Source organism: Anas platyrhynchos, chromosome 6, assembly GCF_047663525.1.
Source record: "Anas platyrhynchos isolate ZD024472 breed Pekin duck chromosome 6, IASCAAS_PekinDuck_T2T, whole genome shotgun sequence".
Taxonomy (NCBI): domain Eukaryota; kingdom Metazoa; phylum Chordata; class Aves; order Anseriformes; family Anatidae; genus Anas; species Anas platyrhynchos.
Window position 1 is genome coordinate 37,522,822 of NC_092592.1, and position 72,089 is coordinate 37,594,910.

The 72,089-nt window shown below is 40.9% G+C and overlaps 1 protein-coding gene across 2 annotated transcripts; it reads right to left on the minus strand.

The window, feature by feature from the left end:
* Positions 1 to 11,670: 11,670 nt before the first annotated feature.
* Positions 11,671 to 57,034, minus strand: CHST15 (carbohydrate sulfotransferase 15). Of its 2 annotated transcripts, none has more exons than XM_038181451.2 (8): positions 56,879 to 57,034; positions 28,826 to 29,890; positions 27,691 to 28,030; positions 23,774 to 23,920; positions 19,668 to 19,824; positions 16,363 to 16,519; positions 13,577 to 13,724; positions 11,671 to 12,289 (listed from the first exon to the last, which is right to left on the minus strand). In XM_038181451.2, exons 2-8 carry the CDS (start codon positions 29,366 to 29,368, stop codon positions 12,099 to 12,101), a joined length of 1,683 nt encoding a protein of 560 aa, XP_038037379.2. In that variant the 5' UTR covers positions 29,369 to 29,890; positions 56,879 to 57,034; the 3' UTR covers positions 11,671 to 12,098. The 2 variants fall into 2 exon arrangements, with proteins under 2 accessions (XP_038037379.2, XP_071895991.1); XM_072039890.1 differs by lacking the exon at positions 56,879 to 57,034 and adding an exon at positions 52,847 to 52,867.
* Between the last annotated feature and the right edge of the window lie 15,055 nt (positions 57,035 to 72,089).

Below are 72,089 nucleotides of genomic sequence, written 5' to 3' on the forward strand. Positions count from 1 at the left end.
ATGAGGAACACTCCATCCACTATAGCTACATAAAACAGTCTTCTGCAAAGTGACTAGAGACTTGGTGTGGCCAACAGGCATCTTAGGGAAAAGTTAAAACATCAGCCTTTCTATTGCAACAGGTACAGCGTACAGCCTGTTGTCAGCCTGTGTATCACACATCCCTTTTTTGTATTCTAGACTTCTGCCAGAGGTCCACCATACTACCAAAAGTGTGGTATGGCTGATGCTCAAACCCTGAACCAAGAAGGATCCACTTCCAGTTGGTAACTGCCATTCATCATCCGTCTCATAGCACAGGAACAAGCAGCAAGCATGCATTTGGCAGCCACCCTCAGTTTTAAGAAGGGCTCTTGTAAGGGAGGTGAGGTCAATTTTTACCAGATGGTTTTATCTATTTATGTCTCGGCAGCCCTTGCTCAGCTGTATTTATATTTATTGCAGAGGCTCTGCTTGTGGTTCAGGGATTGCACCGGAGGTGCGCTGGTGCATTGTAATCAGTGCTGACCGTTCTGCTTGTTGAACAAATGACAACTGGCAGCCTTTGCAGTATTTCCATTTCGTAAGCACTTACTGCGGTGTCTCTCTGTGATGAAACACGTCAGCTCCCAACAGCGTAGGACCACCTGGAGTGCATTAACATCAGAGTGATTTAACATCCTAATCAGATGTATTTCAAATAGCAAGTGGGATTTGGAGGGAACAGGACATGGAAATCACACTGGCTTTGCAAGCAAGCACACTTCCAAGCAGTGGTCCAGTTTTCAGCACTCCATAACTTCCAGGATCACCAAGTCGCTGAGTGGGTAACAGAATATCAGGGGCTCTGAATATTGCCAGGAACTGTAGTACCGCTGCAGGAAGAGCAACTGTACCTGTTAAACATTATGAGAGCAGAAACAAAGAGGGGAGCAGCCTCTCTCCACTAGGTGTTAGCAGTGGATTATCCAATGAATTAAGTATCTCGTTATTTTAAAACTAAGACATTTTCTTCCCAAACTGGCAATGATCTTTCAATCAGGATCACTGATTGCCAAGGAAAATATGGCTATATGATACCCCAAACCCATACTGAGACAGCACTGTGATTAAAAAGCCTCAGAAGCTAGGAAATGCCATTATCAGCCCATGTGCATGTGCTGAGGCCGTGGGACACCTACGTAGGGCTGCCTCTACCACTCCATGTTAACACAACTGGTGCTGCAAGGCCTTGCTTCTTCACCAGCATCCCTACCTATGACTGCAGGTGAAATAAAGAGCGGAGACAATAATCTGAACTATTACAGAATATCCAGCATGGATAGAATTAATATAAATTAATTGAGGATTTTCAGAGTCATAGAATCATTAAGGTTGGAAAAGACCTCTGAGATCATCTTGCCCAACCATTTTAAAAGACCATGGAGTACCTTGGGAACACCAGCCCAAAGATCTTACTCTTTCCTTAAAGACTTGAAACTCATTTGGTAGGTTTTAAAAATGATTTTATATATAGACAAACTGGAAAACAAACAAGCAAAGAGCACAAATAGTAATTACTGCTTTATTTTTCATATTAAGGAAAGATGTTATTTTCACCAGAGAAGCAAATTATAAGTACAAATAGATCAGTAGGTTCCTATGCTTTTCTTTCTTCCTTTATATTTTTTCACCTGATGAGCAATTTCTGATACTCCAGACTTTTCTCATTTACACTTCAGGAAAACCTTTGTTTATAAAACGCCAAGATCCCAAGGCTGTATAAAATTTTGATCAGATGTGTTCTCGCAGGGCTAAGGAGGATTCAACATTTCACCTGAAAGCACCTCTCCGATTAAAACCAGGCCATGTCAGCCGACTCACACGGCTGAGACAGCAGCAGATGCTTTCTGCTCAGTGTTGCTGGCTCGGAAGAACAGGATTTTGCTCCAGCCATGGCCCAGTACCTCCCCCCCTCAAAAATGGCCCCCATTAGATGTGTTGGATGCACATGTGTTTGCTCAGGGCCTGCTCAGCTCTGTCCTTCTCCCAGCACATGGTGGGATCAGCACCAGGGAGACACCTCCCACCGCTGGGACTTCCTGCTCCTGCAAAGCACGAGGCCCCACAGGCCGAGAGATCAGGCTTTGTGCCATCCTGACCCCGAACATCAGGGATTAAAGAAAAGGGCTTTTTACCAAAAGAAGTACACAGAGGAGGCCCAGATTAGAGCTTTGGAGAGCTTCCCAAGAGCTTCTGTTGGCCTCGCCACAGATGACTTTGGCACGGCCTCACCTTCTCCTGTTCTCCTTGTGTGACCATCCCATATAACTTGTGGTGCAGATTTGGGGTTTATCCCCAGGAAGGATTCACATGCTATTGGGAAGCAATGCAGCAGCACAGTCTCTCACTAAGCACAGGACTTGTGCATATAAAACGTCCAGGTTGATGATAATGGGGGAACACCATAGATCCTGCTCCACGTCCTTAGAAATCCATCCTCTGGCTCTGCCTTCTGCATTTTGCCAACCTGCAGTCATAAGGGAGCTAAGTGGATTTTATTCCTTTCACTAGATTTCCAGTAGAATTATTTCCTGAGCCATAATTACAGGGGTAATCCCAGTATGCACAAATCTATGAGAGGGCAGGAACAGGCTCTACAGATCCCAGCACTTAGCCTCTGCTTGTGTCTATAGGGGCAGCACATAGATGAATTTCCCTTTTACTTGTTTTATTGTGACTGGATTACACCTTTTCATTTTTCATTGCAAAGTCTGCAATGTTATTTTGTGTGGTCTTTATTTTCAGAGTGGAGTTCAAGCAGTTGCAGTTGAAATAGTCTTGTGATTCTGACTGAATTTTTGTTTAATCCCTAGCCAGTAAGAAATCTTTTGAAGTAACAAAGCTATGCTTCTCCGTGGGTTGATCTGGACACACAATAATCAGAGAGAGACAGCAGGCAAATGTACTTTGGAGCAGAAATCACAGGTTTGATGCTAGATCCCTTACAGCTCTGGAGAGCTACTCTCCTCAGGTTTTGGCTCTTGTTTTGCATACTTTCCCCTTGCTCCAAAGAGAAGAGCAACAGTGTGAGGTTCTCGGTCTATTAAGCCCTTCAGTCCCCCCTGCTGCTGGCCTAAGACCAAGTGACATAACCCTTGCTGCAGGGTCTGCCTTGCATTTGCTGAGCAGCCCCGCTGGCCTTCCACTGCACAGATCCCTGCTCCACGGCATGGCTGCAGCTCGCAGGGCAGCCCCACGGCCGAGATACAGGCTGGGACCACCAGAGAAAAAATAAGCTCATGGTTATGCTGTGGAGTTCATCTGTGGTGCATGAAACAGAGAAGGAAAAAAACAGCTTGAGGTGCATAAGTCCAGGCTGTGGCTTGGGCAGACATGCTCTGGATCTGCTGCCTCTTGAAAGAGTACCTTGAAATCCAGCTGACTGTTACACGGCTGCCATAAAACATGCAGGTGCAAAAGCATGGCAAACAAGAAAAAAAATGCACAGAAAAGACTGAGGTAGAGGAACAGCCTGAAAGTGATGCCTCTTCTTTCATCTCCGTCTCCCTCAGAGGAGTGCAGTTCCCATCACACAGGAGGATGCAAGGTGGTTTTGCACCTCTCTTGGGCTGCCTTGCACACCTCAAGAATATGAAGAGTTCCTACATATAAACCAGATTGCTTCAATACAGAGGAGAAGCACAGTGCTGCAGCTCCACAAACAATACACAATGCTGGAACAACCTGAAAACATATTTTCCCAACTATGTTCAATAAATCATAAATACAAGATTGTAGACACCGGAAATAGGTGTTGCTGCCACTTACAGTCCTATTCAAATTGACTTTGGAGCTTGTGAAATGATTTCTAAACTGCAGTGAACAGAACTGCATGTACATCTAAGTATCCTCTTGTGACTTATTCAGAGAAGATATTTATCTTGTCTGGGCTTGTCTCTCAATGTATATACTTTCCATCTCTTAAACATAGAAAAAATTGGAAAATTATAATTCAAAGGAAAATTATTTATAATTTAGCCTTCATCCTGCTGGGTCAGAGTGCAGGAAAAGATTTTGTCATCAAAATGTGCTTTGAGGTAGCAATTCCAGGTCACCATCCAAGTGTCCAGCTTGGCTGTCCTGCAGCTGTGCTGGTGCTGTCACAAGTGTTCACTCTCTCCTTTGGCCCCAGTAATCATGATACGTGTTTAAAGACAGTTTACACTTTATTTAGGAGACATTCATTATACTGAAATTTTATTCAGGTGGCATCTATGGTTTTGTGTACCAGCTTAACATGTGAACCTGAACTTGTGTTATTTGTGTTACATCTGCACATTAAAACTGGGCCAGTGTGACAATGCGTCGAGGACAACCAGGAACCAGCTCGGCTTATTCTGGGGACTTGTGTGAGCTGCAGAGCAGAAAATCTGCAACATGTGTCTAGAAATCAGTTGCTCTGGGGAAAAGTAGGACAAATATGTTAGGAGAACCAGGCCTGGATGGCTAAACAAAAATGTGGTGCAAATAGAACAGACTAGCAATATACTATGAGGTCATGTGTTTTGTTTTTTTTTTCATTTTTTTTTTTTTTTCCCCTTAAGCATATGGTAGATATCATAACATCATGTCAATCAACAGACCTCCTAAAATGCTACATAACCTGATTTTCAAAGCTCCTACATCTATGTTAATATGTCACAGAGAGAACATGAAGTTCTGTACTGGTAACTGATGCTGTTAATCACAGCACTGCCTATACTATCTAGAAGCCTGGCATTTAGTATTTGCTATGGAAACTGCTTCACAGCTTTGCACTCTTTATTGCTCTCTGGTCTTCTGAACTATTAATATAGAAAATCACCTTTTTTTTTTTTTTTTTTTTTTTTTTCAGAGCCCTAGTGAGATGGCAGACATCTATTTTTGAAAGGCAGTGTCAATCTGTTTTAACTGTGTGCAAGTTCTAATGACAGAAAATTATTTAAATAAATAAATAAATAAATAATCCAATATTTTCTTGGTTCTTGGCTTTAGAAACCACCAGTTTTTTGCTACCTTCACAAAGCCTTGTAAAAAACTCTGTGTATTTAAAAATATCAGGATATTAATCAATTAGGTTCCTCATATCCCCCTTTGCCTTGTTTTATTAAAGTAAGTGGTTAAGCAAGTAACAAGCTGGTACTTAGCAGCAGGCGAATTCCTTCCTATGTCTGTACACAGGGCCCTCCAAGTCTGTCTTTTGTCCATCCCATCTGGAGCTATGTGTGGTAGCCAGCACATCCACAGGCAGACACAGTCATTAAAATTGTCTGAGTCCCATGTAGGTGCATTAGCTGTAAGACAATATTCCTATAGGTTTGGTGACTACAACCCTGAGCTGGGTGTTTTATTACCTGTAGCCAATCCTTGGTGCAGTATAGAATTCATGAAAATAAAGAAAATGTGAACAATGTGAACTCTTCAGAAAAGTGATCCTAAGAGCAGAAACAGTTTTTAAGCACCCACAGGCAAGTGCACTTCAAATTTTAAATAATTAATGTGTAAAAATTCTTAGATCCCTTCCACGAGAGCAGTGACCAGTGAGTATTTCTCACTATTTAGCTCCCCTTACAGTCAAAGGACCAAATCAGGCTGGCACCAGCCCCAGTTTCTCCACCAACCCCTTGGGACTGCCCTTGGAACCTTTCATCTCTCACCATCCTGAGTCCTCCAGTCCTCAAGCACTTCAGTTCCTGGACTTCATGGTGCTAAAATTCCCAATCCCCTGGCTCTGCCAGGAGTTTAACTGCAGCAAAGCCTGCCTCCTGCAGTGCCAGACACCTACGGCTTCTGCCTCCTGAGGTTTTATCATGCTCATGCTAGTACATGTAGCCTAGTCCAAGTGCTTTGAACCTTCTGGCCTCAAAAGCTTAGGATTTTGATTGCTTGCCGAATTGTTCTGTCTCAAATACCTGTGTTAGCTCATGCTGCGCTGCCTCAGCCCCCCAGCCTTTAATTACACAGCAACACGTACCCACTGGCGTGTTCACTGAATAATACAGACTTCTGTAACACACAGAGGAGAATGGAAAACTATTGAAAATCAGCTTAATGTAAATGTATATATTCAGTACTTTCCAAATACAGTTTTTTAAAAGCTCAGCCACAGATACAAGAACAGGTCTGCTCTGCAGCACCACCTGCTGCAAAGAAATATGCTTGGTTTGACATCGAGCTCGAGAAACGTAACTGTTGAATCAAGGCACACATCATGCTCCTGTGGATTTGGGTTGGGAACAAGTGTTATAGGATTTACCTTGGGCCAAATGACGCAGCACTGCTGCACGGGGATTCAAGGATTGGCTCATATGTCCCTGTTTAAGAGGTGTTACTTAAATCCAGGTGGTTTTTTTCAGTCTAAGAAACTTTTTCAATGTTTTGGTAGTACTGCTGTGGCAGGGGATATTTCAGCTCCCCTCAGTTTGGTAATATTAACGTAAGGCAACACAGCATTTAAAAATATTTCTAAATGATTCAATAAACACTGAACTGACAGTTTAGCGTGCAACTGCTACAAAACTATTTTTTAGTGGTGAAGAATTTTTCATCTCTGTTTTTCCTGATATATTATCCTGTAGGGTATGTAAATAATGCACCAAAATAATAAATTCACAGAATCTGGGCTTAGGTTTGCCCATCACAATAAGAAAGAGGATTTTTGTTTATTACCTTTAAAATCCTTATCGGTCGTGTTGAGCTCTGAGAAGGGATTTGTGTTGGGCAGGATGGATCAGAGCAGCCTGGAAGATGTGCTGGGTACCCCAGTGCTGGCTGGCTCCCGCAGGAGGGTGAAAGGGGATTGCAATGCCGATGCCACGATACGACCAGCATCAATGGCACTCTCAGTTAATACACTCCAGGGTGGAAATGGCCCAGCTGTGCACCTTTTTTTTCCTTTGCCTAATTCTCCAGGTGCTCTTTGTGTTATGCTGGGTTATGGTGAGCTCGGTTACATACGATTTATGTTGCGTTAGGCATGCATCTGTGTTGTGTGGCGTTGAGAGCCGCCTTCCCTCTGCCCCTCGGTGCAATTGTAGGGAAATCTCCGCTAAACCCTTTCTGCAGGCTGTGAGCCGCAGCTGTCCCAGGCATGCCGGCTGAATTTCCAGCTATGCCCTGCCCTCTTGTGGTGTCCTGCCTGCCTCACCGCTCCTTGCTGCTCCCCAACAATCAGTGCCGGAGGACCACCCCCCCCTCCCCAAGCCCCAGTGATGCTGCGGGTACAGATCGGTACCAATGTGCACCTTAGTGAACCAATCAGGGGAAAATTACAGAAAAAAATAAAAATAAAAAATCTCCTAATGCCAACACTTTCCTCTTCTTAGCTATAAATGCAGCATTTAGCCCCTCTTTCAGATTTTTTTAGCCCAGTCTTATAGCTCCCGTTTTTATGTTGGCCCTTTCCCCATAATAATATAGTTGTTTTATTCCCTTTAATATAGTTTGCTCCTTCCGAAGCATTAATGCAGTGAGTGGCTGTTTTACGAGCCAGACAGAGGCAGCTGAGAGCCTTTCTGCAGATCCCATCCCACCCCTCCTTACCTTGAGGTGAAATCTCCCAGTACAACACGAAACAAAAAGCCCAGTCCCTGGTGAGCTCAGCTGATACCTTTCCAGCCAAGGCAACATGGTTTCCCCAAGTTATATCATTATTTTCTTGTCCTAAGCCTTTTCAGCTGATCAAAAAATCAATTCTTCCTTTCCATCTGACAGCTGCATGTCTCTCCTCTTTCTGCTTATTTCTCTGTCCAATTTCTTCTATTTTTTTGGCTACCTTGCTTGGTTTTATTTTCTTCAGTGCAATTTTGCACAATCGATTTCTCTCACCACTCCAGGATTTCATTTGACTCAACTGCAAGACTTCTTTCCTATGTCTCCCCCTCCTATACCTTCCTGCAACTGTTGTGTCACATCCTTTGGTCCTTGGTTCAAAAACCGGGGGAAAAGACCCAGCTTGGTTGGCTGTGCTGTGAGCATCACTGGTGAATAAGGCCTTTGGTCTCTGGGAAATTTAAAATATAAAATGTAAAATATTTGATAATTGGGATGTGCTGGTTTTAGATTTATCAAAAGCTAAAGCTCACATTATTTGCAAGTCATCTGTGGTTTAGGCCCCTGGAGCCTGAAATAAAGAAAGTTTTAGGAGCTGCTCCCAGGATGAGTTTTTCCTTCTACTGCAATGCTCTGAGTGCAAGCTCAACCCTTCCCTTTGCTCATTCCCATTCATTATTAAAGTAGAAGAAGAGATCATTTTCTAAGTGTGTGCACTACAGCCAGATGGAGGAAATAACTGTGAATTAGTCTGCACTCCGTTTTAATAGTGAACGGCTTAATGATAGCTTGCCTGTGTTTTCCTTGGGGAAGATGCTACTTGCAATGCCACCACTGCCATGCAATGAGTTGTTACCCCAGCAACTGCTACTTCAGTGACTAAATGCCAATTTTAAAGCTCTTAGGGTTATATTTTCAGCATTCTTCCTCTAGATCATGCACGGCAGATGGATGTACCTGGGGAGCAGGAGGGGCTGGGGACCCCTGCTGTCCCCATGGTCCCTCTGCTCTGGTGTGAGCATCCTGTGCCAGGCAGTGCTGTTAGTGCCCCAGCCCCAGAGGCATTAACCAGCTCACTGCCCTATACAGGCATTTTTTTTGCTCAGCAAGTGGATGCTCAGAAGCTGTGAGGGTGAGGGACAGGAAGCATTTCCTTCCTGTGAAATGCGATACGTTGATTGCTGTTTGTGCCTCTTTAAAACATTATTTTCTGTTAATTGGGGCTTAGTGTGTACACAGCAGGACTCTAATTTTCAACGGCAGATTTCAGCCTCGAACTCCATTAAGCCCCTGCCACTCTGGCAATCATTTTAAGGGCCTTTCAGTTGATGGAGGCAGCACAGAGAGCAGGCAGAGTTTCCACAGGAGCCGTGACTTAAAAGCAGGGGTCCCCAGCATGACACTGCCAAAATCTCTCAAGCCTCTGCTGCTGCTGACATCCTTCCCTTGACAGAGGCCGTGCCAGAGAGCTGGTCCAGAGAGAAGTGTGGATCAAAGTCTGTAGCAGTACCTCTGTAAGCCAGGATTCTCAGGACAGCAGTCTGGCAAGTGTATTAATGGCAATGATATGCATGTATTAATACTTAGAAGCACCGCTACAATAAATGGAGCCAGAAAATCTGGGCATTTGATGCCCTTTGGACATCTGAAAATAACTGGATTTTTTTTTTAACCTGCCTTTTCCTTTTTCAATGAAAAAAAAAAAAAAAAAAAGTCAAACCCACAACCTATGGCACACGTTAGCCACAAGATGGTACTGCAACACCAGCGTTTCTGTTAGAAAACTACTGCTCAGAAAAGCCTGGTTGGGCTTGCCTGTGGCAGGACTATCTGTTGGGAGATATCTATTACTTTTTTGCACCACATTTGTGCCTCGTCTATAATAAAAGAGCGTTGGTTGGAAGATGGATTAATTTCTTAGCAGAAAGTTGTATTCAGATCCGTGACAACCCCGCTGCTTGTTTTCAGTTTGTTTAGCTGAGGCACACAAGCCTGTGCTCTGGACTCAGCAGATAACAGCGTATCATTTTCTTTGTAAATCAGTGCCTGTTTTTCTTAGCAGGAGAGCCTTTGTTTTCACTGTGCGTCTTCCAGCCAGCCAACGTGCTTGGCCCGAGCATGCAAGGTCTTACAGAAAGCACATTTCGCATTCTTCTGCAGTAGCAGCAAGAACATTTGGAAACGACCCTTTCCTCAGTGCCTTTGGGCTCAGGAAGGCTGCATCCTCGCCTGATTACTTTAGTTCAGCAGAGATAAGAGTAAATAGGGAATGAAGCACACATTTTCTGAGCTCTGTGCAAAGAGCCACTGCTACACTTTGGCAAACACGAAAACATATTGTCCTGATAGTAAGTTTAAATTCTTGGCAAATTACTGCTCTTGGGATGTAGGACAAGTCAAGGCTACAGTGCATAACAACAAGAATATCATATTCTTTCACGTCTAGAACTGTCAACAGGAAGGTAAAGAGACTGGAAAATTTTTGGATGAGCCTTGTCACGTGTAGAGATTTGCTGTGAGGCCAGAGTGAAGCCACTGAACGGCAGTGGTACTGAAAAGGGGTCTGACACCTGCCATTACTCAGGAAGATCAAATGATATTTTATTTTATTCTGAGTCACCAGTTCAATATTTTTTTCCAGTCTGTACCAGACAACAAAATCCTTACCACCACCACCTCCATCCCTGCCCCCTAAACCTCCCAAGAGATGCCCTCTTTAATTTTCTACTTTTTAATATTTAGCCTTTCAATAACCCAGTGTCGTAAGGTGGTTCCTTGAGCACCAACGGCTCTATGTTGAACCTATCCTTGCTTGAGATGCCATCACTGTCCTCCTTTGCACAGGGAACCCTCAACCTTTCCCCTTCCTGTGAGCCATAACTAGGCAAGATTGTGATCTAGCAGTGTGCTGGGGCTGATTCAACCTAGGGCAGAAATTTTGACCTTGAAGCACGTTCTAATTTACATTGTACAAGTAGGCAATGGACATAGAGAAGCTCCCTGGCCATTGGTGAAATTAATGTTCAGCACCATGCCCAAACTAGTGCATATGATTTGTTTAGGGAATTGATGCTCACACTAAATGAAAACGACACTCATTAGCATTTAGGGTTGGTTAAGATAGTATCAGATCATGGTTGTAGCTGGCAACTAAACAGAAATACAGAAATGTGTGTCCATAGCAGTTATGTTTAATAAAATTTCCATAAAGTTTTACTGGCCATGTGGCGTTGATTCTAATTCAGAGAACAGCTAGCAGAAATGTGTAGTATAAATAAAATATAGAGTGAAAATTTTAGTGGTGAATTGATTCTGACTTTCTGATTCATGTTGCCATAATACTTTTTTTTAGACTGACAAAAAAAAATCCATTCTCACTCCTCTAAGTAGTTTTGATCTATAAACATTTCTGAACCAGAACTAAACAGTTCTAGTTGTCCAGAACAGCTTACCTAAATTTCTTATTTTAGGCATTCCAGACTCCAAACTGAATCCAAAGTTTCTCCACCATCCTTATAATAGCTTTTCCTCAAGTCTCTATTTTCAAGCCTTTTTTAAACTAGATGTACACAGTGTGCAACTAGTTCATTATTTAACATATCCTTTCCATAACGATGCATGACATGGTGTATCCTGTCCATTAATTCATTTAATGACCAGATTTCATAGTGATTTAAAAATGCATACTTTTTGCAATGGAGTAGAGCACTTGTGTAGGACCGAAGAGAAAACTCCATAAAAGCTCTCTATGGCCAGCATTGACTTTACATCAAGCCTGATAGTGGTTTCCTAGGAAAATGTGAATGATATGAATAGGTGATACATGTTTGTGTTTACATGAACAAAATGTGGAAGGCAAATGGATTTGCTACACTAAACATTGAATGTGGACTGTTGTTTAAATTTCTGTCATCCATTCTTATGTGAATATAAAATTTCTTTTGATTTTGGGGCTAGGAAAGCCTATTTATACTGAAGACATAAATTAGACTTTGAAATTTATGTAAATGCAATTACCTATTAAAGTTACTTTCAGAATTAAGGAGACATAGAAACCTTAGTGTGAGAGAAGACTATTTGTGAACATGCTGACAAAAAGAAACAAAATTTTTGGTTGAATTCACTTAAAAAATTTAATGACTACATGACACTGATAGTTTGAAAAAATGAATGAATAATATATATTGAAAATGAGATTATAAGTGTAATTGTAAGAAATTGATGCTAATTCCATGTTGCAGCATCTTAGAGAAGGTTAAACTTCTACATCCCAGCCGAGAGTGTAAGACATCGCCTAGTGCTTTTCCATCCTACACTTCTGCTGGGGCAAAAGAAGTTGCAAGAAACTCATAAGCAAGATGCTTTACATTCTCACAAGGAAAATGTGATATAACTGTCATGAAGTGTGCTGACTGAAGGTGAGAGTCTCATCTCATCAATCGGCTTCTCTTTGGAATGGGAAAAATGTAAATATCCACGCACAAAAATAGAATTTAAAAAAATAAAAACTCCTTTAAGCACTGTATTTGTGGCACTAAATTTACATATTATGTCCTTTTCCATAAAAAAGCATCATCAAAAAGAACTTGTGCCAGTTTTGTATTAAAAGGCCTGTAGAAATCTCTTAAAATTGCCTTTGTTGTTGGTAGCATAGGTCCCAGGCTTCTGTCTTCAGGTCGTCTAGTGTTTGATGCAGGACTCTTTGTAATCAGAGCTTCTTGTTTCTCACTTAGAGGTCCTGTGGAAAAACAGAATATTATCTTAGTATTCTTCCCCAAAAATACCCATGCTAAAGAAGAGAAATGAATAAGTTGGAAGGTTTGCCAAGTGAAGACAAATGGAATTTGTGTTAGCACAGACAGTGTTTCAGAATATTGAATACAGGTTTAGATTAGTGAAATGAATCATTTTTGGTAAATATGGAAATATGTTTTTCTCTCATATTAATTAATCATCTGTACAACAAACACCGTAAGTCACTTCTAGAGGAAAAGATTTGTTTTCAGAAAATAACACTGACACTGAATATGCTCCCTGTCCATTTTGGAATCTAAATTCTTTTCTTTTTTTTTTTTTCTTTTACTGTTATTTCACTTAATGATGTGACTTGTCTACTCCCTGGTAGAAACTCCATTAGACTCACTCATGGGTTGTACAAGCCCCGCCCCCTCCTTTTTTTTTTTTTTTTTTTTTTGCCTGTTTCTGAGGTTGTCAGTGGGATCAAAGTGATGCCCAGGTATAGTGATATACATGGATATATATACACGTAACACAGATATTGCAGGCGTAAATCTTAGCCCTTGACAACGTACTTCAGAAAGATAAGCACCCACAGACTTTTCCAGCATAAACCATCTTCAAGAAGAAGATGCCAAGCTCTTCATCTGTTCAATCTGCCACATTCAAACTTTCTCATCATCTAGACCAGCGTTTGGACCAGTCAGACTATTTTGCAGCCACATTTTCATCCTCTCGCTACTGTCAAATCAACATTGGGCAACAGTTTGTCTGCCAGCATTTCTCCAAGGATTAGCAACAGATGTCTCAGTCAACACAGCAAAAACACAGTTTTTGCCTTCTCCCCAGCTAAAAACACAACCTTTCAACATACCCACATTTAGATGCTGGATCAGTTTTAGCTGGCAACAGCATTCACAACCTGGTAACACTTGAAGCTGTTTAAATCGCGTGGGATAGCTCTTGCACCTATGTAAGCCCATGACAAACAAGCCCTGACTGCCTTCAGAAGCAGGACCGGCTTCTGTCTGATAAGATAGATCCCTACAATGTGAAAGGTTTTAATATGTTATTTTTTTTTAATATACTTTTATTAAATTCTTCTAACACCAACCGTTCTATGGGAATTTGGGAATTTTAATTTTGCTTGACTCAAGGCAACAAGATTAATGAATCCTTCAAGACTGATTCACATGCTTTTGTTTTGTCTGCTAATATCGCAAAAATGACCTAAGAAGGATAATAATGATTTTTTGTACTTATCTCAGAACAGCCAGAGGACACCTACCGAGATCCAGAAACTGGAACACCATGTGCATGGTGTATTTCACATTTGATGCATGATCCTCTAAGCGGAGAACAAGTATCTGATCTTTGTCAAAAACAGTCAGCCAGTCCAAAAGATAGACAACATAAAGCCCAACCTGCAACCTTACCTATAAGCACAAAAAAAAAAAAAAAAAAAAAAAAAAAAATCTAATTAATTTACATCACTTTGAGCAAAAACAAACCAATATTCACATATGTCTTCTGGGCAAAAATCCCAAATATGTTCTCTGGAAGGACTATGAAAACATATGAAAAAAAAATTAATCTTACTCTTGCTTTCAGTGAAGCTTATGTAAATCTTTGCAAATGGCCTATCTACGAGTGGAAACATTTTATGAAGGACCTGAACCACGCACTCCTTCCTGCAGCATTTGCTGAATCAGCCGCAGCTCTGCGTAACAGCGTTGCCTCCTAGAAGCTCGGTGGCCTCTGATTGTGATCTCCAGATCTAGATCTAGGCTGCAGCAGTGGCTGCTCGTCAGCGTTCGTGGTGTCGGCTGAGAACACGCTGAAAGCATCAGGTTGTGCAAACCAGAGAGGAGGAGGATGGGTGGGAAAAGCCTGTCCTGACCTGTTTCCCTCCAACCTCCTAAATTTTAGATAAGTTGCAATATAAAAATCCAGCCTCTGACTGTGCTTATAATTATCTAAAACCGGTCAGGCTCAAAAGACAGAAACATGAATCCCAAGTCATAAGTGTCTTTCATAAAAGAGACTTAACAACTTTAGTCTCATTACCACAGTACTGAAGACAGATAACAAGTCTCTTTCGTTTCTTACTCAGACTCATGTACCTAAACTACCTAAATTTCCCCCAAATAAGCCAATTTTTGGATTATTGCTAAGCAACTGTTATCACGATGTGAGATTCGGCTGTGTCTTTGGCTGCTTTTTACAATAAGCCTCCATATTTAGTAGACTTCTTTACATACGTGCTGTACAAGAATTTGAACACTGATTAAAAATGTGATTATCTTAGCTAGTATCCGGTTTCACTGCACTCTGGGGAAACACATAACTCAGCACTGGGTTTCACTTTTTTCTTCTGATAAAGGTGAGTGAAACTCCATTCTCAGCTGCACGGTACATGTTGGCAGTGCAGTGCTTTCCCCAGACAGGCCTAGAATCTTTCTTTAAAACTTTTCACCAGAACCAGGAGTTTTAACTAATCTGTCCCATTACTTTTCAGTTTTCTTCAGGAACCTTGATTTCCTACCCTATAGAGCACATTTTACTGACTTCTTCCAAAACACGTCATCTTCTTCCATAAGATTCAGTGCACTTCCATAAGATTCATCCTGCACATCAAAGAGCACCAGTGGGGTTTCCCAAGCTATTCTCCCTTCCATAACATCCACATCTGCGGGCTTGGTTTGATTCCCTTGGCTCAGCTTGCCTTTCTCTAGATTTCTCTGTTTTTCACTGATTCTCCACACGGATAAGCTGACAAATGCCCCATTCCTTACAGGTTGGCATCCAGCACCAGTGACATCTATGACACTCACCTCTCTTCTTTCAGGAACATACTAACTAATAGCAAAATACAATTGGCAATCTAATAAGCTCACAGGGGAAAATGACCCCAACTTTTTCAATCTATAGGAAACAATGCACATAACAGAGATTATCAGCTTGTCTGAACAAGGGGCTGGAGAAGTCCAGAGGAACACAGTTAGCATCTGTGTTTTCTTATGAACATCTGCTTGGGTTTGTGTCTTCTGAGGGCTGCCTAAGACAACAAATGAAGAGTGTTTCTGCACCCTGAGGAAGAATAGAGAGGGAAAAAATCTCTCCTTCTGGTTCTCTCCCTGCCTTTCTCTCAACACTGGAAGAAATCCGTTTATGCAAGCAGATGCCTGGGAAGTATTTTAGCACCACCTGGCAGCAACTCATGTCCGTGGAGGTCCTGGAGGCTACCATCCAAGCCTTATGGCTCCACACTACTGCCAAGATAAGGAAGAGGAATATCCCATTTTCCCTGCTGCTGTGGGGCTCAGGCCTGTGTGATGAACTCATTTATGGTCATTTTATTGACTGAAAGAAACAATAACTTCACCCTGGGGACAAAGGAGGGAAGTATTCCCTCTGAGGCTGTTAAAGCCTTAGCAAATAAAACAGGATTGAATGGCAAATTGACCAGACTTGATACTTTAAGTCAGTCTCCTCGGTATTATTCTGCATAGGCTTTCATGTCCCTCTCAAGGAAAATTCAAAGCCAGTTCTACACTAAAAATGTGAATTTTGGAATACTGAGCCTGTAACATCAATCCTCTGCCAGCAGTTTCTGTATTTCTTTTTATCATTTTTAAATGTGCACAATTTATAAAAGGAGGATTTATCTAGTTATTGGTAGACTTCTCTTGTGAAAGAATACATAATTTATTCTGATTTTGAGGCAATTTCCTACCACAAAGATCCTTGCCAGAGCTACTTTTTGGAGAGATCTGCAAAAAGCTTACACATTAAACTGTAATCTTCCCTAAATGTGCTCTCCATACGCCTGCACAATAGAAAGACTGTATTATTGCTGTTGGCATTCATCAGGGAACAGACTGAGGAGACAGCTGAGCCAGTACATCAGCTTTTACATGCTTACATATATATTTATGTCATCCGCTTTACAAATGAAAAGGAAGAAAGTTTTATTTCTTGATGTTTATAGGCACAGCATTTTGGCACTTTAACAGCCTTGACACAGTGTGTCATTATCCAAGCGAGGAATCCAATGTTATTGGCAATACGTACGGGCATGGCATTGTTGAGGGTGTTGTTGTAGACGCAGGCTCTCAGTGAGTAATCCAGCATGCAATTCTCAAACAGCTGCAGTGATTCTGCCACTTTTTCATGAAAATCTTCTGCAGATTTATTAGCACTTGCAAAGTACAGATAATCAGAGTACAATCTGTGGATGAAATACATGCAAGTAAATGACAGAGGAAATGAAAGAAGATCTATTTACATGACAATGGCAATCACTTACATGAATTGAGAGCAGTGGCACGTGTGTGTAACATTGCCCCAGCAGCCCTGCTCAGCCATGACACATTTTCTATTCAATTTGATGGGCTTTGGCTCAGAATGACAGCTACTCCATGGAGCTGCTCAAAATCTTCCCCACTTGCTAGGTCAGTATCTTGTGAGATTCTAGACCTTAGTAATTGCATGAGCCAATATTTTCTCATAAAGGCAAATTTTTTGAATGTACATACTTTAAATTTGTGTTATCTATAAAAGGTAGAACTGGTCTGGGCAGATATTGGTACCCTTCTGTACAAGGTGCTCCACACTGCCTCATCTCAACACAGTTCTCATCTCAACAGCTCACAGTTGAAACCAAACCCAACAGAAGAATGAGAAGAGTTAGAAACAATTTTTCTCTGATTACTAAGCTGGCCTTGGTAACACTTGAGAGGGATTTGCTTTCCCAGTATTCTCATAGTACCCATATTACAACTCCATGGCACCATCTCCCAACATGAGGTATCTTTCAGCCTCTTAAAAAAAAATAAAAAATCATTTTATTGTTGTGGTAGTCTTTCCTATTGCACTCGCTTTATATTTTTAATTCCCTAGGTTGCCACAGGTACTTTAAAATTCATCATTTAATTTGGAAAGTTTAGGCCCTAATCCAGCAAAGCACTTAAGCACAGGAATAGCCCCTCTGCACTCATTATTTATGTTAGTGTTTTGCAAGAACAAGATTTTAATTCCCATACGACAGACAGAAATTCTCTGTTCATTTGAAAAGGAAGAGAAGGGATGCATATGTTGCAGACTGTTTTTAATTCACTTTTTACACCCTTTAAAATAGAAATCACAGCAAAGTATAGAAAATGAGGCAACAGTAACCGATGCATCATCCATTAAGAAGACTGAAAATCATTACTTTTGCCCAGTTCTTTCCAGTCTGGCAAATGCTGACGAGCTGCTGACTGGCATCACTTCCCATGTCCACAGGAGACCCAGCTGCACAGGCAGCACACAGACCCAGCTGCTGTGTCCTTCCCTTGCTCTTTGTAGTGAAAGCAGAGAATTTGCCAAGGTTGCTCAATTTACTAATTTAACAATATTCTGCCATACTATGCACTGCCCATTGTAAGTGTATTTGATCTAGGTGCTTTGAAAACTGCTTAAAAATAAAAATCTCAGCACAGTGTTTGTATCAGTTATGTCCCACAGCTGTTAATTTAATGTTGATAAACTTTTAAAAAATAAAATTAAATATATTACTGGGGGCTTGTTTTTCATTTTGGAAAAATTACCATGAAAGTTAAAAAGAATTCATCTCAGTCCTGTTTTATGAACAATTTGGAGACAATATATATATAAATATATATATTTAAGTGAAAAAGCTCCATCTCAGAGCACAGGAAAGGGTACCAGACATGGACTAGACTAACCAGTACTTGAGGACAGTGATATCCAATTGTGCTTGAGGACCATGACCACCTGCACTCTTCTTCTGGGGTCCTTCTGCTGGACCCACCAAAGAGAGCAAGGATGAGATGAAGCAAAGCTATGGGGCAGAGCCAGCCAGCTTCAGCTACATTAGACACACAGCAGCGTCTCCTGTTTGCAAAAAAAGTGTGTGCCTGTGCAGAGTATCACTTAACAGTGAGCAAACAATATGAATAAGACTCATCCTGGGTAGGGCACAACCAGCTGCTCCTGGAGGTGGAAAGGTTCCTGCCTGAGGAAATCAGCCAGCAGGCATCACGTACAGCATGGGCTGGCTGCTGTTTGTTTAAAAGGCTTAATAGGAGCGCTTAGTATTTCTAATCATGCATTAAAATAAACCCATACTTTTAAAGACTTGCTGACATCTTATGGAAAACTATGATCTTGAAGACAAGCTCTCTCTCTCTGCAGGGCAGCTGAGATTTTCTATATTTCTTCCCATCTGTTTTTAATTCTGGGGACATCTGTGTGGTAATAAAACCTTTGCTGATTAGGATTTCAGCTGTTCAAGCTACTTGAAGTCATTACCCTCAATCCCCATCCATTACAATGAAATAAGGACACCATCAATACCCACCATCACCAACCTTTATGTCCTTCAAACACACCCCATTTTCAGGGGTCTCTCACACTGGGGGGCACTGGGCAGTTGCTCTCAGACTTTGTGCAGGACCTGCACACTGCCCTCTCACCCTCCTGGCTACTGTAAGGCAACTGTCCCCCAGTGCTCGTTCTTCCATTCAGAGGAGCTGTGAGGTACAAGGGCATCACAAACAAGAAACCAATTTACCGCACGTACAGTAAGGGAGGAGAAGCTCACTTTTCATCTCACTCCCATTACAGCTGGCAAAGAGCTACACCCACATTACAGAGGGTGGTTAAAGCAATCAGGGAACTTGTTGGTAATTTACATGAGGAATCCACTTCGGCCAGCTCTTTCTCATAAAATTACCATCTGTTAAATCCTGAGGTTAGAAGCTGTTAAAGGTTGAGAACTGTGTTTGCTGACATGGGAAGCTCACACAGCTCTGCACCTCATGAGTAGGTCCCCATCAACATCTGCATTCTGCTCTCCCCTTCCCTGGGTGCTCCTGTGGCTCTGCCCTTGAGCTCTGACCTAGCCCCATGTAACCTGAATAGGTATCCGAAAAGGACTCTGCCTTTGTCTCCTTCACTCACACCCCACCCCCCCCATTATCCTCCTCCTTCAGAAGACAGTGGAAAGAAATCCCCTGGAAGTCTCGAACAAAACTAAGAGAAAGAGTGAAATGCAAATGGAAAGAAGGACATTTGTGGCTAAAACTGTGGAAAACCTATCAAAAGCAGCTCATACTTTGGAAAAGTAGAGACCTTCCTTTGCAGGCAAGTCAGGAAGACAAAGGGTAAACTCCTAAGCATCTGTTAGTTCTGCTAGCTAAGGTTGCATTAGGAAGCTTTATGAGCGCTGCACCAACCATTTTTAATATAAAAAAAAAATAAAAATCTGACCAAATACGACACAAGCATCTATTTGTGCCCCAGAGCACGACTGAATCAAGTTGTTATAGTAAGAAAATGTTCTTGCGTGCTTGTGCAATGCAATCTTTGCTCACCTTTCAACAGGATCTCTCAGCATGATGATAAGTTTGGCATTTGGTTGGAAGGCATGGATAAAATCCTGGATTAAGAAAGGAGGTTCTCCTTCGGTACTGTTGTCATAAAAGAAAATCCATGCATTGTTGTCCCACATCGTCGAGGCACTGGCCTCCCCTGGAAATGAAAAGCATCTCTGCTAGTAACTCATTTAATTCTTTGTGTCAGCATGGAAATCCAATAGCCGGTGCAGACCTTTCAAAAGTTGACTTCAACACACCTTCTGGGTTCTTCCAGACTGATCTGACCAAAGCACCCCAGAGCTAGAGCAGTCACACTGCCTCAACCTTTATGAAGCTAGCGATGGCTATGGCAGGTTTTATGCAATTACACATGAACTATTAATGTCCACACTGCTTTTTTTTTTTTTTTTTTTTAAATATGTAACCGCAATTATTATAGAACAAGTGAAATGTAAGTATTACTAAAGACTAACATTTCATTAAATGTCAAGTTCTTACATACTTAGATTCTGAAGAGGCATACTCTTACATGTAAGGCATTTCTACAGTGAGAAACACAATAGGTACCACCTCCGCGAGAACAAGGTATATGATGCTTCAGCTGCTAAATATATGGTCTGATATGATGTTTTGAATTGCTCAGTCTTCCCTGTCTTTTTAACTAATAGTGGCATTTATGTGGCACACTGCTGCTTAATAAAGCATATATGATATAGAAGCCTTTTGGAAACTTCCACCCTTTGACAGCCTAATGAGAGCTAGTTAAAGAGATTTTTTGAATCAGAAGGAATGAGATGAAAAAAATAATAATAATGTTGCAGGCTTGTAGACCTGCACATGATTTTCCATTTTTGTTTTCTCTCTTGGGAAAGACCAATAAAGATTTTAAAAGATTGCCAAAACACAACATGAAATAGTTATTTGCTCCAAACTCTAGCTTAATATAATGTGATTCATTAATAAAGCCTGGGAGTTGTTAGAAAACACATTAATCTTCTGTCATGTTCATTTTGCCTCATTTCAAAAGGAGGGGATCAGGTCCATTGGTTAAAGCTGGGTGTCCACGACAGCTCTGCTTTTTCATTCTAAATTAATCAGCCAAGGCACTGCCTAATCATCGGTAGGCTTTGACTTGTCAATTAAAACTCACTTAGCCTGGCTCCTGTGATGGTTAAAGCACAAGCACAAAAGACTAAATATGGGACAAGCACTGAGATAACTGGGCCACAGAAGCATCACACAGCTATTCCAGTGCTAGCAGAAGAGGGCACAATTTCCCATATTTCTTGCTACAGTGTAAGCTCTTCAACTCCATACTCTTTTATACACTACCTCTTCCTCTCAATACGGTTCTTCTGATCTTCCTTCATACACCTCTGCTCCACAGACTTCTGATTTTATTTGATGCCCTCTATTGGATTTCCTTAAGTAGCTCACATAGGGTGACTAAACCTAAGAACACCTGCATGCACACGTGCTATTTGAACTAAACAAAATCAGTGTATTTAGACATAAGTGAGCAGATTGTCTTAATGCCACAGATCAAAATACTCCACAAAAATCACTTCAGCTGGATCAGCCGCCACCACCAAAATGTGAAGGCAGTGCAGGAGCAAGGGAAGACCAACGGCACACCATCAAATCATGCTAAAGCATTAACGAGGGCTTGAGGTGCTGCTGTAATGCAAATAGTCCAGGCTACATGTAGCTTGGGTTCCAGAAGGCAAGCCTTCTCAAAACAAGATGACCATTAAGAATTAAAAAACAAAACAAAACAAAACAAAAAAAACCATTCTGGTCCCTGCTAATTATAATTTTAATTTCCTGAAGCAGCCCAAAAAACTTCTGATAATTTGATAGTGCTCTTTTCTGAGTTACAATACAGATTTAATATCTGCAAAGAGAGTCAGCCATACCAAACATGAGATAAATTAATCACTGCTGTAGTAATTCTATGAAATTACTGCAGTGCAACTAAAAATATATTATTTTTTCTTTAGGACTTAAAGAACATATGAATTACTAAGCTTCTCAAAGAATAAATGTATAACTTTTATATTCAGTCATTAATGGATTATAGTCATATTGTGCTTTCAAAAGACATTCTTGTGAATTAATGATATTAATGATTGTAGATAAACAAGTCCTGCTCAAGCTGCCTCAAGCTAGTTCAGCATTGTCCACTTTAATCTTCTCTAAGCAGACAATTTTATTTGGAAAAATGGAATTATTGCCCACTAAGTATAATACCCAATTAAGTTTACGTTTTCAAAATAACGTAGCATGATGAACTACTGAAATGTTTACAGGTTTAATTAGATTTTTCTTTCTAATAACCTGAAATAGGAAAACGCAGGATTCTAAGCAAACCTGACATTCATACAGATTCATTCTATTGTAGCTAGCTTTGTTTTGTTTCACCAAGGTAATAAAAAAAAGTTAATGAGCATAATCATTCAGGACTTTTCCTGTAAACTTAATAAGAAAAGTGAACAGAACCTTAATGAAACAAGAAATGAGACTACAGGAAAAAGAAACACAAACTGAACTCTAGAAAAAGCTGTAACAGGAGGTAAGTAATCAAAGATGTACATAGCCAATTAGATTAGTGTATTTAATTAGTATAAACAATTCACCCATGAAAGGACAGGAGATACTATTGTAAGTAGGAGGAAAATCTGCAGATGTCCTTTATGGCAACATTTCTAAAGACCCAGTCTTGCAAATTTTGCTCAGCACTGAATATTTAATAAATCAAATGGTAGACTTAAAAGCTAAGGAAGTATTGAACAAATGTGAGTATAGCCAAGTCTCTGGCTTAAGAAACGTAACACAATGTCACCATTTCATCAAGCCAACAATAGGTTAATTTATTTTTGGTTAAAATTAAATGAAAGAGGATTCTGAGGGTATTCTCTCCATGAGCAGGCAGCAAATCCCTTGTCTGTAATTTCTATAGGATAATAACTTCAGCTTACTTCAAAAGTCTCTTTTCAACAAGGAACTGACTCTTGCCCAACTAGTATTTTCATGGTGATGTCTGGTTTCCCTGGAAGATTTGGAGATGACAGAGTAAGATTGGTAAAGCTCTCTTCCCCTCGGTTTTCTGCTTCCAGCAGAAAGCAAAAACAGAATCTAAGAATTTCCACTGATGTTCTTCACAGGCACTGCAATCCATTTGTACCATGGTGGATGAGCATAGTCTACTGACAACCATGCACCATGGAAAGCAATCCAGACATCCTTCCATGGAGCCTGGACCTGATCATAGGTTTCCATAATGTGCAACACAACAGCTTTTCTAAACTGGATATTTCTATTTTTAATACTAATTGAGTGATTTAATATCAACTGGAACCATAAAATTGTCTTCAAATTGGATCCTGTACTATGCCTCTCATTTCCGCACCTGAAAAATAATACAGTGCAAGATAGTTTCAGCTTGACTCTGTGTACTCCTGCTCTTGAACGAGTGTTATCTTTGCTGTTAACGAAGCAGCTCAGGGGTTTAATCATGTTTATTTCAGTCCACCATAGGCTACTGCTGTAACCCAGCTGAAGCCAGGGTGGCTACATAAGGATGATGACACAAAACATGATGGTCTTTCTTCCTATGTGTGTCTTATGACGGTACTTGAGAAGAGCCTCTTGTGTAACTATAATGAAAACTGTCTCCAGTCAGCTACAGGATTTCTACAGTGTCGTTTTGTAAGTAGTAATACCACAATTTGTTTGCTATGCCTGGGAAGAAACTCACATCATTGCAGCATTTGAACCTGAAGCTACAATCCTGTGGATACAGGCAAACCCTTTGTAATGAAAACGACATGAAAACAGTGTTTGATGGAGTAACCAAGTTCCCTCACTTTCTTTTTATTTTATTATTTAATTAAATGCTGATGAACATCAGACATTTATTGCTTTCTCAGGCATCTTCTCAAGATAAGAACTTCTGCACTATCCATGCACAGCAGGGGAAACAAGCATCAGTGGCCCCATGCAGTGAAGCAGTCACCCCTGAGAAAATGCCCTTTTCATGCCTACAGTACAGATGCTACAAATCCAGAGATAAAAACACATTTCAGAAGCTGTATTTGCCCTACCAATTATGATGTTATTTGTCTTGCTGTGCTCTTTTGCTGCTTCACTCTGCAGTACGCCCTGAATTTGATGTGCTGCTAAGTCAAACAGATCAAGGTAATCTTCTACTGGGTAGCGGTCATGAAATCCATCCCTCAGACGAATGATTCCTAAAAACAGTGAAAAGAGAGAAGTTTAAAAAAATAATAATAATAGCAAGGCAAGATTAACTGCTGGTCTACATCAGGACAGCTTCATTGACATTGCTGGGTCTGAGCCAGCTAACATTGGCACAAAATTAGAGCCATGAAATGTAACATTCAACTAAAAGTGCCAATAATGGAGTAGCTGAGATTCGAGATATTATATGATTAAGCCATAAATTCAGTGATAGGAATATCTAAAGTATGCTGTTTTATAGTTTCTGCATGAATAGCTTGCATTTATTTTCTTCAAAATTTCGCATTTAGAATGAATGAATATAAAAGACAAAATTCTGCTTTCATTTTCACTGGTATAAACTGGATTAATACAGACTCCAACTAGATTTACTGTACTGAGACTAAGAACAGACTCTGATGCCAGATATGTAAATTGATGTGCATTTATCAAAATCAGAAAACAGGGAAATTATTCATGTCTTTATCTTTCAGAAGTAAGAAAGTAAGTCTCCATGATAGTAGCTTTTTTTCCTATCCCTCCATATGCTGCAGGGCACATTTAACATCATCAGCCTTCTCCCTGCATTTCTCAGCATTGTGAGCCACATTTCTCAGCCAGACAGAGGTCAAGGAAAACAACCAAGTGGGAACAAAAGTAAGGGCATAGAGCAGGACTCCTTGGCTCTCATTTTCTGTTCCTGCAAGGCAGGTAATTATCATTTATGTGAGAGAAAAGCTCAACAAGAGGGTCCTTTTGCCTATTTCCTGTGATTTCCCCTTTAGAAAAGTAGGATTTAACAAAGCTGGAAAAAAAAAATCAGCAGTGTATTTTGATTTGTTTTTAAAGGGGGGAAAAAGGCTCTAGAATGCATGGTGTTACAGACTGCCTTGATTTGTTGCCACCCCACTCATGGGAGCAGCAGCTGTGGCTAAGAGCCAGGAAAGAGAGACAGTCAAGCTGGGACAAAGTCCTGTAGAGCATCAGCCATCCCAGCAGAACGGGAAAGTGGTGATTTGTGAAAAGGGACCTTCCCAGGAGGGTTGTTTAGCTTCAGCTGAAACTAGTCTGTCTTGTAAAAATCCCTGAATCAGAGAATGCCATAGAACAAAGAGGCTTTCTTCTCCAGATAAGTTTTACAAACTAAACAAGATAATAGCCAGCAGCACACAAGTCATATGCACAAGCTGGCTTTTAAAGAGGGCTGTCTCAATTTCATTTATTAGCCTACTACTAGCTTTTTTTTTTCCTCCTTTTCATTTTTCATTTTGCCAAATAGCAACCATTATCTAAAGTACTTTGGGGGCAGAAAAGATTAAAATTTAGTCTTTCTGAATGGCAAACAGCCTGAAACGGCTGGAAGGTCATCTCTATAGATCTTCCTTCCATAAGATGCCAAGCTCTGCAAACTTTCATCATTCTTCAGCTTTGAAAACAAACAAACAAAAAAAAGTAATTATGGAAAAAAAGTTCTCTTTGTGGAACTGCTGCAGGTCCCCCAGTGACTGACCACAAGGTCATGCATGTGCAAGGTTTGTGAGTGCCAGCACTGAGACTGGAATTCATCCTTGTTCACAAATTACATTCATGACAAAATGACTTCTTATGGTTGCCTGTTCATTTGGTCAGTTGGACCATTTGGTATCAGTTGGTCCATTTCTGAGCAACTGTCTTGGCTTTAGTGAGACTGAGTGCACAGCCTCCTCCACCATGAATTGCAAACATTGCTGTTAAGACTACACTAAGTGTAGATACTTCTTTAGCATCAAGGATTTTAGCTTAGTGCATCACTTGAGAGTTTGCTTCTGCCTTTCCTGCCAGCACTCTACTGGAAGACATAGTCTTCCACAGATGGTTTTGCTGATGATCCCTGCATCTAGACACCCAGAGACAAGCAGCACGGCATTCACACTGGAAGGTGTCCAAGTCTCAAATCCACTTTCCTCATTGATCTGACTTTCCACCTGGAGGTCATGAGGCAAATCTTATCATTCATTTTCAGTCAGCCACTGACTGTGATGAATGAACTCCTTCTCAGGGGACTTCAGGAGGCACCACGATGCTTCTTTGCTTTGACTTTGCAACTAGCACAGCTCCTTCATTCACATCGGTACCTCCCATGTCTCCAATACTGGAGACAATTATCTCAAAAGCAAAACTGTATTTTCATCTTATTGCTTTACATCTTAATTTATAAGAAACATTTAGAAAATGTCTACAATACATTGAAGAGGGTTAATTGTATTTGAGACAAAGAAAGCCAGGCTCACTGCTTCTGTGCTAGCTTTATGGTGCACTATATATGAAACACCACTGTGGGTTTGGTATGAGCCACTTTTTCACGGCACTTTCAAAGGAAGAAAACATAAACCCCAAGACAACAGCTAAGCCATTTCTATATAAGAAATTAAGAATCCCAGATCTATGACTGAGCCCTCTCCACACCAAACAGCAGTGATCAAAGCCTCCATCTACAGGAGCTCAAGGGTTTTTCAGGGCTTCAAGGCAAAAAGAGGGGAGATGAAAATGGTAACACCATGTGTATGGGAAAGAATTGAAGGTACAACCCCAAAATAAAGCACAGAAGCAGCACTGCAGGTGTCCCAGTTCCTCAGAAAGCAGCCTAATGATAGCCATGGCAGTTCATTAGGGGAGAGAGTTTCCGATTTCAAAGAAGCTCAGGAGAAGCACCACAGGGAAGTAGTGATGCAAAGGCTTCAACAAATGATCTACCCCACAGTGCTAGGTTTTTCCTTGCTCCAAAGGCATTGGCTGCGTTAAAGCACAGCAAATCACATACGGGAGGAAAGATAACATCACTGTAAAATAACCAGCATCTTCTTGGAAACAATAATACCACTGAAAAGCCTGAGAAATTTGATATCAGCATCCTAGAATTTCACAGCTAGACCCAACCACTATTACGGTGAGAAGACACAAAGCCTGGGTGAAATAAAGCAAGTACTATACACACCTGCATTTAGTGAAAGCACTAAGCACACAGTAAAGTCAAGAACTGAACTTGGACTTTCTGAGTCTCATTCAGTCTTTAACCACAAGACTGACCTGCCTTGGTACCAACAGAAGAGACAACAAGAAAGATATAAACACTTCCGTTGGATAAAAGAATTCATCAAGGCCTGTGGTTCTTAGACACCCTTTGAAGAAGCAGCCACCACCTCAGCTATTCCATTCTGCCTTCAGAGATGAAGGACCATTTCCTAAAATATTGATGTCACTCAGGAAAAGAGCATCAGGAATATATCCATGTTCCTCCGTGGGAGAGAGCTGTCTCACACAGAGCATTTGACTAGAGCTGTAACACTAGTGAAGCTGCCACTATAATACACAGTTGCATTTACTGAATCACAAGGACAGAAGACACTCATGTATCAAATAATGACCTATCATTTATTCATGCTTCACAGAAAAATTTTGCATGGTAAAATTATTACCATTATTCTTTAAACCTCTTATCACAGCCTGTATTTTTTCTAGGCTTTACAAAATATAAGTTGGTTTTATCCAGTGTTTTTATATTTTTCTACATTTTTCCAATCCACTGCAATGAAACCAAATTAAATGTGCATTGTCTTGAAAGGTTTAATCCAACACATTTTTAAACAGAAGCAGGCTAGAACCTATTGAGCATCCATCACCTTCGGTCGTTTCAAGGTAAACCAATATGGACCAAATCCATATAATTCACCCCCAATACATACAAGTAACATCAGAGCTTCATAGACCACTCTCTTGAACGTCAGAAGGCACGTTTACTCACCAAACCGCTTTCTTGTCCACCAGTGTGGCTCTTTGATAGCTGAGAACCGAACATCGGGGTGCAGCCTGAGCCTATCGTACAAATCTGTTGTCCCACACTTGGGCTGGCCGATGATGTAGAAGTGGGGGAGGCAACGCAGCCGGTAGTGTTTGTCCTTGTAATGGTATAAGTGGTTCCAAAATACCTTCCTGAGGTAATCAAATATGGTTCGAAAACGCTTTGAATACAGTGCATAGGAGTTGGTTGTATAAGGATCTGTGGTTGTGTTTCCTCTGTACTCTTCATACCAACAAGGATTCTTGCTATTTGGAAGGAATTTATTAGGAATTACTGAAAACATCTGCAACATAAAGAACAATAATTTCAGTCAAGGCAGAAAAAAGTGGCAGTTATATTTTTTTTTAACTTATCACAATGATAGAACACAATAGAAACATTAGCATTAACATCCCCTGCCCCACTGCCTTGTTTTATATGTATTAAAAAAAAAAAAAAAAAAAAAAAAAAGTATTTAAACTAAGAAATTGACTTAACTTACTTCTTATGGCACTGGAAAAAAATCCAGTGCAAACAGGTGGACTAGGAGAGAAGCACATTTAAAAATCCTTTGAATTTAAGGCCAGAAGGCAGATTAATAATATCCCACATCCCCCACCACCCCAGGAATTAATTTTTAAAGTCAAAGTTGTAATATACAAATTAACTTCCAGTTGTTAATTCTGAAATACAAGGTTTGCAATAACCACTTTTTCAGGAATGCACACAGGTAGTTAGAAAGTCTCCCTTCTTATTTATCACTTTAGGTGACTGGCAAATCTGACTAACTCAGAATGATTTTGGGTGAGACAAGGTTCCCAAGTCAATGAGAGTGTACAGCTGCCGGAAGACTGCCTGATTTTTTGTTCCAGGTGTCAAGACCATTTATATAGCCCATCCATTTTGCCTGTGACTCTGAAGGACTTGATCTATAACATCAGCTCTTCAACTGGTATAAATAAGGAGACCCCAGGTGGTATAAATCACAATACGAACATCAGAACATCTGCACTGTTTTTATCTCAGCAAAAGATTGACCCCAAATTCTTGAAATAAACCAGCATGCACTAATTTCAGACACGCTTTAACTCATACTTACATGTGGCTCTTGTTTCCTCAGCTCTTCTAAATCAGGGCGCTGTCTTGTTATAAACTCTATCTTTGAAGTAATAGTGTCAATAATTAATTTAATACTTGGATAATCCTTTACATATGAAATATTAATTTTAGAAGACTGGTAATGGTCTTTCATGTCACTAAGGCTTTCATTGTCCATTAAGCTTGGATTGCTAGTAAAAGCTCCGTAATGGAAGGGAGACGGTATTAACAACAGGCCATGTTTGGCTCCAGTCAGTACGTAGGATGCCATCACTAGAGTCATTATAATCAACCCAAATATTAAGCTGCATAGCTTCCCCTTCTTCAAGCAGAAAAATCCATTCCAGCTTTCACTGTGATCAGTCCTTACTTCCAAAACTGCAAGCAACTTCATCTGCTTGCTATCAGTGTCCAAATGGTTTTTATTTTCTCCTTTGCAAACGGGACACTTCTGGTTATTATGGCTAGGTCCACGGCATCTGAAACACTGTCTGTGCAAGTCATTTGGTAATAAATGTATGCAACAATTAATGCAATGCTTCATATTAGTACTGTTAAACTCCTGTATTAATGAGCCAAGCACAGCCACAAAAATGTTTCTGAAGCATATGAGTCATCTTCTGCAAGTCTGAAATTATTTAATTCCTTGAGTGATTCTATGAATTCTCAGTGACACTGAAGGACAGGTTCAAACCAGAACAGTTAAAAGGACTCCAAAAGTGAAACATATACAGGGGGAAAAAAATCCAACTACAAAAATAGATGTATTGTAGACGTGTTTTCCAAGAATTTGGCTCAGGATGAGGAATGCGGCAAAATAAAAATCAGCTACACAACTGGCTCAAGTTTTTCCCATTGAACAGAATGGGAAAGAAGAAAAGTTGTTACTTAGTGTGAAAACATGCAAAAAATAAAAAGAATTCATTGTCCTCTGATTTACGTTGGAATAAGCAAATATGCATAGAAATTCCCAGATATTCTTAAAACAAGCAGGTTCTAAACCAGACTTCTGTTCCTGGAAGCTTCATTGTCCCAGAGATGTTCTCAAAGATGTGCATTGTGCAACCTAAAGAAAAAAAAAAAGCATATGTGTTGACACACACACAAGAGCAAACTGAGTAATATCTACATTCACCTTCATTCAAGGTCATAGCAAAACTGCAATCCATCACAAGTAATTTCACACTACCGTTTGAAAGATGCTTTCTGTTTGCTAAGTATATTAATTGCAGCACTCATGATATTAAACCCAGGAAACGCTTGGCTTCAAGCCTGCGGTGAGTTGCCATTTCTTTTCAGTCACCCACCTGCTCACATCAGCAAGCAGTTGTTGACACAGGTAACACTACTCTACCTACATCACCTGCTCACTAACCTCTGTAACAGCTTTTAATCTGCTCTTTAAGTCTGAAAGCATTTTTGGACAGTAGCCAGTAACACGGGTTTAAATGTTCTCCCTCTTTCTGTGCACAGGGACTTTCCTGAAGTGGGGCAGGAACCCAGGTAAGAGGACAATGTCGAGATAAGACAATAGTATGCTTTCAAGCACATGGGGAAGACAGCCAAACAACAAATAAAAAAAGCCACAAGTAAAACATTCAGTAAATTTAAGAGATTAAATAATAGACATAAGCAAAAACTCCTATCAGGATCTTTGTCTCCTGGAACAAGTGGTTCTGGGACAAGAGCAACCACCAGTGACACACTGCGAAGGCACTAACATGCTTTCAGCATTACCTGTCAAATACATTTTGACAAGATATCACTCAATAAAAATGGCAAGATGTGTTAGTTAAATGAAACGTACAATCAGTACTGCAATTTCAAGACAAGGCCCTGATCCAGAAAATCCTCTTAAATAGTTGCACTTCAGCACAGGAGAGGTTGTGCAGAAACGACCACATGAGTGGATGCCTCCTTGCTCCAAGGACTTGAGCACTCATGGGTCTCACGGAGACCTCCACATCCATGCAGGTTAAAGGACCCAGCTGCACAGGACACGTGCTATCCTCCTCTAACCACATCATTAGCACAGTTGCTCATAGCCAAAAAGTGACTAGAGGTGGTTAGAAGTATTTGTGTCTACCTTTGACAGCATTCATGCCTGGCTTCCCAGACAGAATTCAGAGTAGAGATGTACAAATTCACAAACAAGTCATCAGCTTTCAAAAGGATGGTCTGAATTACAGCATATTTATGCATAGTTCCTCTAGACCTTGTTTTTGTACCTTATTAAATAACTTCCTGGAACTACTCACATTTTAAAGTCAAAAACAAATCCAGTTTCTCAAAACAGAGATTAACAAATACAAAATTCACAGATAATACATGTGCTTCAATATACTAGATAATACTTACAGATAGATAGATAATGATAGGACAAGGGGGAATGGAACAGGCTGCCCAGAGAAGCTGTGGATGCCCCTCCCTGGAGGTGTTCAGGGCCAGGCTGGATGGGGCCTTGGCCAACCTGATCTAGTGGGTGGCATCCCTGCCTATGGGCAGGGGGGTTGGAGTTGGATGGTTTTTAAGGTCCCTTCCAACCCAAGCCATTCTATGACAGGAAATATTTTAAAACTATTTTGAAAAGTCAGAAACAAAGCAGTAAGCTTGGACAGAATGAGAAGGAAAATAAAAAGACACTGAAAAATAAAGAAGCAGTTATGCCTCTGAAGGTCAACTTTTATTTTGGCTTCTGTTAACCAGAAAAGACACAACTTCCCTTTAGTCCCTGGGAATTAAGGTGCTGTAAGGTTCTGTCTCTGTGATACTCCTTGTCCATACTCACATGAACTCTGTGAGAGCAGCGATCCACTTCCCCCCAACACCTCCACTTCCTCAACAGCACCATAATGGGGAGAGAAGGATCCAAGATTTAAAGTAAGAAGAGCTCAGCAGTTCTCCAAATGACATGGACAGTCAAAAGGGAGGATGAGAAAGGGAGGTTCTGATAACAAGTGAAAAAGTTTCCACTTTGCAAGTCAAAATGCAAGGTAATAAGGCACCTGAGCAAAGATTTTCACTGGGAAAGAAATGGAGTCAAGAGGAGACTCAGGAAGGGCAGAGTTGGGTATCATCCATTGGGGCTAGAACAGAGTTTCCAAGAGAGTTCCTTCCCCCAGAAAGAACTGCAAGAAGGATGGAAACAAGGGCCCTGAAAAAAAAGAGGGAGCTGAAAGATGCACCTTTATAGAAAGATGCACAAAGAACAGGCAGCAGGTTACAGCGGTAGTTATAAAAAGATCTGGGTAACCAGAAGGAACTCTACAGCATCGGTAAAATTAAGCATATTAGGTGCTACTTATATATATTTTTGCAGACCTTCCACCGCGAACCCAACGATACCCAACAAGTATCTCAGTCTCCTCCCAGCTCTCTGCTCTCCAGCTCCATGCTATGTATTGTCGGAGGGACCAGTTACTGTGCACTACTAAAAGAGAAATCCATTTTATTTTCCAGTACTCTTCTAACAGGCACCTGAAACTTTCACAGTGTTATGAATTGAACAAATTTATCCCAAACACTCTTGCAGAATCAATTCAAAACTTGTGTATTTGACATTAATTCTCAAACTTTTTAAAAGAGCTATCAGAGATACATTGATGGATTCAGATCACAGGATCTTAGAAACACTGCATAAGCTTCTGAGTCTTATTTTATGTCCATTTGCATGTTAATAAAATGGACCAAAATTTATTGAACTCTTAATGGGTACAGACACTTCTCATGAAACTGCAGTATACATATTACTAACTCAAGGAAAAATCTTACTAACTGCACTTTTGAAAGCTGAGGAAAATGCTTTATTGGGAAGGTGATACAAGGGGAGGAACTAAAAAAAAAAAAAAAAAAAAGAAATATGCTTAGGCCCCAGTAAAACTGAGATCTTAATCACACCAGTCAGGAGAAAAAATTTAAAGTTCCACAAGCAACCATAATTCTGCCAGCTTATGCATATGCACTACAACAAGTTGTTTTATTAGATGATCTCTTTGAAGATCTACCACTGAGCAATATGATATATTACTCAGCTAACAGAATAGAGGGAGGGCTTTTTTTGTTTGTTGTGTTTTGATTTTTATTTTTAATAACTGTTAGTTGCAGGCGTACCATTTTATATGATTTCCTACTGTCATGGTCATGCAATATGAAAGATTTAAAAAAAAAAACAACCTACAGCAATAAACATGTAAAAGCCAGGATATAATTCCCTACAGCCACTCCCTTCTCTTTACCAAGAAGTTTTAATTAAATACATTCTCCAGTCTTTCACTGTGCAATCAAGAATACACACCCAGAAGGCTAGGATCTTCACCAGTGCAAGGAGCCCATGTTTTCCTCATCCATCCCACAAAATCAAGCAATCTAAAGTATCTCTTCATTGTTTCTTCCAGTCAGCATTTCCAGCAGTCATAATCACAGATATACTTTACCTTTTTTGTATTTCAACACTGACAGCAGAAGAATGTGAATTGCAGACAGAAGAAAAGCTGTGAGACTTGAGTTGGTAATAAACCATTTATGCCTTTTTATTTTAGTTGCAAAACTGCTGTCGGCTCACTGGCAGAATATTACTCTCTTTACACAACAAGCAGTATCTTTGTACATTCTTGAATAATGTAGCATGTAATTTCCTCTTGTTGAAATGAATGGTGAATTATTTATGATCATGTCTATGCAATATTTTTCTGCTGTACATAAATATATACCAGCTTACAAAGCAGGAATCAACATAAACCTTTTCAAGCACCTTGGCCAAAAGTAATCCTCCTCATAAAAATGAGGGGTTTGGGCAATCTCCTAAGTAGGAAACGGGGACATAAGAATGGACATAAGAGATGACTCATCAGAATGAGGAGGGAAAACAAAACAAAAACAAAACAAAACAGAAACTGCAAATAGCTACCTCAGATTTCAGCAAACTCCCATTGAAGCCGACAGGACCTACAGTACAGATTTCAACTGGGGAAGACTTAACCTAACAAATGTATTTACAGACAACAGAGGATTTAATCAGCAAATAAGGTTTTTTGCCTGTTAAAAATTGACTTTTTCATTGGTAGTTTCCCTGTGCAACTCCCACTTTACATAAAACTGCCCAGTATAGGCAGTTTTGGCTGAATGGCCAGAGGACTCCTGCCTGCCCTGTGCAGGCTGCAGAAGACCAGAGTACTGGCAGGTACACCTACAGGTACATCAAATTCAGCACAAGGCAGAGCTGCCCACTACAGCTTAGCAAGAAACCTACTGAAAATGGAGTACCCGCTATGCCTTATTTATTGTTCTAAGGACAGCTAAAAAGATAAATCCCACAAAGAATAAAACATGCAAGATTTTTTTTCATTGCTCACATATTTTCATTCATATCTAGATAATTGAATATTTGTTTTATTTCTTTTAACTAAAGATTTAATATAATCCTTCTCCTTTCTCTTAAAGAACTATAAGGGAATACTGTAATCAAAATGACTATGAAAATAAATTACTTTCATATGCTCAGCCGTATAACTAAAATTCTCCTCCTCAATGAATAAGATAAACCAGATGGAATAGATTTTACAGATGCACACACATCTTCTGGACGTTTCAGCATATGACTTCTATTTTTCAGGTCACAAGCTTCAATTTTTAATGTGCTTTCCTTTTTTCATAATTATTTAAAATGAAGACAAAGTGAACTTTTGCTAGTACACTTAAGTCTAAATTTCATACTAGCCTTGTTACTTTTAGACATGCTTGGCTTTTCCTGCTACCACATGAAAGAGTGGCATGCTGTGAACCTATTATAAACACACTTCAAGTAGACCAGTAACATGCTTCCCAGCTTGATGTATAACAGTGTTTCTCTGTTTGATGTCAATGGAGCTACATCATTTCGTTTCCTCTCTTCACACAATATAATTAAAATGTGGAACTCATCAGGGCCAAAAGTTTGAATGCATTTAAAAGACATCAGACAATTAATGGAGAATAAATCTATCAGTGGTTGCTTTCGCCAATTCCCACAAGGTAGAAATACGGGGCTGTAAGAAATCTATAAATACCTGCTTTACAGTCTTTCACCAGGCATTTATTACTGGTCATGACCAGAGACAGGAGACAGGGACAGAGATATATGTACTATTCGAAAATCTGACCCAGGAAGGTTGTCCTGTTGGGAAGGTCACAGCCTGAAAATGTGGATGTCTAGGATAAGTTGCAAAATAATCCACAGACTCTCAGGGTAGAAGTGGTGAAGCCCAGCCAAAGCATGTCTCTCAGATATAGTTCCTGCAGACAATCTCTCCAGTCTCACAAAATGACTTTGTCTTTTTTTTCTCTGTCCATTTTCCTGTTGCCACCCATGTCTGGCATCACGTTAAGGTTTTGTCTGCTGATGTGTTTATTGCACCTGAGAAAGAAGGGCATTTTTTTCACTAGGAATCTTCTTAGTTTTCATTAAAAGCCAAAACCTAGATCTATTAATACACAGAAACACAGGAGAAGTTCATGTTCTTGCTCTGTTGCTTCCCTGTTCTATCCTTACTGGAAAGGATAAGGACTGAGTGAGATTGCAGGCTTCACAAAGGGTTTGCTTTCGAACACCGTGTTTTCAGAGCAAGCCAAGGTATTTGTTCAAACAACATGAGGAAGTTCATCCTGTTAGTGAGTAGGCAGTACAGGCAGTACTGGTTCAATAAACAAAACAGTAGAAGTCATAAAAACTGGACATACAAAAAAAAAAAAAAAAAACTATTCATGAAAAGAAAGGAATAATTGTATATTTGCTCTATCCTTCTTATTGTACTCATTTGGCTGCTCACATTAGCACTTTAGGAAATAAACTTTGCCTGAATTCACATATACTCACCTCAAAGAAATCAAAGAGCTGCCAAAAAAAAAGAGAATCATTGCTCTCTGCAACCTCCTTGCAAGATAAATAAATAAATGAAAATAAATACAATAAAAATGCTATTGCAACAGTTTAGAAAAGCCACGGGACTCATTACAAAGCTCAGCAACCTCTCACAGACTGAAGTATAGCTCTTCTACTTGCTTAAAAATGCTAATAAAAAAAAAAAAATAAGAAGAAAAAAAATAGGTCCAACTCCCAAGAAGTGATATTAAGCCACCACAAACATTTGTAAGGCAATCACTTGAGAAACAGTTTCATTTTAAAAGCTAGAATATGTGGTCATAACCCATGGTTATACACTCAACCTGCTGAACAGCAGCTGAACACTTTTCAAGCGTACAATATTCTTTTAAGAACCCAGATCTGAAGCCATTTAAAGCCAAAAGCAAACCTCCTGAATCACCACTGAATCACCAGTCTTGCCCAAATATTAACTGTGGCTCATTCCCTAACACAGCTGGTTTCTTTCTCAAGATCTAATCCAAACACACTCTACTCCTTACTCATCAACATACTTCCAGAGAAAATGAAAGAATGGGACAGCCTCTATTTGCAAAAATCAGCAAACTCCCCTAAAATCAGATTAACAGCAGTATTTTCAATCAAATAAGGACCTTCTCTTATTTGTCCTGCAGAGCTCAGGAAATAGTTACTGAGCTTAAATCACCACTTAATTAGGGCATGAACACCGCCTGAATAAACAGACTATCAGAAGCAAGGAAAAAGGAGGGGAGGTGGGAAAGTGAGCAGCAGATTGTCCTGGACCAGCTGCAGCAGGTCAATGCCTTCCCCAGGAACCTGTTATGTCTGAAGTCCATGTGTGTTCCTAGAAATGATCTAGGCATAGCTTCTTGCTGCCATGTTGGCGTGTTCTGATGTGCTATTATTTATTTTACCTTGAAAATGTGAAAATACTAGTTAAGCCTGATATTGCCCATTTTTAGACTTATTTTTTAGTGGGGAAAAAAAAATCAATAAAAATGTAATCATTTCTGAGTTGTTTTTATCTTTGCATTTCACCTGACTTAAATTGTTCTAGAATCAGACCCAACATTTCTCCACATTAAGTGCAGAATAAAATGTCCAGACAGGAAAATAAAACAGTCCAAAGACAGCCAGCCTCCATCTTACTGATAAATGCCAAAGCATATCATGGTCACACAGTCAGATCTAAACTAGCATAAAGGTTCAGAAGGCAATGGGCTGGTTCTTCTGCATTTAACATAGGCGATGAGGTCTAACCAGTAATTCCTCCATGATGATACCTTCCTCAGATCCACACAACGTCATTCTCCAAAGCAATTCCAGTGCAAGATTTATGTCAGAGATAAGAGCAGAAGTGAAGCTTAGGGAACTGGGGCATCATTACTGAAATGACTTCTCCAGAAAAGTAGTTCCAAAAGCCCTGAAAGAAAAACCACCACTGCCAGCCACCTGACCTGTGACACCGGGCATCCCAAGCATAGTGAATCCTTCAACTTGCATCAGGATGGAGCTCACACCCATGTATTTAAGACATTCCTCGTCTCCAGCTATGGAACAAAATCTTGTTCTCACATATTGATAAGGGTAACAGAGCAGAATTTTGCCTCCAGTACTCAACTAGCTTCTCAACTCTTGATCAAAGCTTGTTGACTATGGTGTGCAACATCTCAGGTAATTCATCTTTTTGCTTCACTTAATTTCTATTCGTTTCACATAGTGGCTTGCTAGAGAAATACTCACAGATTTATACCGAACACTAAAAAAAGAAAAAAGCACACTGTAGAAAAACTTCACCTTTACCTAAATTACACTAGTGCATGTCTTCTCACACAAAAGCCATTTTTAGCCAGATTATGCAGGGTCAAAGTTCAGTATCTTTATTTTATTATTATTATTATTACTCACATAGTTACTGGGAGCAATCTCCTGGTGTATCCTACACAGTCATTGAGGTCATCCCACAAAAACAGAGATAAATTGATACGTCCATTCTGTGTGGCTCACAGATTCCTTTCCCACAAATCTGGAACCAGATTTGAAAGTTGTGGTACAAGCAGAAATCACTTCTATTTAATGGCTATCAAAACAGTCAGCTCCTCATTGAAAACAACCGAATCACTAAGAGCCAGAACAGATATAAAATATTGATGTTAATGGCAGTTAACTTTTATCCCGTTAAAAAAAAAAAAAAAAAAAAAAAAAGCACACTCTCTTAAATCTCCAGAAAGACATCCAGCGTCAACAATGTGATCAAAACAGACATAGAAGGTTAAATCACGCGTTCGGTGATTTAATGTCACTGAGAATTCTTCAGGTTGAATTTGCTATATTTATTTTCTTTTGTCATGAAGCAAAAGAAACTAAGAGCTCCTGGTAAAGATAAAAGGACCACCTGAAATACAGTGTCAGGTACAGTGGAAGCAATTAGTCTGGCCTTGTCACAAATTATTTTATTATGTATTTAATAGGAACAAACAGATGTTGAAGTTTCATTTTCAACACAGGATATCACAATACTTTACAATAATGAAAATTCTCTCCTATATGCACTTTCAAGCAATAAACCACACAATCACTCTGCAAATTGGTAACATTCCTCCTGTTAAAAACATTATTGCAACAAGGAAACACGTAACGGGCAGGCTGAATCTATGATGGAGCTCTTCCAATCCAAGTAGTTTTTTAATCAACAAAATGCAGGGGATTGAGGGATTGTCAGGTGGGAAAACAGCTCCCACATGCCCCGCAGGCAGGCTGTAATCAAAAAACAAATAAGTACTTATCTTTAGAAAACTCTGGAGGCAAAGAATTGCTCCAGTATTGACAGAGTTCACTTATCAAAGGCAGGCTATTTTTCATTGTGCACTTCTTTCTGACAGCTGCCCATCCCACTTTCGTTTCAGGCTTCCAAGCCTGCTTCCTTGGTTGAGTTTCTGGGCTGACACTTCAGTAATTTACTCAAATGGTTCTTCTGGAGCAATTGCTCAGTGGAGATACAGCTTTTCCCATCATGCAAAACTGGGTTTGGTGAGGACAGCATGCTTGTTTCCATCACCTTATATGAACACAGAGAAATTCTCCATGTGCTCATCAGCAAAGTAGCCTGCCCATCACACTCGTCCCTAAACTCACAGCCAAGAGCCATGGAGATCAAAGGGATGTAGAGACCATGGGTCCTCTCCGAGCTCACATCAGGATAGCAAATAGTCCTGATGCAGCAGGTACCCTAACCCTAACCGATACTGCAGTAGTGAGTGCTACCAAGCCATTAACAGTGGAGGGGGAGAAAGTTCAGCAAGTTGAGCTTGGTTCAAGCATTTTCTTGCCTTAACAGAAGCAGACTGCATGGTTGTCCAGCTCTCGAGGCAGTCAGACAGCATGCAGCCTGAGAAGACAGCACAGCTCTCCTGTTGTATTCACACACTTGTACCTTGGCCAAGTGCTGATCCTACAATATCAATACACAGAAACAACAACAAAGAGAACCTGGAAAGAGAACACCATTTCCCAAATGTTTTCATTCCAGAGACAAGAAAACGTGATTTCCCCTTTGTTTTCTATTACTTTATTAGGAGCTGATTGATAGGCCTCTTCTTGTCCTCAGATCATAGTGTAAATGTGTACCTATGTCAACTAAACACTGCTATTTCTTTTCAGGGTTTAACAAGTTAAATATAAGAGCAGAGATATAAAAATATAAATATAGATTATAGTACAACAGTCTCATGCCATTTACCAGACTGTACTTATAAACAAGAATACAATTAATATAGTGAAGCAAGTAAAAAATATGTTCTCAAAGCTCTTGTAAAAATAACATCTTTGAATTGCACGTTTTTGGAGAATTCACCTTCCTAGGTGGGTTTAACCAATCTAAATTTAATCTAGCAGCTTTATATATTTATATTGGGTGGAAGATTATTATTGAGTATCCATTTGGCAATTACCCAGTTCTGTTTTCAACAAAAAAAATGATGGTAAATTTGCCCTTGGGCTGAAACTCATGCATAAGGATCCACTTCAAAAAAAGCGGAAGTCAGAAGAGATGAAATTCATCAGAAGAAAAGTAGATGCCAGAGATCTACACACAATATGATCACATTGGACACTGGAGAGAAATCATCCAGAGGAAGCAGTCTAACTATGACCCATGTCCTTGGACAGCCTATTTGTTTACCTTGGCTGCAACGTGAGCTTTGAGTGACTTGCTTCAGATTTAGGCATCTGCACACCACTAAGGTGAGATGAACACCAAAGCTTCACTGGGTTGAAGACAAATAAATCTTCCTATTCAGAGTGCCAGCTAACTCTCACTAAAGAAGGAGATGCAGGGTGAGTGTAGCACAGCTGACTCTGCAGGAAGAGATCTTTCAGTGATGAAGAGTTATTTTCAGCATGGGTCTTTGTCTCTTGTATTGATCACTGGGCCAGAACCAACACATGGAAGAAAAATGTTCTGAGCGTATTTCCAACAGTCTTGCCAAGCATTTTCAGCCTCGACATGCTGCAAAGTAGTGGGCATTCACAGCTATGTTACTCTGATTACCATCTTGTTCTTTTTACACGCTTGATTTTACTTGATTTTAGCAGCTGCTACCTCAAGTTGATTTAAAGCGAGAAACATTCTTCCCACCATCTGAAATCTAATACTTTCTGCCACTTTGCAAATGGTATACAGTATGAATTGCTAAATCTCGTGGGTTGTGAGAGATCAGCTGCTAATTTAAGGATGCTTTTGAGGGATGAATATTATTATATGGAATAAATAGAATATGCATAATATAATGCCTCCAGTGCCTGTTTATCTTATGGTTTGCTAAAATATTTTTGTTTGCAATGATACAAGATGGTATCCACTAGAATTCATTTGTTCACACCTCACACTTCAATAAATAAGCAGTCATTCCTAAAGGAATTTGTTGATGTGATACTTAACATTGCTTTAAATACAGTGTTGTTCTGACAATTTCAGGGTATATGCTAGCAGTCTTTCCTCTGATTTTTAATGACTGGAAAGGGATTTTCCTCCACCTCCAAACTAAATTTTCTCAGTAAGCTTTGTTATCTTAACCCTGTCATCTGAAATTTACCATTATGACTCATATATGGTACCTTCTCCATGAGACATACATTAAAATGGATGGAAAAACATATCTCATCTGTACATAACTACTGTGTAAGTATTTCTTCATGAATAGGGCATTTCATCTTTCATCTAGTACTGAGTGGGTGAAAGGAAACATACACAGCTGCATCCTGAAGAGACAAACTGAGTTTGTCATTAAAGCGTCTTGTAAATTCAAACAAAAATTAGTCAACAAATATTATTAATTTAAACCAAGTCACACCTGTGACTTTGTTTCCAAAAAAAAAAAAAAAAGAATATCAATAAATTTCATAAACATTCAACAACTTGCATTCTTTAAGCGACAACACAACAGATAGATCTCAGCCTATTAAAGCACCAAGAAGGTACATACTTTTTCCAAAGCACAGTCAATTCAGAGCTCACAGTCCAAGAGCAGAACCTCACTAAGCCTAAGTATTATCAAGTAATTGCCAATTAAATAATCTCTAAGCATAACCTGGTATCACTAGCTAATGTTTGTGCAGGTAACTTCTGGCTACAGCTAATTAATCCGTAACTTACTGTATCATATGTAAGAATAAGCTCTTTAGTATTTATTTACTTTTACTTTTATTATTTACTCAAGCAATATTCACTTCCAAAGTCTTCTAAAGCCATTCATAAGCATTTCACGGGCTTAGCCTACACTGCTCACCCATATCACATGCTCTTTAACTACACAAAAGTGAAACAAATTTTTACTAACCAGCTTACAAGATACCATCTTTCTGAAGACATGACTGCATCACTACACTCTGTTTTCTGCTGATAGTAACACTTATCTTTGTAGGCATAGCACATGCTTGATGTGAAACCTAATGCGATTTGATAATGGCTTAAACACTTGTTATCATCCTCTCATATCTTTAGATTATTACTTATACCGTAAACTTAAGAAGCAATTCAAATATTTTCATTTGCTGATTTTTAGTTTTAAAAGAAGGAAAACGTTTCATTTTTTCACCATCCTCCCAGAAAAATCCCAGCTCTTGATGCAGTTTTCATAACCCAGTAAACTCTAGCCCAGTAACTGCACAAAACCCCTAGTTTGTAACCGAAACAGCAAAGATAAAGTCATGCTGTGTATGTGACCGACCAATTCCCAGTAAGTAAATGCTGTAGTATCCAGATAGACATAAAGCAGAGTAATATAAGTCTGTTCCTCATCCACTGGGTCACTGGCTCCCTGGACTTGGCCATGTATTCCTATAAATTTTGCCTGTGTTTGGTTTCAGTGTACTTGCTTTCCACTTGGAAATAACACAACCACAGGCATCTTTGAATTCTTTATGTTGCACTTAGCCAGACTGTAGATCACAAACAAACAAGATACAAATCTGAGAACTTACTTTACTGATTGTCAACGGAAAGAAACTGAGGGGAGGAACTCTGCATAATGATGAATGTACCAAGAACCTGGCATATGCCCCCCCTTTCCTGCAACATTTTCTAAAAACAGAAGACAGAGAATCTTTAGAAGATCCCAGCTGAAATCAGACCCACAGAAGTTCTGGAATGCTTTTTCCACTTCTTGAAATGAATCATTTACTGAAGCGATTCAAAGATAAATCTAAAGCAACACCAATCCAAACAACTACAGTTGGCATTCAGCTTTTCAAAAAACAGATTCATGACTGTTAATGAGAACCCAAAAAAACTTAGTTTCTAGTGAGGGAAAAAAAAAAAAAATAGGGTATTGACATTATAAAACTCCATAAAGACCTTGAAGCACCTCTAGAATACACACCGCTAAATGCTTCGTGAGGAACTATAAACCCCAACTTTAGCCAAATTAACATATCTAATTAAAACCATCTCCAGCAAAAAATACCTCCCAAGTATTGAAATGCATTTCCATCTGTTCGGTTTCTCTTTTTACACTACTGTTTACTCTACCTAGAGTCAAGGATATGGTTCTTTAATTTCATGAGCTTAATGCAATAACTTGATTCAGGCTGTTAATGCATTCAAGACCTTCAGACACCCAGGAGACTCAAATGGCATCAAGAGCATACAGATGCATTTGGAGCAGATATTCTAATGTGAAATAAACAATGAATTCCTTAATATATGGCTGCTGCAGAGACTACACCAAAATAAGAGCTTATTAGAGTGTCTTAGGACTAGAAGAGATAGCTTCCAAGCCCATTTATGGTTTCTAAGCACTACTACATTATGTAAATAACATCACCATGAAAGAAACTAAAACATTGTCAGTAAGTGACAGCACAAGAATTCTATGAAAGCAGAGTTAATTTCTCAAAAGTGACATCCAATTACTATAAAACAAGGATAAATAGAATACATAAGTGTTATGCAGATAACGGTGTAGAAATACACTTCAGCTATGGTGCACTTGTCAGTGGGAGCACGAGGTACAGCTGATGGATCAGACTGCAGCCCCAGAGATGGCACGTGGGTCAATGCCTCAAGTCCAGAGAAATGGGAAAAATGGGCTCCATACTGACCTGCTCTTTAAATAATGTTATTGAGTCATGCCTACTCTTTTTTTTTTTTTTTAAGGGTATCAGATGTGGTTTTATGGTTTCAAAAATACAGCATTGTACAATTCAGTCTGTGCTCAGTTTCCTTTAATGCTTTCCACCCTCAAGAATGCTGTTAACAAAACACAGCGTGTGCTGCAGAAGGCCATATCAATCATTGTCTTCTGCAAAGATCACTCCACGCCCACATCCAAAGCCAGCAACACGTAATCTAGTGCCACTAAATGCCACGTCTTTCATCACAGCCCCAGGATTGTGACTCAGCAGCAGCGGCAGGAGCAGCCTCGGACACCACAGACCCCACACTGCCCCTGCAGCAGTGGGGACCAAAGAGCAAAGCCACCCCTGCACTGTGCCTGGCTCCAGCAGACACCTCCAACACCGGGACAGCCAGCAGCCTTGTAATCCACATGTGGGGGTCTCTGTGAATCCAGGCTGTGAGGTTGTCAGCCGAATTGGTAGATTGATTATTATTTTTAATTATTAATTGCTTTGGTGCTCTTCCCATGAAAACCCTCCACCTTTTGGTATCATCATTAGTGGTGGGTCTAATGGACAAAGTCTTTCTAGATGGCAAAAATGAAGCCTAGTGTGTAAACCACTCCAAGTCATTCACCTGCTGCTTTTACAACACTTACTTCACCAGACTATGTAGAAATAAGGCAAGCTAGAAAACCGGCCATCCTAGGGGTATAGGAAAAATGACAGCCTCACTACTGACTGTTTAAAATTTACAACTTTATCACTTGTTTAGATCCTGAAGAAAGCCTTCAGTATCCAAAACATTTATAATCAAAGTAAGTGCCCTCACAGGTTCTAAATAATCTATAAACACAGACAATTTCATGGTTCTTCTCACTAAGTGAAGAAATAAATAAGTGAATAAAATATAGTGATAATATATTTTAATTTCTTTATTGCATGGCTCATTATTGAAATTAGACTTCAGTAATAAAAACAAATCAGAATAAAGCCATACAATTATGTTTTTTCTTCCTTTACATGTGAAAACTGGGCTTTGAAGTTATCCTTACTTTTTTCTCATAAAGAACGCTTGCACAGGGCTAAGCTAGTCCAGCAAGACTGACGTAGAACAGACAATACGTTATTGTCCAAACATGAACATTTAAATAAGACACGTGAATTATTTTATTAATCTTTTACATAGAGGTTTCTGTCCAACCTGAAAAAAAAAATAAAAATATTAAATGAGCAAAGACATTAGTCTCTGTTGCAAACACCAAGTCCATGCAGCAGACTTGGGAGGTTGCTATAGTGTGTTCAAAGGTACCAAGAGGTTTGTAAAGGTCCATGGGGATCAGCCCCTCAGGGCATGGACACCATTCCTTTTCTTGGAGTAACTCCCAGTGGCAGATGTCAGAGTGCTTTGCAGTCTGTGGATGACAAAGTGATGTGCATACTGATGTGTTACCTGTGCTACCACAGGACATAAAATGGTAGAAGCCCAAGAACAACCCAGGCCTAACTCACCATCTCAAATTCCGTGACATGGGGATTGATGGACTTTGGCCAAAATTCAGATATGTGTTGCAAAGGATGGAATGCCATTGGCAATCCAGTCTCTACAGAAACAACCTAAGACAGGCAGCACTGAATCTCAATTCCCCCCAAGTAACTTCATTAAACCAGACAAACGTCAGCCTCTCCACGAGCTCACAGGGCGGAGCAGCTCATTTCTGGAAGATAACAGAGAAGTTGTGCAATGGGGTCCTCAGCAGGGCTGAGCCAGCCCCTGCCACAGCAGCAGCCCCAGGTGGCATTTTCAGAAATGTTGCTGAGGGACCTGGAGTGAGGAAGTGAAACTCTCAGGCTCATAAACAAAGCTCAGTTAAGACCCTCAATTCATACGATCGGTTTCATATTAACTGCTAAAACTCCAATGTGCTCCATTTATTAGTCAGCACCATTTCTAGCAGTTAAGCAATGTTTTGCCTCAGGTTTTGCTCAAGCACAGAAAAAGGAAGTAAAAACAGTTCCCTATACTCTCCCTCCCGTAAGACCCACAGAGCTACTACGACACCAACGCAACTCAGTCTTTCTGTCTCGACTACAGAAAAGTCAATTTCCATTTTCTAACAGTGTTTCTTTTGCATACAGACCAAAAAGTGTGCATCAGTCAATTGGGCATCTCTGGTGTCGGAGAGAAGAAACACTGCTAGACACCACAACCCTGATCATGAGCTCTGTGCTTGCTCTTACTGCTGAGCAGTTAGCCATTACGTTTTGCTCATCAAGACAGCTTGTGCTCATTGAATTCTGGAGAATGAGTTTTACAGTGGGTACTAAGTGTTCCTTTTCCAGTTCAGAGAGATATCCCCATGTGCCTATCTATATTTACACTTTGCTTTGAAGACTTTAAAACCTGAAGGTGAATTGAGGAGTTCTGTAAGTGGATGCTGTTTTCTACTTTTAGAAGTGGTCCTTCTCCTCTCTGCACATCCTTCCACCATGATTTCAGTGCTGCAAAAGTTTTTCACTCATCCCACTGCTTTTGACTTGGCTGGAGATGAATATATATGTAAATCACAGGTTAAAGTATCTTTAACAATCAAACAGTTCATAATAAAAAGACTGTCCTTTGTACAGAAATGTACATTCATCCTTCGGAAAATTTAGTGAGACTATTAATTATACTTTTAAAGACTGAATCTCGAAATGTCACTGCTGACATTTAAGGCTCATATAAAATGCAAGTCTATCTTGTCTGTGAGAAACAAGTCTATACAATCTATTTTAAGATGAAAATATTTATAAAGGAAAGAGCATGCCAATTAGGAATACAAACAGAAACAAACCCATTCAGAGCAAGTTGCTTTTTTTTTTTTTTTTTTTTTTTTAAGTATTTTACATACAAGGGCATATTTCTCCCAGCACAGTGCACAAAATAAGTGACATCTGGTGGCTACATGCTGTAATATAAGTAGGCAAGTCGTTTCAGTGCTGTTAACCATTTCAATTAAGTTTATTGCTTCTTAGTAAAGCTGTAAAGCTTTTTAGATGTTTTATTTATTTATTTTGACACAGACACTTCTGAGACTCTCAGGCACTGTGATCCCTGGCAACTGCTGTTAGCTAATTAAAGTGGGGTTGTCATATTCACATCAGGAAAAAAACATTACTCCAAAAAGGAATTAGCAAGGCATGGCAAAACAGCACTAAGACATAGCTAGGAGATCCCAGTTAAAATCACAGAGCCATGCTGTAAGGAGAGACTGCACACAATTTTGAGAAGGAAATCCTTCAAGGGCTTGAATAAATTAACATAGGTTTGGCTTTTTCGTTAGATTTTAACTTTTTTTTAAAAAAAAAAAAAAAAAGCTATGATTTTTATTCTGACTAAAACTTTAAAAAACATGACTAAAACTTTAACAAACATGAAAGTCTTTCCTCTTTTCATCCCTTCTTGATCCTCAGTGTTGGTCACATCTAATCCATCCAAGTCCTCTGCAACTAAACCTGCACTTCAGGCAAAGCAATTACAGCTACCTTTCTAGCTTCTGCAGTCAGAAATGAAGTTCCCTTTTATAAAGCAATAAGCCTCTCTTGGATAATTAACAAATATATGGTCAGCTACAGTTAAAATTACAAAATTGCCATCACTGCAATTTCAAGGCTTGTGATACCAATTTCTTCAGTAATAAGTGTTTACAGAAAGAGTCTGTAAGCACTATCTAGCAAAAAATCAGATGAAATATAAACAGACTCTAAATATTTATCAGCAGAGGAAGTTCAAAAATATCACAGGGAAATAAAGCGGATGGCAGGCTAAATCCAGAGCCATTGAGTGTTCTTCGAAGGATGTGTTAGGAGGAACTTCATTTTCAGTTTGACAACACTAAATCACATTAATTCCTTCCTCCTATTCAATTGCTACTTAAAAATCCTTGGTGCCAGAAGGACAACACTAAATATGTCCCTAAAGCTATTCCTGAACAGAACACCATACTTGATGAAGAAAAAAATGTATAAAAAAAAATAAAAAATAAAAAAACACCTGCCCAAACTCCTATCCACACAATGCAACAATGCAATACTCTAACAGTTAGGCTTTGGGGGTTTCCATCACTTTAGAAGACAAAATATCTGTAACAGGAATGTCCACCTGCACACTCAGCTTTCATTAGCACCAAAGTGGGTCTCCAAAAATGGGGACCTCTGACATGAAGCTGTGACAGGGGCAGTTCAGACTGGGTGTTAGAAAAAGGCTCTGCACCCAGAGGTGGTCAGGCACTGGGACAGGCTGCCCAGGGCAGTGGTCACAGCACTGACCCTGCTGAAGTCCAAGGAGCATTTGGACAACACTCTCAGACACCTGGTCTGATTTTTGGGTAGGCCTGTATGGAGCCAGGAGTTGGACTCAATGATCCCTGGGGGTCCATTCCAACTCAGGGTATTCTTATTCTATGGTAACATATAACATGGTAACACAGCAGTGCTATGTTATTTCAACTGGAAACATTTTCTTTTCATACGCTCTCTTCCCCACCAGACATCATCTTCACCTTAGAATTCCCCAGCTGAACTAAACAACATAAAACTACATCTGAATGACTCCAGCAACTCATTAAGAAGAAAACTTCTTAAAATCCCATTTCAATTTATTTCATTTTATATATATTTTTTTAAATCCTGGCATGCTTAAGTCAGCAGGAAGAGTTTTCATTGACTTCAATGAAGCCAGAAGTTCATCCTGAGAACTGCTGTTTGGAACGAGTGCAGCATTTATACTACCTAATTTGAAACCCTGAAATTTGTTGTTAAATGTAACTTAATGATATTTGCTGTTTCAGAATTACTTGTTATCTTTAAAGATACACAAAGTTAAGATACTGCAATGTATCATTTTTAGTGATTATGCTTGGGAGAATCTTGTTTTAGTAGCAAGCACATATTTTTAATGCACAACTATATATTGTCATAAAGTTTCACTTTATTTTGTAATAGTGAAAAGCCTTAGAAAATAATATTGGCAAAATATCTAGAATTATAATAGTCCAACAAAAAAAAAAAAACTTGTTGATATTTACACGGTTACTTGTATTTTCACAGTACATTTTTTTACAGCTTTTCTCATTTATTATCCGGTGTACTAGTATAGTGAGATGAAAACCTAGACAACTGGAGAGATTACACCCACTTAATGGGTACCATTAAAAGACAAAGCTATTAAATCTCAGCAGAAGCTTTTTATGCATTCTGCAATATTAAACCAAAATGAGTTATTGCAATGTTGTAACCATGATATCAAACAACAAGAATACTAAATCCTTAAAGCTGTATGCAGAAAGAAGCAGCAAATGACTTGATGCCATCTTATGAAGTACATTTTACCTAAAGACTTACTGAAATCTGTTTAAAAAAAAAAAAAAAAACACAAGGCAGTGGAGACTTAAACTGAAAGCTCCTCCCTGTCATGATGTGGCAGTGTTAAAGGCACCAGAGAACACCCCAAACCCCTTCAACATTAAGGAAGAGTACAAAGAAAGTCTCTGTGTGTCCCAGGCCACTTGCTCTGCAGGACAGGGCCAGGAGCAGACACACGGGGACACTGAGCAGTCAGATATTGGGATGGGTTGCCCAGGGAGGTGGTGGTGTCACCATCCCTGGGGGTGTTCCAGGAAAGGTTGGACGTGGCGCTTGGGGACATGGTTTAGTGGGTGATGTTGGTGGTAGGGAGATGGTGGGACCAGATGATCTTGGAGGTCTCTCCCAAACATAATGGTTCTAGGATTCTATGATTCTGCTGCTAGACCAGGTATGGCATGTAAACAGTGATTAGCTGCAGTCATTAGCAAGAGAGACAGATTGCATCCAATGGGACAACTCAGCTGCGAGGTCTGTTCTTGTGCAAGCACAATGATGTGTCCAAGAAGATGGAGTTTTCCCACCTATGACGTGGGGAAGCAGAGGGTGGTGTTGCCTTCTAGTGAGGACGCAAGGCAAAAGCTTGTCTGGCCGATACACTCCTTGATGCAGCCTTGCAGAAAAGGATGCACAGCTGGGACATGACTCCTTACACACACGTAGTCAATGATGAAATTCTCCAGAACAACTGGAGAACATTTTCTGTACCCATGTTTGAGGTGCCAAATTCTTGTCCCCCTTACATCAGTGAAAACCCAGAGCTGAGCTGCTCCTGACTTAACCTAAAGGAAAAGAAATCCACGTGGGATTTCCCTGGTCACCAATATAAATTGCATTTTACTATGTTGTGTATTTTTAATTTGACTGTTTTCCTTAGCAGTGTTTTAAAACCTACTCTGAAGAGTTAAATGCCTCGGTATTTAAATAGCCCTATGTTAAACAAATCAATTTTTCTTCCTTCCTATAATGAGAGAGATGAGCTTAGGTTCCACTGTTCCCTTCTGTTCACCTCTCACATCTCATTTCTTGTTGAAACTGTTTTAAAGCTGGCATAAATAGCTTTGCAAAGTAATTTTAATACTGAATGTCAAGAGCAATACTGGTTTCATTATGATTTATCCTTATCTGTTCCTCAGGCAAGTTAATCCTCAACCTGAGATACTGTTTTTATAGCACTATAATTTATGATTTTTTTTTCATCTAAATTATTTACTTTATGAATGAGTCCAACAAGTTGCTCACAGCCTAAAGCTCAATACTCAATGCCAAAATGTTCAAGAACATATTTCTGTCTTTTTAATGAAGAGACCGCAAGTTTAGCAGTAATGTAGTAACTAACAAATGTGGTAACTGTTATTGATAACCCTTCACACAGTGGAGCTTTCACACAGCAAAATTCAGTCACTTATCTGACCTTTGCACTTGCAATGGATGCAAAACTATGATCTAGAAATCCAGAGAGCCACAAAACAAGTGAGGAAACCCTAATCCTGGAGCACAACTGCACAGCATGAACCCATATGCCTTCATGAAGCTGACCTGCCATCAGACCTGATGTACACACGCAACCTGCCCCTCTTCCATACATAACGTAATAGCATACAAAATCCCTTAGAGGAATGGATCCAGGCAATTTTCTCAGGCCTTGGCAATCAAGCCAGAAGGACAAACTCTACAGCAGTAACCCTACAAATGCACTAATCATAATCACAAAAGGAAGAAGAGCACAACCTTTGGCATCACACTGTGAAACAGGTCTATGAACTACTGAGCTTTCAATGTTCCTGGGAAGTCCTACAAATTTCAGATTTCAGTTTAACTTATTTAACATTAACAATGTCTACTTAACATTATCTATTTAATATCTACACACCACAGTTAGAAGACAAATTTCTGATCTAACAAGTAGCCAAAATACAAGAGTTTGGAAAGGAGTATTAGATAAAAATCAGATATAGAATTTTGAAGGGATGAAGCTTCCAAAGGAAGAGCTGGGCTCACAGGCAAACCCATCTCACTGCATGATAAACCTGTTAAATAACCTAATAAACCATCCTTGATTTTCTTTTATTTCCAGCTTTTTAAAGTTAAATCTCCTGGCTGTACCAAACATACTCCTCCTCCTTTTTTGGATTAATAAATTAATTAATAAATTCTAGTATCCATAGGCCATTATATGCAATCTTAGGCACTACAATGAGCTCACATTTTCTTCAAATCATGTGCAAAACCTTCCAGGGTCCTGATTTCTATTACTTTTTTCAAAATGTCTCTCCCATTTCTTGGTATCTCACAGCTAAGTTCATGCCAGACCTAAAGCACTTAAATTAAGCACTTTTTTGCATATAGCTCCAAGACCTGAATTTTAACTGGACACATATAGCACATAAGGACATTGTCATCTTCATCTGAAGTTATCCAGCATTTCAAACTGACACCTATTGTGCTGCTCACTTTTGTAGCACCCATTTGACACTACAGTTTATCAGGCATCTTCCATCCCATATACAGACACATTGCATATAAATCTTCATTATTTTTCCTATGTATCTTACAGAAGTTTGCCATTTTTCAAAGCAGGCTTATTTTGTTTTCTTTGTACTTCTAGAAACTTTTCATTTTTTCTTTTCTCTTTTGGTTTGATATCATAGTTCTTCCCAGTTAAAAGTCATCTGTAGCGCTAGGACTGCCATTATATAAAAGGAAAGCACTTCCTGATATTCCATGAGAAGTTGACATGCCCGACTTAAACTAGGCAGATTTAAGCTTTGCTTGAATTCATACTAGAAAATAATAATGCAGAAGTCTTTTTCAATCTCATCAGCTTTTCTAATTTTATGGTAAGATAGCAAGGTACCTTCACCCACACTGAACATTGATGTTTTATACAAGAAAAATATCTCCTTATGAGGCACATTTCTCCATCCTGGAAGACATGAAGCAAATGAAAAGCAGTCAGTTTTAATATTTTGCTGTTTAGGTACAGATCTGCTTTGTGCACTTCACAGTAAGGAACAACTACACTTGATAGAAAGTTGGCATTATAAAACACAAGTATATATAAAGTGACATGCATATTTGATGAGTCTAAATAATAGCACATTAAGTTATAAATTAAAAAGTGTGAATTTAGTAGTTCTTGGTATAAAAAAGAACATTTATAACTAAATTATAGGGATCTCATGATTCAGTACTACCTATTCTTCAATCCTATCAAGTAAAGCCTCAAAATGGACTTATTGCTGTATAAAAAACAAAACAAAACAAAACAAACAAACAAAAAAAAACCAGCAGGAATTACACTCAAAATGCATGGCTTAGGGGTCTGTAATCTAGGACATGACACTGGCTCCTGCATTTTAGATTGCCTGTAGGGGTTAGATTGAAAGCCCAAAGTTGCACTTGTGTCAGGGCTGCCAAAAGCAATCTCTGTGGAGGAATTTCAGTCTGGGGAAGGGCAAGGGCCTTGTTTTTAATGAAACTGTGGACATCCTATTAGATATGATGCCTTTCTAGCTTCACTTCCATCTTAGGGTGAAATTCCAAGGCCTTTGTCGTTTCCCTACAACCCAAAACCCCGTTTCAACACACGAATGAGTTCATTTCAAAGGAAAGCCATTACAAAGAGAGCAGACACCTTGGCAGCCAACTTCCTCCCACACTCTGTGCCACTGTGGTGACCTTAGCCACTTTCTGCAACCCAAGCAAGGAAGGGCTGCTGCAACAGGAGTTCCAAAAACGCTGATGGAGCTGGGTTAGCTTATGGGTACTACCTGAGTTCTGGCAAGCTCACTAGGAAACCAGCAGACATTCCACTTCAGAGACTTGGAGCACACACATTTCAGGTAGTTCAAGCCACTGTGGGAACACTGAGAAGCTGGATTTGGGAATGGGAAGCAGCAGGGCTGTGAGTTGGCATTGGCAAGTCCACAACCTCAGTGCACTGCCATGGGAGGACACAGAGAGGTCATTCAGCCAGAGCCTACCACGGGCTCCTGTTCACATCCACCATCGCGTCTCATCTCTCATCACAGTCACAGCTGCCCCATCATTGCCATCAGCCACCACTATCCAATTGGACTTGGGTTTATTTTGTTTCTTCTCACTAGGCATCAAGCACTTCACCTGGTTGTATCCTCTTCGGGAGGGTTCCACGCTCCTTAAAACCAGTGCTTGCAAGCCACGTCCAACAGCTGCTAGAAGCCAGGTGTAACATAAATTAATAAATATTCCATGGAAAAGCTACATTAACTGCTTGCCCCTAAAGTGCTGTTTAGTGGCATGTCGGGCACAGCTGTGTAATCAAAGGATTACAGAGCTCCCTTTGCAGCGCGTCTGCTGCACTCCAGCTCCTCGGTAGCTTTCCTGTCTCCCTCGCATGTAAAAATCAAACCGAGCAACCGGGGCAGAATTGTAATCACGTCCTTCGGACAGGGAAACACAAATGAAAAGGTCGTACAGACAAACAGCCAGTGTGACCGACTGTACAACACGCTTTCTGTTAGATGCACATACAGCCCAACGTATCTTTAAGAGAGTGGGTCAACAATGTTGTACATAGCCAGTCAATTTTAGTGAAATTGCAGTAACAGTGGAAAGATCAGTGTAATTCAGGCTGCTCTGAGATAAGAGCTTGTAGGAGCTCACAGATCCCATCCCCTCATGTGAATAGCTGTATTTAGACTCAAATCTGGCTCTGCAGTTCTTCAGTAAGAAAAACAGTGCACTCTGCTAGAAACATAAATAAATAAGAAAAACTAATTTGTGGGGAAAGGCACTAAAAAAAAATGCTCTCTTATTGGAAATCTACCTTGTTTTTCCACTGCACTTTGGGTTCTTCCAGCTGAGTAACATAAGTCCAGCCAAGGAGTGTGGTGGAAACTCAGTTATCCCTCCCTTTGCAAGGTAAAGAGAAAAATAGGTGGGGCGAGGGAGGAGCTGAAACCTCAAGAAAGCAATTAAGGAACTCAGCTCAAGCTAGGGGAGGCTCCTAAAAACTCTCCAAGATGTTGGAAACAGCAATTCACATCACCTGAGTTTCCAGAGCAGTGCTGAATGATTTAACAGCACATTTCCTTGCAGTTTTTAATGGCAGGATATACAGCCTTTAAGGACATAGTAACTGCAAGAGTAATTAAGACTTCGGAGGCAGAGGGAGTATATTGGTACCTATTTAAGTCATGTTTCTCTTCACCTGAATGATGTATCTGTACTGAAAGAGCACAGCTGGATGTTCCAACTTCCTAAATTGTTGTAATTTAGACCAAATCAGCCTGCTGCTGCTTGTTTGTCTTTAGAGAAAGAGATGACGAACATCTTTTTTTTTTTGGACAATGAGCATCTGAACAACTTTTAAAACACAAAATGTAAAGGTAACACAATGCTGAACTACAGTTTCATAAAATTTTGCTCCTTTGAGCATGTGGGGAAGTACTCAGTCATGGAAAAGTATTTAATAATGTGAAGGATCCCCTTACCAGGCAGCAGAGGAATTTAGAGAAAAAGATCCCTATTGGGTGATGGGAGGTGTAGCATCATGTTTAACAATAGCCCCATGAACTTTGGAAGTTTGCTGTCATCCACCTAGCAACTTGACCTTAAGTATAAATAAACACTTAGAGAGAGATTTCAGTACACAGTCCATGTTTAAGAACACATACAATGCCCACTGAAATCACCTGGGCTACAAACATCATCTCTGTCCACTGAAAGTCCCAGTTCTCATAGAGCTCCTGCCACAGGTTGCACGTTATCAGGCCACAAAAAGAAAAAAAACACTTTCGGTGACACTTCAAGTTTCAAGACTGTTATGAGGTGTTTGCAGGCACTCAAAGGACTTTAGCACAGAGGATAAATAGCAAAAGAATGACTTGTCAATCTCTATTATTAAAATTCTTCGTCACAGTCCATGATTATTTTTGCACAAGTGTATTTAGTTTGGCCAGAGGGCCTATGATTTCTAGCTACTTTCATTGTTTTTCTCACCATAAAAATTTGCTGTGTACATCAGACTATAATTTTATAGTTACCAGTCTCCTTCTAACAAATACGCCAATTTTAGACATTTAACTATATAGCAATATTTTGTAAAAAAAAAAAAAAAAAAAAAAAAAAAAAGTAAGAATTCAACTCCAAACTTATGCTACTTCTGGACACAAATAGCACAACGGCTGTGCTGTTAATATAGTGTTAAAATATAAGCAGTATCTCATTTACCTCTCTTTGATTATGCCTTTATAATCCCATCCTTGCTAATACTGCTAGTGGATTATATAACTTATCCTTCCACTTCAGCTACATGAAATAACCCAAATATGAGAGTCTGCTTCAACCTGCTCATTTGTAGTTTCCAGATAACTACTTTTTGTTTAGCAAAGAAGATAAAATCCATTACTGTCTTCCACTGCATTAGTGGAATTAAGTGTTTTGTCATGCAAATCTCCGCTGTTTCATCATGTTCCTGTTCCAAAACCTCAAATAAAGCACTCTGAATTTGAGATTAGTCTTCCTGTTACAAAATTTGAACCATGAAACTATTTTGTTATTGATTTCAGAACTGCATGTTGACTGCACTTACAGACATAGGATATAAATGCCATTGAAAGGAAAAAAATAAAAATAAAAAAGATTAGTTTCACTACTAAATCTTCATAGAAGTAGTTTCTTCTTTTCTGCATTCAAATTGATTTTCTTCCTTTTGGCATAAGAAGAGCCAGATGAATACTTTGACTCAATGCCCAAGAGTGAAATGGCACCAGCAGCAGAGAAGCTCTCAGGCCAAGAGATGTGTGACAACATTTTGATCAGTGACAAGGAAAACCTTAAGATATCTATTTCATTACTATTTACTGCTTATGAGTGAGTATGTATATATGTGTGTGTTTCAGTATATATCAAATACTTACATCACTTTATATAAATAGCATAAATATAAGTATATATGTGTAAATCCTATAGAATACATATAAATCCTATAGATGCTGTGACCTCTCACTAAGGTAAGCTTCCCTTTTTGGCAGAGACCTAGTAGTCCCCAGTTAGTATCAAGTATGATGCTGTTCAATAAAGCAGTTTTTTACACAAATGAGCACATACAATTTTCATTCAAACCTTACAAATATTTACCCTTCACAACTAGCTCCAGCAAACTTTGGGGTTTAACCTGTAATCTGCTCAGCTAACTGCTCTGCTCTTTCCTTGGTCACTAAACGCAAAAGGCACGTGTTTATTCTTCAGATGAGAACGTTTTCTGAGTGTTTTTTCCGGCCAACACAATTCAAGAAGTGAAACATTTATTATGTCATATGCAAGCAAATCAATACAAAGACGTCTTTAGGCCCAAAACCATGGAATAAGACAGAAATACATTTCCATATTGGAAAGTTTGGTGGGTGTTGAGATGCAGCACCCTAGCAATGTTGCCGTCTATCCCATTAACCTACAAAACTGGCTGTGACCAAGTAAGGGACTTCACCGCAGGGTACGGCTGTAGTATCACAATGAGGCAGCACAGGAAGGAACAACGACAACAAAAAGCCACCAACTCACCATGTATGACACCACCAAAGTTCAGCGAGGGGACTGTTGCTTAAGAGCCTAACCATAATAACCCGCCACCCAACCTTGACTGCATTCTCAGCAAACGCATGCCACGAAGCTATTTTTACCGGCCAACGGCTCGCGTTGAAGAAATGCCCCTTTTCACCGAAAAATCAGCAGCGGCGAGTGGCAACATCCCTCCGGGGCTTAATTCTAGGGAGGATGCGGTGCGGGAATTGGGTGCAGCTCTCCGGGAGAGCCGCTCGCCGGGCGCCTGCTCCCTCTCCAGGGCGCAGCTCCCTGCGGGGTGACAGCGAGCGGCGCTCTCTTTGTCACCGCGGGGACACGCTTAGGGGGGACACCTCTCCCCACCGGCCGAGCCCCGGGGGTGCAGCCCCTCGTGTCCCCCCAGATATCCCCGGGAGGATGGGGGCTCGCCAACCTTCCCCTCGGAGCAGAGCGGAGCAACCCGAGGTGTCCCCGTGGAAGCCCCGCGGTGCCGCCCAACTTCCCGCAAAGTGCTGCCGCCTCCAAACTTGGGGAGCAGGCGGTCGGGGAGCCCCCCCCCCGGAGCCGGCTCAGCCTGGCTCAGCCTGGCTCAGCTGGGCTCAGCCTTACCTCGGCTCCGCACCGCTCCGCACCGCGCCGGGAGGCGCGCCCGCCGCTCTGCTCGTCCTCCCATCCGCGCCCCTGCGGGGGGAAGGAGGAGGAGGAGGAGAAGGAGGAGGAGGAGGAGGAGGAGGAAGGGGAGGAAGGGGAAGGGAGGGAGGGAGCAGCCCCGCGCCGCTCCCCGGCCGCGCTGCGCAGCCCGGGAGGAGGCGTGCTCGGCTCCGCTGGGGTGGGGGGGGCTCCGGCTGTGCCCCCCCAGCGCACACACCCCCAAAAGCACCGCACACACCCCCAAAAGCACCGCACACACCCGCAGCCAGCCGGCTCCGGGTCCCGCTGGGCATCGCCCCCGCCGGGAGCGGCGCAGCATCGGCTGCAGCCTCGGCTCGCTGGGAGCTCCCGGCAAGGCCTCTCCCTGGGGGATGCTGCGGGGATCCCGCCTGTCCCACCGCCAGGAAGGGTGTCCCACCGAGGAAAGCGGCGGCCCCAATCGCGGAGTGGGGGCAGGAGGAGCGAGACCCGAGGATCCCGAGCGGGTCCCGCAGCCCAGCTTCAGGTTTGTAACAGCAAGAGCACAAACGCTGGCTAGGAAGGCAAAATCCACCGCTCCGATAGCGCACGGTTCATCCTCCGACAAGAGGACCCCACCGTGGAGACATAAGTAGATGTCTTTATCTGAACGTGCAGTCTGCTTTAGTAAACCATCCGCACAACATCTGCTTGCTCCTGCGGTGCCACGGCAGAGCTGGGTGCCACGCTCGCAGGGCTCGCCTTATCTGAAGTTGTGCAGCTGTGCCTGCCCTAGCCAAGGTCTGGGTGTTAGCACACCGCAGGAGGAAAGCTCTCTGTACCCCTTTCTTACCACTAAGGGTTTCAGCCACTGTCGGGTTTCAGTCTGCATGGGTAGTGCTCAGTGACTTCACTGCTAACATGTCGAGGTAACAAAGCACGAGCTAAGTATGAAAATGCTGGGTTTTAGAAGATTTTCCCTTCCTAAATCCAACTTTAGTTATAGCTTTCGGCAGCATCTCAGAGAAAAAATCATGGGAATCCCTTTTGAAGTGAAACCATATATAACTTAAAAGTAGAATGCAAAACAGCTTCCAAACTACAGCTGTGACCGGGAGCCAAACAGAATTCAAATACACCTGCAAGATCACATACAGATAACTCAGAGACTGACTTAAAAACACGCATCCACAAGTTCCCTACATTGTAGTGTATGTGAGCTCTGGATGGATCAGAGAGCCTCAGCTAAGGTCCTGTCTGAACCTCACCAATTTCCCACCTTAAAATCCTCTCGGAATAAAACAGCTGACTGGGTGAAACCTGGGACTTCTGAAATATTCACACATATTCAGTGTTTCTGCTCTGGGTTAAATATGCTGCCCTCCAAAGCCTTTTTAGGCCTCATGGGATGCTCTGAATAGCAATTATGCTTAGCCAGATTTCTGCATAATTATACTCCCTTCCTTCCTTTCTACATATTTAAGAAAAAGAATCAAAGAAACTGTCCTGAAAACAAGATCTTCATTCCCTGGGGAATGAGCTGCTCACCCCACTCCCCACCAACCATCAGCTGGAGCAAATATCTTCATGCAGTATCCGCAAGCAGTAGCTTCCAGACAGTCCATAAAGTTTCTGTCTACTCATCTCACAGGCACTTGCAAACTGTCTTCAACATTACCCAGTGAGACGGGGAGGGAAATCCAAAATGTTTTGACATATTAAATCACTCTCCAGCAATGAATTGTGTTATTGTGGACAATTACAGTCAGAAAAAAAAAAAAAAAAAAAAGAAAAAAAAAAAAGCAGTCAAAACAAATAATCTTCAAAACTAAGGTTGGGATTTAATTCTCATGATTCAAGATGTTTAAAGAGGAAAGAAATGAAGGAATTAAACAGAGCAATCATAGGAAAATTGTCCCTGACTATATTGGCTTTCAGAAAAAAAAAAGCTTCTGACCCCCACCTCTGTAGATGCGATTTCTGTTCACTCTGCAACATAGAAAGGATCATCCTGCTTTTAAAACATGTTTGAACATATCTGTAAGCTCTAAACAGGCTTATCAAGTCATCAAGTGAAAAGAAAAAAAAAAATAAAAAAATAAAAATAAAAAAGAAACCTGGGAGCACAGATGCATGAATACAGAAGGTGATTTTTTAATGCATGAGAGTCCTGCTTTATTGCTACTGATCACTGTTTGGGGCAGACCCCTGGTGAAGAGGTCTAGTGGCTGGGTTTGACAGGAGCAGAACAGCACGTTTACAGTCAGAGTTAACTCCAGGATAAACAAATCAGATTGTGTCCTCAGAACACAGCTGTAATGGGATGCTAATCCAGGGAAATGGACTGCTTTTCCTCTGTGCGCCTGCTACAGCATCAGCATCTTGAGGCTATTCTCACAACGAGGGCAGAAACGCTGATGTGTCTGCTTGGCGTTCACTCTCTCCCACCCTCAAACACTGGAGGAAGAAGTCCATTCCCCACAACAACCCCGGAAACTTTTGCTTCCCACTCCTGCTGCTTTTGGGGTGTCCTTTTCCCATGACCTCCCATCCCCAGGCCCAGCTTTCCAAAGGCTTTCTCAAGGGATTTTTCCACAGGGTACCAGCATAAACTAATGCTCTCAGATTAAATCTTATCTCACCAGAACCATGATTTTGGATATGACAGGAAAAGAGAATAACGTCCCCAAAGAGCTTCTGTCCCGCTTGTGCTGTGAGCTGCGAGGAGCAAACAGAAAAGCCAAGTCCCTCCAAAGCAGCAGGTTCAGCAAAGTGAAGCAAAGGGGGGGCTGGAAGCAAATCATGTCCTGCGTGGGGACCTCTGAATGGTTCCAGGGAGTTTCCATGCAGTAAGTCCAAAAAACCACAAGGTGCTATATACAGCGTGTGTAGCACTTTTAGGCATTACACTGCTATGCCGCTGATCCGCTTTGCTGGGCAGAGGCACGGCAAAACCTAATTTCACGCAGACATTCAGTCCTGTTGAATGCACGGCTGCTTTCTAAGACAGCCTGGGGTTAGGGCTGCAGCGCTGTCAGGCTTGTGGAGACTCTTCCAGCACTTCTTCCAGCTCTGAGGCCAGATTCGGAGCTCTAAGTTGGTGCTAGTAGAAAATTAGAGAAGGATTTATTCTTCTTCGTGGACTGTTTTCCCATTAAAGTGTTGGTACAGTTCTCGCTGGAATTAATGGAATGTGTACGTTGTAAAGAAATGCATTATTACTTTTATTTTCCCCGTGGTATCCTGGCAACAGACACATTCTTAAAATTCAGATCACTGATTTCATGTCTTTATACATCCTTTGGTGCTGGGGAAAGGGTATATCAACCTTCAAATAACTCCGAACATTTATTTTTTTTACACTTTCCCCAACTTGCCACTGCTTCTTGGCTCATAAATCCCTGGATTGCATCTGGGAGTCCTTTCTCAGTCTTTAATAGAAGACAACGGGATTTTTCCAAGAACAGGCAATAATTGATACTGAAACAGGATTAGATAAATGTGTCAGAATTCGTTTTCCCACAAATGGTCTGTTAGATTTAATGATGTGTACTCAGAGCCAGTTTCCCTTTGCCTAACACCATCCTTTTATCCCAAGCTGTATGTCCTTCAGCACCCTAAATTATTCCTTTTTATTTGTGATATTTATGCCCTCCAAGTACTTGTTGAAGGGTATCATTTCCCTCTTAGTCATCATTTAGCCAAGTGATACATATTAAGTCCCTTTAATCTTCGCTCATAACTCAGTCTCTTCAGACCCTTAATCATTTTTATTGCTCTTCTATGAATTCCTTCCAATTTGTCTGCATCTCTCTGGCAATGAGGTACCCAGAATTTAATGCTGTATTTTAGGCATGCTCTCCCTGCAGCAATACAAAAGAAGATGTTACCTCCTGCTACTTTTATCTACCACCCATTTAACAATATGCTGGAATCGCAAAATAGCCAGGAATCAATTAAAATAGATTTTAAATGGTTCAGTGCTCAGAATTACCATAATGCTTTCGTGGCACCACATGCAACAAGGAGGCTCGGAGCTGACTGAAGCCTGCTGCTTTTGGAAATACGTGTGTTTAACTCCTAGGGCAGGCACCGCTTTTCAGCCTGGTGCATGCACAGCTCTGTGATTCCCTAAAGGAATCCGAATGAGGAGTTAAGAGTTCGAAGACAAATGAAGATGGGTTCAGATTGGCAGCAGAAATAGCTCACGTGTGCTGATGGCCAGGGGGTTTCACGCTGCTCCTCCAATAACTCTCAACACCAACCAAGGGCTCTTTGCAGCTGTGGAACAACTACGTGAGCCAGCAACCAAGGGGCTTGGCGTTAGGTTGCTTCAGTCTCTTATTTGAATTATTTGTATTAACGCAGAGAAAAAAAATCTTTGGCAATCTGTAACACATCATGAGCTTTGATTATATTAACTTCGGAATTAACTTCGGGAAGTTAAGCCAGACTATACGGGGAAAGATGCTCCAAGACACCGCAGATCTCTACTAAAACTCTCTGGTGGCTTCTCTGGCACCAGTTGCATGTAGCTCCTGGTTCAAAGCACACAGCTGCCTCTGAAGTTAATGGCAGCTCTGCTCCTCTGAAGGAGGATGGAAGAGTGTTGCCCTTGGAGGTGTTTAATTTCTGCTACTGAGCAATCTTCACCCCTCTGTGTCATACATTTAAAATGTCACTTTTCCGGATATATGCTGTATGGTCACTTATTTCAACACAGTGCCTGTGGTAAGGGATTGTAGGTCACTGGGACATTTTGTGTGCACTCCCCTGCCCAGGGTTTCTCTTTTCATGTCATTTATTCTTCTTCCTTTATCTTATAAGTTCAAAAAGAAGATCAAGAATGTGTAGGGAAGGGAAGGGAAGGGAAGGGAAGGGAAGGGAAGGGAAGGGAAGGGAAGGGAAGGGAAGGGAAGGGAAGGGAAGGGAAGGGAAGGGAAGGGAAGGGAAGGGAAGGGAAGGGAAGGGAAGGGAAGGGAAGGGAAGGGAAGGGAAGGGAAGGGAAGGGAAGGGAGGGGAAGGGAGGGGAAGGGAGGGGAAGGGAAGGGAAGGGAAGGGAAGGGAAGGGAAGGGAAGGGAAGGGAAGGGAAGGGAAGGGAAGGGAAGGGAAGGGAAGGGAAGGGAAGGGAAGGGAAGGGAAGGGAAGGGAAGGGAAGGGAAGGGAAGGGAAGGGAAGGGAAGGGAAGGGAAGGGAAGGGAAGGGAAGGGAAGGGAAGGGAAGGGAAGGGAAGGGAAGGGAAGGGAAGGGAAGGGAAGGGAAGGGAAGGGAAGGGAAGGGAAGGGAAGGGAAGGGAAGGGAAGGGAAGGGAAGGGAAGGGAAGGGAAGGGAAGGAATGTTTCTTTTAGCTATTATGTGTAAATATTTCAATTACCAATGCTGGTTTGTTAATATAAAGTACATGGGGTGAATGTTCGCTGTATGGACTGGCCTTTTGTTGCAACAGAAATCCTACGTATGAGGAGAAAACCCCATACCTGTATAAGAGAGGATCCAAGAGGTTCTCCAGGGGTCCCTTTAACCTTTTAAGGAGTCGTTACCCGGCCACTCTGAGGGTAGAGGGGCCAAAATCCAAAGCCAGACTTGCACTCAAGCTTTTGCAAGCCCTGCTTTTAGCCTCGGGAGCTAGCATTCCCTGAGGGTGCCTGCTTCAGGGAACAACAAGGTCAGGGGCTGTTCCCATAGGCATGAAGTCACTGATGAGGTCAACGCATGAGATCAGCCCTCTTTTAGGAGAAGAGAGTTCAGTTGTGCAACGATGGCTCTTGCCAGGCTTCCTTCCCTCAGGACCAGACGATGGGCCCTGACCTTGTCCAGCTGTGGGGTGATGCATTGCCAGGCACACTTATGCTAGATTAGCTTTCGTTTTAGAAACACAAATAAAGTCATTTAACCTCCTAGATGTCATATGAAAAATAACAAGCTGGATCAACTCTTTACCTTCTAAGTTACAAAAACCATTATTACAAAGATAAATCACATACCTCCTTGCTGACATACTGATAAATGCTTTCTTCAAGTGCTATTCTTTATGTTAATTTCAGGAAAAAAAAAAAAATGAATATTCCTTTTTTCCTTCCCCCTTCCCCTGGCCTGTTTTTTTTTTTGTTGTTGTTTTTTGTTTGTTTGTTTTTTTTACCCTGTGTGAGACTTTGTTATGGAGTCATTTCAATTTGTAGTCCTTCTTCCAGTACACCTGCAGTGGGAGAACTGGTAAACACTTTCTTATGTTATCATTTTTAATGTCTGCCGTAGTTGCAACTGAATTCTGACTTCAAGAGGAATGCTAAAGGTGGCAGAAGACAGAGAAGTAAAATTCAATCTGCCTCATACAAGCTAAAGAAATAGCATGGGAGGGCTGAATTTCATACATATATTGTCTATTCTTATTACATATTTTTCAGCGATAAGTTTCTATTCATATAGTTAAAACACTGCCATGCTCAGATCTGTAAGGAGTCTCTTGGTTTCTCCTCACACTGGTTACTTCTTGTCTCCCAGTGCCTAAAAGCTGAAGCATAGCAGCGGAGCTTCTGCACACTGGTAATATCTTGCTGAATCAGGCACTTTGGTGCAAAGCCAATTTCTGTGACTCCTGTGGTCTCGCATGAGAAATTACTTTTGTTGAATAAGCGTTGACCATTTAATACACAGTGCCGTGCCCGTGACTCACCGTATATTCTAAGAGCACTTTCAGATATCTTGATACTGTCACTGTATTTTACAGCCTAAACATATTCTCCAGAGATTTATTCATCTTTGCATTCCTTTTCACATACACACTTCCAGGGGTTTTACGGGAGGGGGCAGGGAGGGAGCCTTTCCTCTGCAGGCATCTCACCTAATTTAGCACAGTCCTGTCTTTTCCAGTTCACCCACCTGCAAAATGGGAATAATAATAAGCACTTAAAGGAGAGGATTCACATGTCTAGCTTGAGACCTCTAATGTTAGGCTCTCCAGAGGCTCAGCACAGAGAAATAGCTTCTAACTCAGATGCTTTGAATGCCTTCTAATGGAGCCTGCTTCTCTCTGCTGATGTTAAGGGAGGTAAGTTCTCAGCTCAAGCACCCCTACATCAGACACTTCAGTTTTACACACAAAGCCAGACAGTGTGAGCATCCTCTCTCATTCCTCATCCTGCAATCATCTCCATGCTCTGCTTTCCACTGGTGAGCAATCTGATTAACTCAGTGGTTTTCCACGAGTGCAAAGCTGATCAAGTTGCAGGAAGAAACTCTTGCATACCCCCCAGTGATCAGCGAGGGTGAATGAATTAGTATTTCAACAGCACTTTAAACGTGCTAAGCACGGTGAAAGTGCTATTAATTTTCAATATGGTCAGTCATTATTATTCATTAGTGGTTAGAGCAAACTACCAAGAATCGAGATCTTTGTGTTTCAGTCTCAAGACTGCAACTGTGTGATATTGAATAAGTCACTTTTCTTCTCTTGTCCTCATTTTTCCTGTCATTAGGATATCTGCTTCATTCTTAAATGTAACGTGAACCTTAATTAGGTTTGAAAAGAGCTTTGAGAACTTCTAGTGAGCAGTGAAATATTAATGTCAAGCATAACTACACAGCAGATGAGACTGGGGGACAGTCTCACTCCTCTACAAAGAGCTAGGACCAGTGCTATGGAGCACTTCAATGTCCTCTGAATCATATCCAGAAACATTGAGGGCAGAAAAGCACACCAAGCCAGTTCTATTCAAAGTGAGAGTCGAGAAACACCACTGGGGAACTCAGACTTGGAAAACCTGCAACTCTACTGCTGTTCTTCTAGTTGCAGAGGCAAACTGCCCATTGGTATACACAAATGGATATTTAGGCATCTAAATATCCACTTCTGGCCACAGAAATACAATTTGTGAGTGTGTTTCACATAAAAGTACTGGCAAAGAAATCAATCTTCATTTCAGAAAATCTCCTCTTTGCTGTTCAGAGTCTTTGTGTTGATTATATGAATTAAATTCACATTACAAATGAGCTTCATGTCCCCGAAACTAATGTGCTTTGCTCAAGAACCAAGACTTTCTGCATTTCATCATCATTCTGTTCATTAATGATTTGGCTTTCCTGGCAATCTTGAGATATGTTTATTTCCCTGGAGTGTTTCTGGATGGTAAAATTATTGTGTTAGTTGTGGGCAATTGATGCTGTATTGACTCACCAAGGTTATATTGCTATATTTAATAACACTGTTTGGGAACCTGGCCACCTTTCTCCACACCTCTGGTTGTCTCAGTACCCTGTGGCCATTATTAATTTAGTCAATTCATTTTTATCCTTAAGACAGTGGCTGCCAGCTTCTGACTGCTTGAAAGCATAACAGCAGGACAAAATAAAGAAAAATGACAGTGACATAAATAGTAGTGAGAGGTCTTAGTGTGCATTTTATGGACTGTGGTAAATCAGAGTGGTGCAGAAAGACAGATTAGTAATGCCAATGTAGAGAGGTGAACGAACATTCTGGAACCTACATAGTCCTGAAAAATACATTTCCCTTATACCCAAGGCTAGTAACACTGTCATAATGGTGCAAAAACAAGGCTATGCTGAGAGCTAGGTAAAACTCTTGCACTATTCATTAAGTGCTTCAGAGGTCATTAAATTAGTACAAGAGCCCACAATGATACACCACATTTCCTTACTAACTGCTTTATATCTATGAGTCAAAATAGAGAAATATATTATTCTAGGCTATCAAGTTCAATCAAGTCTCCTTCATTTTGAATCTCTCATAACATCTGGCACCAGCAGTTTGCTGATATTCTCCATCCCATTGCAAATCCCAGACACCTACACCAAACTGGAAAGCCAAGCCCAAATATCCGAGATGAGTTGCATATCCACGTGAATATGGTCTTTGTCAAGGTATTATTATCACACTGAGTGTTTTGGATAAATCTGCACAGTTAATGCAGATTTTCTGAGAATCTGACCTCAAGCTTCCCTCCATCAAAAGACTGCACTGAAGGAAGCTACATTAATGCAACATCATGCTTGACATTTGCCATCTGTTCAACCAGAAAACTCTAAAGTTAAGTTCGCTATAAGATCCAATGTTTGGCTGCTGTACAGTTGCTATCTGTAGTATTTTACACTACTGTTTATTCTATTAAATTTATGCCTTAGTGTGTAAAAACGTCCACCAACCATAAAAGCAAATGAGCAATGTGAGAGTTCTGTGTAGTAAGGACAATAACTTAAAATTATCAGATTTTGTAGACATAAAAATCTCAAGGCTTAAGCTTACATAAGCTCTTGGTTTTTGAATTTAAGATATTCATGCTAAGTATTTGAAAAATTGCAATATCTTTATTCCTTCTGACTGCACTTTCAGCACTTTGGCTTAACTCTCATTTTAGACTAAGAAAGCACCATGTGCTTGAGAGCTCTTTGTTCAGAATAGATTATTCTCTCTGTTGTGGAAGATACTACTACTTGGTATTAATTGCTTCTATAGCTGTTTTTAGGTCAGCACAGCATATACTGGAGAAAAATTTAAAAAAAAAAAAAAAAGATTTGGTTCTCAGTTCCATGTGCTCTCAATCTCAAATTCAACCTTCATATGAACAAAGAAAAAGGTTTGGGAAATATGGAGGGATGCAAAAATCTCTGTATTTGATCATTTGGTGGTGACTATTAAAAAATAAAAAATAAAATTGAAATTACGTAATGTAAGAAGGAGCAAACTCTCATTTGACTCATTTAATAAATGAGTGCTACAATACATTTGCTTCCACAAAGATTTATTTTCTGGTAGGTTGCAACTGCAGGATTTTTTTCCCCTTGTCCACAGCTTCCAGTGATTCATACCAAGCATGGAGACCTCTAAAAATCATAGATGTGTCTCCTGCAGTAACAGAGATCAAATGAACAGACCCTTTAGAGCCAGCCCAGTGCCTCTGGGCCATGCCAGACCAACTGCTCGTGCCTTGTGCAGCTGGGCCAGAGACGTGCGGCCGGTCGGACACATCCCACGCCGCCTGAACCGGCTGCACCCTCACAGATCACCCGCAGACAGGATGTCTGAGCCTTCCTGGAAGCTCGCGGCTCCCTGGGTGTGAGGCTGTCCCCAGACATGACCCCGGCTTTGCTTTATCTTACAGTGCAAGACCAAAATCGTGTGCAGCCCTAGCCAAGCCATGGTGAGGCTGCTGTGCCACGTCCTGGCAGCAGCTCAGGTAGGTCAGGCAGCTCTGCTGGCATGCAAACAGTAGGGAAGAACAATCAGAAAGGATATGGAAAGCTGCTTGGGTGAGACGATGCAGAACCGTCTAGAAAGGCTGCTTTAGCACCGTTGGCTGCTGTAGCACCATTGCTATTTCTCTTCTGGATCAAAAAAGAAATGTCAGTCTGACCCGTATGCTGGGATTCCTGCAGAACCCCCGAAGACCCGTATACCTGCTGGCAGAGAAATGCACATATGGTGTCTTCATTCAGTCACGGCAGTGCTGATAGGCAGCAGAACCACCTCGGGGAAGAACTGGGGCTGAGTAGATATTTTTAGTAAAACAGACTATGCTGATCTGTAAAAGAAAATAACCATTTTTTACTGCGCCATGGTTACAGCTAACTTTATTAATATTCATTTGCATTTGCACTAGTGCAAAGTCATTAAAGTGATGAGAGTGTTATCTTTGTAACACTAAGTATTTATTAAATGTGTGCACAGTGACTACTGGTAATATGACAAAGCACCGCAAAGTAGAAAGCAATGAAACCCCTAGGTAGAGTAATAAATATTCCCGGATCTTTTTCTTCCTCCCAACAATTTTGCAGCATAAAAAAGGCAAGATAACAATGAAGGCTTGAACTCACTTATCAGAATTTGCAAGTGCTGCAAGTGCTTATCCTCAGCGAAAGCTCTAGGAGTCCATTTCTAGAAAATGATTATGGCCTGCCCTTTTAGCAAGAAAGTGCCTTGCTGTTTTTGTTTAATTAAACTGCCACTGTCAATTACAACCTGCAAGTAGCCGAGAAGTATTGACGCTGAACTTCGCGGGGCACTCTGCAGTCACCAGGGCATTGCGAACTCGCTCTGCTCTCTGTGCACATTTCTTGAAGGCGGGAGTTGTGCTGCGAGATAAAACTCTCCGCTCCGCTCTATCTTTCACTTCTTTCAAGGAAACAACACCGATCCGTCGCTGATGTGACAGCATTGATTGAAATATCGCCATTTCCGTCCCGAGTTGCAATATTTGCTTTCCTCTCCAACAGTTCATGTTTGTCAGCCCTTTCCTGTTGTCATAGCGAGGGCTTCCTCCGGGGCTGCAGCAGGATGCTGCCTGCTCGCACCGGGCTGTCGGAGATGGGGAGTTCCACCCACGGCTGGAGCAGTGCCCTGGGCACGTCCTGCCAAGATCAGGCGCTCCTCTTCCTCATTTCCACTTTTGCAGCAGAATCTGGGTTTATCCCTGTTTGTTTTTTTTTTCAGAAGTGGCTAGCTGTGTGCTCAGCTGTTTACCCAGCCTCCAGAGCCTGCAGCCACACAAAAGCACGATGTTGCCAACACAAAGCAACACAAAGAGCCGTCCTGTCCTTTCCGCTGGGGCTGTCCAAAGAACACACCGTGTCCCCACGGCACGGCTGGAGACTTCCACCGCCGGGCTGCCGTCAGCCTCGGCAGCTGCTGCTGCGGGACACGCGGTGAGTTGGTTTCCTCTCCAACCGGCCACCGGCTGAGCCACAGCTCCTGGTGCTTTCTGCTGTAGGCAAGATGAAAATGTGACCTCTGGTCAACTTTTTGGGCCAACACCATCTTACACATGCTGCAACTGGGAGATGCCGCCGGGGGATGCAGCTTGGTTATTAGCTGCTCTAGATGCCACCTCTCTCTATCAGAGTTTCCCAGAAAAGGCCAGAAAAGGGCTCTTATACTAAGGAAAAAAAAAAAAAAAAAAAAAAAAGGGCAGGAGGACAAGTATTAGTGGCCCTAATTGGCCTTAATATGATCTTAGAGAATTTGGATACAGTCTCTGACCAAAGTAGCCAAATTGTCAGGACGATGCAAGCTCCACTGACCAGTCTTCAACTTTTTTGGAGCATAACTTTTCTGTAGGGAACCTTTTTCCATGGAGTTGAAGGTTGTCTCCGCTTTCCAGTGGACACCCATAATATCATTGCTCCCATTGTTCACAGAGGGTATTTTGGCAAGTGTTCACCAAAATACTCCTTTCTGCCGCTTCCTGCCCTGAGACGAGCAAACCCCAGTGACACCCCGTGGGTGGGATATAGAGCTGAGAGGAGATGGGATTGTGAACACTCCTAAGGTTGCACTTGATATGGGACATGATGAGATGGTCCCAGACACAGGGAGAGGCTCAGCCCAACCAGTTGATCATAACTGCATTTCCAGCACCGCCATCCACACCATTTGCATATGTACCTTGAAAACACTGCTCCACTACATATTTTCTAAATAATATTAACTTTACTTTTAAGGTTCTGAATAGCTTTTCTTGCCCTTTTGCCATTTCAGGTATTATGCTTATTTTAAATCTGAGATGTTATTTCATATAATAAGAACATGAACACAATAAAACAGAGGTGAAAGAGCCACAGCTAAAATGACACATTTATTTTGTGTCCCAGGTGCCTTCACTTTTTCCTTACTATTTGAATTCTCTCTTCTCTTCATATTACAGATTTAGCTTTCATCCGTTCTGGCAGAATCAACAATCTTTTGTAAAAGTTCTTTTCAGAGTGAGCCATTTTTGTGATAAGAACTAAAATGGTATGGAGAGAGGATTTGGATTATATTTGTGTGTGACTAGACTATTGATCTCCCAGCTTAGAAAATGAAAAATATAATGAAATGAGTGTGATTTATAAACTTGACCAAGTGGAAGGGGGGTCAGGATGACGCCAAGCACAGGTCAAATATTGTGTGATTCTGCAGGGACTTCTACCATCTCAGAAAATCAAGTTCAGGTGTTTGTAGGACATAAATTCAGCTTCTTGAACTCACTGGAGACCTGCTTTTCTACAGGGAACATTCTCAGCATTTGTAATTTACCTCACTGAGATCACCTACAAGATAGCATTGCATTCTGGCTTGCCAAGGGCAATTCCTGCCTTGAACACCTCCATCCATAGCCCTTGCTCACCAAAACCCAGTTTTGTTCCCGACTGTTTGACCAGGCCCCTTCCCTCAAGGAGGGTGGAGGAGTCACAGCAGTTTTTGATCTGAACTTCATATTTTCTGCAGTGAATATGTGCCTATTGCTGGCACAAAGTCCACACACCTCAGTGCCAGCTTCTCAGACCTCTTCTCATCTCCACCAACTCTTGGCTTGTGGTAGAAATCATGAGGCAGATTGGTCCAGGGAAAATGGCATGCCTGACTGACAGTGTGCTGGGAAATTTTTTCTTCCTTTTTCTACTGAAAAACATTCTTCCTTCCTTAAGAATCTAATTAGTGGCCTAATTACCACCCCATTTTATGCCCTAGCTGGCCTTTGCTGGCTCGTTCTCTGGGTCTGCCTTCCCTTGTCAATATAATTTTGTGCCTTGGGTCTGCAAGGTCTGCTCTACTTCCTCTGTGCATTGAAACATCTCCACGGTCTAGTCAATGGTTATTTTTATTCTGTACTCTGACAAAATTGAACTGTGAAAGGACTGTAAATTTTCAACCTCAAGAGGCTCTTCATTAAGCAACAAATAACTCTCAGCACCTACTTGATATTATCCTCCTGTTAGCTGTTTGTCACGCGATGTGCCTTCCTCCCTGCCCAGCCTGGTGTGTCAGTTCCACTCAGCTGACAGAGCTGCTGCATGCCAAATAACTGTAAATTATATCATGTTTTCCAATCTTCTGACTTTAATATGAAAGCAGTAGCCCTGTTCTTATCCTCGTTGAATTTGGTTCAGTCTTTTGCTATCTCATCATTATTTTCAGATGTCAACAAGCAATGTTCCACAGGACCAGATCCTGATACTACCATACAAGAATATCTTTTAATGGCTTAAACACCACCACTCTTGCTAATGGCATTTCCACACCAGGAGATGCTGTCCAAAATAATGAACTGCATTTGATGCATGTGCTCGTGCTCCACTTCTGATGTTGTCCCACCAGGATGTCCACCAACCAGGGCGCCCTAAGCTTTGGGATCTACCCAGTCAGTTTGAGCTCTGGCTCCATGAATCCTGCCTGCCCTTGTGGCAAGTGACTTCCCAGCTCTCTGATACGTGCATTATCAATTTTCAAGACACAGTATGTCTAAAAGCCAACCACCACACTGGAAAGTGTGTCATAAAACAAATATTCCTTTCCTGCTGAAATGCATTATTAAAGCCTCTACTCCATAAATCCCAAGTAGATAACACTCTCCATGGCACCTTGTAAAATAAGCAATTTTCTGCTACCAAGGAAACAAATTCTTTTTCTCAGTCATATCTAAACTCCACCAACATGGTGACAGACATAACATTGCTTCTGAGTTTGTTTTTGACAGCCTCATACATTTCTAACTCTGTCAGCAAGAACAAATGCATGAAGCTTTTCACGTAAAAGGGCTCCGAAGCAAAATGGGCTTTCTGGGACCTGTTTCACCCTTGTCTTTATCAGACATTATTCCCTAACATTTCTCACCATTTCTGCTACTGCTTCATTGCAAGAGCAAGGTAGAATTTAAGCGGTGAGATCACTTGCTTGCAAATGCAGAAAGAGCTGTCTTTTGAACAAGGGAATGAGGCTGGGATTAGAAAGTAGACACCCGAGGCTCCCAGAAATATGCTTTTTCACTAATAAAACATCAGCATGAAGCTGACTGCATATCATATCCCACAGACACTGCTGGGGCAGAAACAAGGAACATCTGCCTGCTTTACCAAACAGCTTGTTCTTGCACGGGATACCATGGCACAAGGGCTTTAAATACCAGCAGACTCAACAGTATTCATGGAAAATTCTCTTAAAATGCTGTTAATGTATGAGAAAAGCAAGCTGCAGGACACAGTTACAGCTGTGTGTAATGCAGCAGTTACAGCCCTTGCTAAGACAGGCATGGAGAACTGCAGTTTTGCAGCAGCAAGCCAATATGACATATCAATTTTTACTACACTTACTAGTTTCCATCAGAAAATGTTAACTTTTTATTCCAGTTTGAAGTGAGAAGAAATAATGGAATTCCAACGTTTGCCTACAAAATGAAACTGCTATTTTCTAAATAGCTCTAATCAGCTACCAAGACATCTGAA

Bases quoted from the DNA above. Each gene is read 5' to 3' on its own strand.
- CHST15 (XM_038181451.2), bottom strand. From the start codon at position 29,368: ATGAAGCATTGCATTAATTGTTGCATACATTTATTACCAAATGACTTG. The intron at 28,031-28,825 runs GTAAGTATGAGT...TTTATGTTGCAG, and splicing joins TGAGGAAACAAGAGCCACAT to ATGTTTTCAGTAATTCCTAA. The intron at 19,825-23,773 runs GTAGGGCAAATA...TTTCATTTCCAG, and splicing joins GACAAATAACATCATAATTG to GGGAGGCCAGTGCCTCGACG.